The sequence below is a fragment of the Magnolia sinica genome, chromosome 8 (genome assembly GCF_029962835.1).
Source record: "Magnolia sinica isolate HGM2019 chromosome 8, MsV1, whole genome shotgun sequence".
NCBI classification, from domain to species: domain Eukaryota; kingdom Viridiplantae; phylum Streptophyta; class Magnoliopsida; order Magnoliales; family Magnoliaceae; genus Magnolia; species Magnolia sinica.
Window position 1 is genome coordinate 79,497,741 of NC_080580.1, and position 72,089 is coordinate 79,569,829.

The window sequence follows — 72,089 nt, forward strand, 5'->3', positions numbered from 1 at the left end:
TGCGCAAGGTTTTCGGCCAAAAATAGTATGTCCTATTTGGCTTCACCAAACCGTTCTCCTAATCATTCTAAGCTCTTTTCACGTTGGGCGCAACTCCTAAAGCCTGACGGATGAAGAGTTATAATCAAACTAAAACTTACTATTTATAGTAAAAACGAAATTAAAACAGGGAAACGACCATCGATCCAGGGGTTTTTCAGAATTTCGGGCTGCGCAACCTGGCATAGCGGGGTTGGTTGGCTTCAGTAGCTCGTTCTACCCCAAAATCATATATTTTACATCAGATAACTCATTTCGAATTGCAAGATACGCCCGATTTAAGGTTAGATGGTCTGGATCACTTCTGTCGTCGACCGGGCCTTTTCTAATCCATCTTGGCCATGTAACTGTCCGCGACCCGCTCTACATCAAATATAACTTATAATTTTTTTTTAAAATGAAAATATAAAAATAAAGAGATATAATAAGAATTAGGATGATTAAAAATAGTAAAAAAAATAATTTGAAATGGTAGTTTTGAACAGGTAGCGTAAGTTTTCTCACAAAACGGATGGACGCGACCTACTATATGGGTCGATTGACCCTGGATGGCCAACTATATAAAGATCGATAGGTCATGTGTCTTATGACGATTTCCAAATCAAAAGTTACGGGCAATTTATGGTTCACACTTCAAATAGTAATTTTTTCATATTCAGAATGAATTTCTTCCAACAAGATGCAATTGGGGCCCAGTTACATTACGCCCTACATAGGACTAGGCCCGAATCTGATGAATTACTTCCGTTTCTATTTGACCTTTTTTTTTTTCCTCCAACCATGCTAAAAATACATGTTTCATGACCTACATCGTCCCCACCAATTTAAAGAACTTGTCCTCAAATTATCCAATGGACTCAGATCATGATACTTACATATATCTGTCACATTGAAAGTCTATGAGATCTCCATGCTCCTTACAAGATCAACAATATAGGTATTATTATTGATTTTTCTGATGATTGAAACATGGCCTATCTTCTTATTCCTCAGCCTGTTATGTATCACAGTCACAGATTTTTTCTTGTACAAATGAAATAGCATGTTATTATATACTTTAAACATCTTTTGGCGTCGATGTTTATTAGCCTCTTCCTTATACCTGACATTAAACTCTTGTAATTTCTTCTGGAGATTAGCATGCATTATCACGATTCGATCCGTTATATTTTCTATAGCAATACTCATACCTGGTAACTTGGGCAAATAGACTAAAGTTGAGTGTATGTTTAAGAACACGATCATACACAACCTCAAATGGAGACTTCTTAGTGGATTGATTCTGTATGTTATTGAAGGTGAACTTTGCCTGAGGAAGAGTAATATCCTACACGAAGGATAATTCATTGAAAAGTTCACCGGGTATAATCATCTTAAAGTCCTACAACATTGATTTCAATTTCTCTATGATGTTCATAGATTCTACTTTTTTTCTGCTTTCAACTAATGTATTGATTTTCTCTATCTCTTCAAATTCTTTGACGAAATTCAGTATGGTTACGAGAGACTACCCCTTCACTATAAAAGTCTTGAGTTGATTCTTTATTCTCATAAAGACGAGGATAATCTTTCTACCATTTTTAACAAATATAAATATGTTATCTCAACCTCTATGTTTAGCATCAATATCATACTACTATGGTTGATCAAGTAGCATTTGACAAGCCTCCGTATCAAACATGTCACAAATTATTTCGTAATGAAATATAAAATTGTTCAATTACCTTTATTTTATTGGCCTCCTTGATTCATCTAATGGTGTGTGAAGAGGGATGCCTTTATGTCTTCAGTTGAAGTTTTCCCACCATAGTCTTTGACACAATGCTCTCACTACTCCTGCCATCTATAATCAAATTATATACATTTTAGTTCACAGTGCCTCTCGTTCAAAAGATATTGTACCGTTGTGGATCTATCTCCTCCTTTAGGGTGTATAACAACTTTCTTGCAATGACTTGTGAATCACCATTATTAGGTGATGCCTTACGATTCATCACCAATGTTGTACTACGAACATGATGACCAAGAGCTCCATTACCGATCTCATATTGCTCATTATTACGAATAAAGGTTAGTGGTTGCCTACGATTCATCACCAGTATCGCACCACAAACATAATGATCGTGAGCTTCATCTCTAATCTCCTGTTACTCATTATTACAAACAAAAGGCTCTCCTAAAGTTTTCATCAATGGTCGATCGCTGTCTGCAGTTCTTGCATGACTCATAGATTCTTTCGTTGGAAAGCATCAAATGCAGCCACTATCATAGGATTATTCCCTGAAGTACCCAGCACCATTGTTAAATACCATCGACCTAAGAAAAAACTTTGCTCTTATACCAATTGATGTAGAGAAGAGCATAAAAAGATAATGAAATAAATCATTGTCTTTCTCAAATAGTCAAAACCTTGAATTCATACGAAGTAATTAATAAAAGAAAACTCGAATATTTTTATTGAATAATGTCCAATGTCTATAATTCCTTTATTATACCACTAACAAAGAAAAATAAAATTCTAATTCAAAATTATTCAAAATAGAAAAATTTCTAACCTTAATAGAAATCCTAGTTCAATTATAATAGAACTTACCAAAAATATAAGGTTATATATATATATATATATATATATATATATATATATATATATATATATATATATATATATATATATATATATATATAATAGAACTTACCAAAAATATAAGGTTAATTTTATTAGAACATTCCTGGCATAATTATAATCAATCTCTAAAAGGATAGAAATATAAAAATAAGGAGATAGAATAAAAATTGAAATGATTAAAAATAGTAAAAAATTTTGAAATCACAATTTTGAACAGAAGCATATGTTTTCTTGCTAAACGGACATAAGCAAGGCATAATTAATGTGGGTTGAGGCCCGCTACATAAACATCAATAGGCCATGTGTCCCGATTCCCAGATCAAAAGTTACTGTTAATTTATCGTTCATAATTAAAATGACAATTTCTTCATATCCAAATGAATTTCTTCATACCGGACCCAAGTCAAGTCATACGTACATCAGTTTGAAACCGAATTTGATGGACTACTTCTGTTTCAATTTGGCCTTCTTTTCGTCCTGCCATTGTAATAATACACGTGGCATTTGCCACATCCTATACCAGTAGCCAAGTCCCCACAGTTTTCTGTTGTGACCTATTTGAGTTTTATATCTCCCCTCATTTTGGGCTCATATTCTAATATCATTAGGTGAAACTGATGGACAGATAGGATGTCACACAGACATCTTACCGGGCTGTTTTTGCAAGAAATTGGTGTGCTGTGACAAACTTGCCGGTATGAAAGTGGGTTGGTTTAGTGTCTAACCTTTTGTGCCTAATTAAAATTCAGGTCTAGTCAGTTCGGGTTCAGATCAGTTCATAACATAGACCCAGTTAAAGTTGGGTCAGGTCGGGTCCAGTTAAACTAAGTATATGTTATATATTTTTTAAGTATGATAGCAAAGAAATGAGGTTTCCTAAGCCACGTGTGAGAGAGCCTATTTACACACCATGCACGTATCAAAGTTGCATGGGTATGATTAAATCCATCCATCCGGTGTGGCCCACCATTTAAATGAACTCGACTTGAAACCTACATCCAAAGACCTGATGGATATATGAACCTACTTGGATCCGGGTCTAGGCGTTCAAGACCCAGATCGTGGACTGCACTAAGTGTTGGGCCTGTCTACTAATTGGGCTCAAAAGCCCAGGCCCAGTCAGTATATTACTTGTAATTGTATTTCGGGACAAGGCCCACAGCAAAACAAATAATACACAAAATAAAATAAACGGTACAGGGGATGTACGTGTTTAGTAAAAGATTAATGGGATTTGCATGATAAAAGAAAGGGAAGAATGGAGGGAAAAGAGATTATCAGCCTAATAGTGTGGCCCACCTAATGTCTAGATCAATCTTATTTTCGAGACAAGAGATCTTCATGATAAGATTCATCATTTACATGGCTAGGATGTCCTAACAAGTGACAATGTGGCAGAAAAGATGAGGTTGTATGCCAAGTTAGCATGCATCCAGTTGTCGGTGATTAATTCTCATTATGTGAATCGACAAAGATCAGTTCTCATTATGTGAACCAACAAGGTATGACTGATGGTGTGGCCCACCTAATGTCTAGATCAGCCTGCTTTTTCAGATAAGAGATCTTCGTAATGAGACTCACCATTTACATGGCTAGGATCTCATAATAAGTGATACTTTGGCCGAAAAGATGAGGTTGAACGCTAAGTTAACATCCAGCTAGTTGTAGGTGATCGGTTCTCATTATGTGACTCAACAAGAACTGATCTGATGCAGCAGCTGCATTATAAGTTATGATACATCCATTTCTTTCCGCCAATGCGTCCCACGTGTAAAATATCCAATCTGTGAAAAATGTGGGCCACACCATGACGATTTGCTGATATGAAATCAGACCTATCCATTCTTTGAGCATAGACACAATATCAAAATCAATTAACATCCAATGGCTACAATCACACCAAGAACTTCACTTGCTCTTAATTAGTGGATATATGCGTTCTAGCAAGTTTAATATTAACCATCAAACAATATTGTTTAATTTTAATTATTAATATATTGACTCGATTAAGATAAAGACTTGTTCGAGTATTCGAGTCGACCCAACCCAGTTGAACATTGAGTCAGGTCTTCGAGTCGACCCAACCCAGTTGAACATCGAGTCAAGTTTTCTGGTTTTTGAGCACATCGAATCAAGTCTTCGAGTTGTCGAGTTGACCCAACCCAGTTGAACATCGAGTCAGGTTTTCTGGTTTTCGATCACATCGAGTCAAGTCTTCGAGTCGACCCAACCCAGTTGAACATTGAGTCAAGTTTTCTGGTTTTTGAGCACATCAAGTTTCGAGTCGACCCAACCCAGTTGAACATCAAGTCAAGTGTTTTGGACCTTCTGGTTTTTGAGCTATGGGCTGTATGAAATGGGTCGGGCCAGCTGGGGCGGTCCATTGCCACCAATGGTTTTATCTCAATGTTTGGTTTATAATTTCAGGTTCACTCTAGCCACACATTCTAATGTGAACAGTTGAACTCCATTAATGAGTATGAGCCATGGCCTACAAGTACCTGAAGAAGTCTAATTATCAAGTGGACCCCACATGTACTAAGAAATGATGGTTCAAGAAAACGACCAGCGGTCCACATTCGATGTGCAAGAGTGGTCCAAGTGGTGACTTAACCAACCTGATTTTCATGTTGCAGTATATATATTTAAGTGGAGCCCAAACATTGCATCTGGCTCATATCCTCATGGGCACCGTACATAGCAATAATCATTTCTAATTTTTATTTTTATTTTAAAATAAAAAAACTCAGGTTGGACAGATAAAGGGAGAAATGTACAATCACTCTAACTTTATATATGTACTTGTTGTGGCCCACCTAAATTTTGCAACAGCTTGAGTTTCGGTGCGTCCCTTCATCCCGGCGGGGCGCACCTGATGAACGGATTAGATGACATAAACAAAACTGGGTGGCATCCCCCTCTCCAATTTCCCCATTGTTCCATGCCTACCATTAGCTGGCTCATCTAGTGGCCAGGTTGGATGGCACTCACACATCGTGGTGGGCCACACACAGAATACGATCATTCTCCCATTTGTATCCAACTGTCGCCACAATCATTGAGGGTCCATTCCAGCTAACCACTGAATAATAAAGGTGGGGCCCACAAGAGCATTGACCAATCATGTGGTGAAGTGGGGCCCACTTTTTATCAAAGCAAACACCTTGCCATTAATGACTCTTCACAGAAACGATCCAAAATCATAGAAGAGGGGAGATGTAACGAGAAGGGCAAGGCCATGGTGCCATTACTGCGCATCCCTTTTAAGGGGGGGCCCACCAAATGCCCTTTTCAAGCAACCATAGCCATTAAAATCTTTCAACGATGGGTGGGGTACGAGATATGCCTAGTTCCTCTCTACATGATTCAAAATTCATTGGATTCCCAATAAATTTGAAACCTTGGTTAGGAGAATGTCCAGCCATTGAATGGAAATGCATGTCGTCGTGCATTTAACTGGTTACAACTGGAAGCTCTAAATGCATGATATGACAGCATTTCCGCAGTAGTATATAGTGGGTGATTGTTTGCCGTGGACTCGGATCACACGCTGTATAGAACACAGCACTGAGGTCAGTACTGTGTTGACGTGACAAAGTGTCGTGGGCTGTCATGATCTGTGCTCTAAAATAAGGGAAATCCAACGCTCAAGCAAATCACGAGGAAGGTAAACTTTGTACTTTTAGTTTTTCTCACGGGAAGAAAAGTTATTATTAGTTTTCTTTATCACACTGTCCATTATTTTTCCAAATCATCTTAGGAATTATCCAAAAAAATGAAGTAGATATAATTCTTAGGTTGACCATGCCATAGGAAATGGTGGTGATTGAATACCCTACAGTTAAAATCTTAGTAGGGCACGCCTTGAAGTTTCCACAGTACTTATTTGCCATCCAATCTGTTGACGCTTAAGCCTAGGAGAAGGGATATCAGCTTAATCCAAAACTTTTATGGCCTATTAATCATCAATCACCACTATTTCTTATTATGATATGGTCCACTTGATAATTGGATATATTTAATGTTTGGGATAATATCATAAAATGATATGAAAAAATAGAAGACGGTATGGATACAAAATACGTACATTAAGGTGGGTCTCATGATAAGGGCCGTACCGCTTGGGTGAGCCCAAGAGGTCTCGCCTAATCTAGTATAAAATAAAAATGGGTACATTACCCAATTATGTAAATTTTTATTTCCTGTCACTTATTTTTATGCCAAAAAAAACTTTTGATTTTGGTTTAACTCTTATCTTTTGAGTTTTACTTGGAAAAATTTTCACAATAATTACTACCATTTTAAAGTTTATCTTTTTTTTTTTTTTTTTTTTTTTGCTTTACAACACAGTGCTTTCTGCTCAATTGCATGAACTTTTATTTTTTATTTTGAAAAAAAGCATTCAAGTAATAGTACTCTTTTATTATTTCTCCAGAGTGAACCTGAATAAATGTAATAGAAGAGCAAATCCTATAAAAAAGATGAAGGAAAAAAAAAAAGAGAAAAAAAGAAACAACCTACACTCCAAATACAAGGGAGAAAAGAGGTGAAAAAAGAAAAGAAAAGAGAGAGAAAAGGAAAGAGGGGGAGGTTCAAGTGGTCTCTCTTACATTCCATCAACCTTTATTTCACAACCGACCTTTTTTGCGTGCTGATGCTGGCAACTATAGAACGTACATTACAGGTCCCCCACAATAAAATCACGCTCTATCTTGCTTGTCACAGCTACCACATTGTTTGAACTTTTTCTAGTAGTGTGGTCTGCTTGGGATTTGGATGATTAGATCTGCTTAATTTACAAGATAATGTGGTAAATTGAGCTGAAAAAATGGATAGGCTGCCTGAATATAAAACACATTCACCAAGTTGGTGATGTAGGGAAGGACGTGAGGTCGAGCACCGTCTTCCTCAAGGGGATGATTGTTCCCAATACATGGAGCTTCTCTGGACTCCTCACGTAGATTTCTTGAATCTACAAATAAAAGAACAAGAAAATTAGAAAGAAAATTCTATAGAATTCAAAATTTATTGTTGAATAAAATAAATGAGTCTACAACCCTTTAAATAGGGATACTAAGCCATGGAAAAATTTTGGAATAAAAAAATAGTAAGTGTCCTATTTGGCTTCACCACGCCCACTGTTCTCCTAATTATTCTAAGCACTTTTCATGTTGGGCATGACTCCTAAAGTCCAACGGATGAAGAGTTATAATCAAACTAAAATTTACTATTTATAATAAAAATGAAATTAAAATAGGGAAATGACCATCAATCTGATGTTATTTCACAAATCTGGTTTGCGCATCTCGGCATAGCAGGTTGGGTGACAACAGTAGCTTGTCCTACCCCAAAATCATATATTTTACGTCCGATAAGTTATTATGGTTTGCCACATGTCCGTTTTTAGTTTCGACGGTCCATATCATATTTGTCTTCGATCGGACCTTTTCTGGTCCATCTTAGCCATGAAAATATCCACCACCCAACCTACATTAGTGAGCCCCACATGTTAAGGGTTAATTACAGCCACTAAGGTGTTACCTGCTCCAAACCAAACATACACATGGCATAGCTGTACTGCAATTCGAGACTGTCCAAATCACTGACCAAACTGTAGATAGAGCATGACCAAAATTACACTGAGAGTATTATACTAACTTAGTGATTTTGGAATGGGACCAGTACCCAGCTATTCGCCATTTATATGTGGAGGTGACTATTCAAACATACGCATGATATAATTGTACAGCAATCTGAACCGTCCAAATCACCGACCCAACTGTAGAGAGAGAGAGAGAGAGAGAGAGAGAGAGAGAGAGAGAGAGAGAGAGTAATTGAAAATTGTACTAAGAAAATAATAATAACTCTATGGCTTTTCCATTTGAATTTGGAGTGGTACTACTTAGTAGCTATGTACCATCTATAAGTGAAAAGTGACTATTTAAATATATATACACATGGCATAGTGGCACGGCAATCTAAACTGTCCAAATTGCTGGCCCAATTATAGCTGAAGAGAGCATAATTGAATTTTGTACTTAGAAAATAATAGTGCTTTTTTTTCCTTCTAATTTGGACCCTTCACTATTTTACTTTTACAATGGACAACTCCTAATTGAATGGAAAGAAATTGATGAATGTGATGAAAAGTGTCTATGAGCTGGCAAACCCCTATTCCTGACTATCCCAGCCAAAATTTGGATTGGACTTGGGCTTGAGCTGGCATTGGCCCTTAAGCCTCGCGCGGTAACCCGGTCCCAGCCCAAACCGAGCCCATTGTCACCCCTAATAGTAATACATGACAAACATATAAAAAGATAAAGGGAGAAAATAATCGGCATGGCATTTTCATGCCTTCATAGTATACCAAACATGTGACACATGTGTCTGATGATCTGAACCAGACCTATTGTGTTCTTATCTGTCTATTGATCCTTTACCAAAATTTTCTTTAATCATACTATCATAACCATTTAGTAAATGGACCTTTGGTAGCTGAATTTTTAGTATCTATTTGTATACTACCAAGTGATCAATGGATAGAATCTTCTCTTACCTATATTGTGATCTTATATCATAGCACATTCACTAATGGAAGCATGAAATGTACGGTTTATGATGTACAGTGGGTTGTAGATACTTTCATGGAAAATATGGACCAGAGAAGGCCTGATTGGAGGTGAAAATGATTTGGACCATCGGAACCTTAAATCAGTTGTATCTTGCAAACCGGGATGAGTTTTTTGACATATTATACATGATTTTGGGGTAGAGAGAACCTACTTAAGGCAATCAACCCACCACACCAAGTTTCCCATGCTGTATTTTCGAGATTCCTTCATATCAATGGTCAAAAGTTCCATTTATTTTCATTTTTATTATAAATAGTAAGTTTTAGTTTGAGTATAAGTAGAAGTTGTACCCAACATGAAAAGGGCTTAGAAAAGTTAGGAGAATAACGTGGTTGCGCCAAATTGGACACTCACTATTTTTGGTCAAAATCCAAGAAGTCTAGTGGGAATAGAGGTCATCTATAAATAGTAAAATTGCTATTTGTAGTAAGTCGCATTTTTAGAGTGTTTGAGTTGGAGTCTAAAATTCGGTCATAGGTTTGAATTCTTTATTTAAAGAGTTGTAATTTTATTTATTTATTATATCATCAATCAAGTTATTTTGAATTTATTAGGAATTATTTTCACTTTTTTCCCTCGTGAATTTGAGGAAGCTCTGTGAAGAGTCCAAAGAGCTCCATGGATTTGGAGTAGTTACCTCCTAAGGAAGACAGTGATCAACCTCATCATGTCCCTCCCTGTGCCAGTTTAAATCTCATTTGTGTCCCAATTGTTCAAAATTACATAGCATCCACTACCAAATGGTAAAAACTTTAAGGGAGTGGTTTACATTTCCATGCCTCCATATTTCGTACCACACATGTTCCACATGTATATACACATTTTAACCATGCATTGCATGGTTTCATCTAATTGGCCCTATCTAGAAATTTTCTTGATTGTACTATTTTATATATCTAATAGAAATTTTCTTGTCTTTTAGTGATCATTTTTATTGAAGCGGATTGTGTAACTCCTACGTTTATTGGCATAACAAAGATGTGGTCTAAATGAAAAATGCCATGTTGAGTATAAGATATGGGACCCACAATAAAGAGGATAAAATCATCATTTCATACATGAACCTTTATTTTTTATTGAAGGTCCCACATCTATCAAGTGCAAGTGTTGCATGTTTTAGTAGGCCATGGCAATGCTATGATTCATATAACCTTAGTTACACACCATCAATGTCCATTTATGCTCCATCCTTCAAGGGCTATAATCCTCCAAATCGGGGCTCTCAGAGAAGTCTATGTGTTGTCAGAGTTGATGTCTTAAATTTTTAAGGCTACTCGACCAGTCGAGGGAGCTGCTCAGCTAGTCGAGGACGGCTCGACTCAAAGTCCAGTGAGCTCAAATTTTTGGTGTCTGTGATGCTCGACTAGTCGAGGGTCAGGCTCGACCAGTCGAGCGGGTTGCTCGACCGGTCGAGGCCCGTCTTTAACCAGTTGAGATTACACAGATTCTGCATGAATTTTGTGTGGACTGCGTAAATTTGAGGTGGTTTCCGGACTTGTCTAAAGGAGATGCGTAAGTGGAGTTTCCTAAACTATAAATAGGGGTCCCTAGGGCTATTCTAATGTATTCTAAGGCTTCCTGAAGGTATTCTAAAGGGTTCTAGGGTTATAAAAGGGTGTAACAAGGGTAAGATTCGAGGTTGTTCGAATCGGGTAAGTCTCTCTTTTTGTAATTGATGCTTACATAGTGGAATTCTATTGCTTTGTGACGGGGTTTTTTCTTGTAAGGGTTTTCCACGTTAAATTTGTGTGTTTTCTTATATGTGCTTGGTGCCATTAAATTGCAATCCTAGATCTACATCTGTGTGATTCCGCAGGCCAAAATCTCGACAAATGGTATCAAAGCAATCATTGGGGCACAGATATGAATCTGAGAGATTAGTAATAATGAAAAGCACTAGGTATGAGATTGAGAAGTACTCAGGGAAAAATAATTTTGATTTATGGAAGATCAAGATGATCAGTTCCTTAATCAATCAAGGTGAAGATGGTGCTCTTGAGGAACGAAAGTCTACTATGACTGATGATGATTGGAATGCTTTTGATAAGAAGGCCTTATTATCGATCCGTTTATGTCTCACGGATGAGGTTCTCTACAACGTCATGAGGGAGAAAACTGCAGCTAAATTATAGGTGAAGTTAGAGGATGTTTATGCGAAAAATTCTCTAAAAATCGCCTGCACTTGAAGTGACAGTGGTATAACTTCAAGATGGTAGAGGGTGGAGATCTGAAGGCTCACATTAGCAACTTTAATAAATTGGTTTGCAAATTACTAGATATGGAGGAAGTGATGAAAGATGAAGAACAAGCATGTATGTTGCTGAATTCTCTTCCAGCGTCTTATGAGTCATTCAAGGACACAATGTGCTTAACGAATAAAACCCTAAGTGTCGACACCGTTATCTTGGCCCTTCAAGGGAAGACTATGAGAAAGCTTATATTCGACATGGGGATATCTTCTGAGGCACTGCTTACAAAGGATAGGAATTTTGAACAAGGTATAGGTTCTTCAGGTTCTAGGTCTAAATTCAAGGGTAAGGGCAAAAGAAATGTAAAGTGCTGAAACTGTGGGAAGGAAGGACATGTGAAGAAGGATTGTAAAAATTCTAAATCGAAGAGAGAAGATTCTGAGGCTTCATACAGGTAGGTCAATGTTGCCACGTCAGATGGATCGAGTGGATGTGATGGTAATATTTTATCTGTGTCTACTATCAGGCGGCTATACGATGATCGTAAGGACGAGTGGATGCTAGACACAGGAGCGTCTTTTCACATGACTCCTCATCAGAGTTGGTTCACCAGCTAAAGGGGGCGCGATGGTGGACAAATATTTATGGGCAATGGCATTGCTTGTAATGTCATGGCTATTAATTCGGTGTGCATTAAGATATTTGATGGGGTGGAGCGTACCTTGACTGATGTCAGACACGTTCCTAATTTAAAGCAGAATCTGATTTCTCTTGGTGTGCTTGAGGTAAAAGGATGCAAGTACACATGTATTGATGGTGCTCTTAAGGTATCTAAGGGGGCACGAGTAATCATGAAAGTGCAACGACTCGGTAACATGTATAGGTTGATTAAGAGAACTTCAAAATGTGGAGCTACAGTGGATGTAGCGGATTCTGCCTCTGCACATGTGTGGTATGCTGGGCATGGTTACATGAGCGGGTAAGGGCTGAGACGCGTGGATAGGGATATAGAGCAGGTGGAGTAACCACTTGTGAGAAGAATCACACGGCATGAACGTAAGATATTGGTGAGGTACATGGACGACTCCAATATCATAGGAGATTCATCTTTTATTCGGATGGCTCTAGGCGAGCCTGGTGCTGAGAAGTGTAAGGTGATTATAGGCGATATGATGGATTCGTTGTACCAGATCGACATATGTGAGTTGGTGGAGCTTTCAGTGGGCCGAAAAGCAGTTGGATGCAGGTGGATCTTTAGGAGGATACAACATAGATACAGGGCGAGGTTGGTAGCGAAGGGTTATACTCAGAGAGAAGGGATCAGCTTCTCAAAGATATTCACGCCGATGGTATAACATGTGTCTATTAGATCCGTGATTGGCGCTGGTTGGCCAATGTGATCTTGAGTTGAAAGGATGGATGTGGAGTCTGCACTTCTATAAGGAAAAGTGAAGAGTAGATCTACATGAAGCAACCGGAGCAGTTCGAAGTTAAAGGGGTTGAGAAAAGACTTTGCAGGAGGTCGTGGTTCGACTTGTCGCCTAGGCAGCGGTTTGATTCCTTCATGGTAAGTCAGGAATTGATAACATGTAGATCGCCAATTATGAATGTCTGAAATCAATGTACTGAAGACTCGGTTAAGTGAGACATTCAGGATGAATGATCGGGGGGCTACAAAGATGGTTCTCGGCATTGAGACTGAAGAAGGAGTAGGCTTTGGTAATCACAGGAGGAATACTTTGTGTGTAGTTATTGATCAAGGATATGATGGGCCAGGTAAAGCCGGAGAGCGTTCCCTATACGTCTCTCCTCAAGTTTTCCTCAGGATATATCCTGAAACAGATGAGGAAAATTAGGATATCTCATGAGCCTTATTCGAATGCTATTGGCAGTGTATGCCATAGTCTGTATTAGACTGGTTATTTCATAAGCTATCAGTGTTGTGAGTAAGTACCCTGACAAGCAATATTAGGTAGCGGTGAGATGGTAAGAAGACTACGTCTTTCCTTTTGGAGAAGATATGAGCTAAGGTGGTTGAGCACGTAGATTTTGATCTGGCAGACATGCTCACCTAGATCATTCCTGCAGAGAAGTTCAAGTTCTGTGTAACTTCTTTGGGCTTGGCGATAGCGTAAAAGGTAGACGGAGTGTGCACGAAAAGCTATGATGTGATGCAGAGATAAGAGAAGAGGTCAATAAGCTACACGGTTGAATATTGAAGGCATGGTTGAGACTGTTGTTAGAGTTGATGCCTTAAATCTTCAAGGCTGCTCGACTGGTCGAGGGGACTACTTGACCGGTCGAGGGAGCTACTCGACTAATCGAGGATGACTCGACTCAAAGTTCAGCGAGCTCAGTTTTTTGGTGTTCGTGATGCTCGACCAGTCGAGGGTCAGACTCGACCGGTCGAGAGGGTTGCTCGACCGTTTGAGGCCCGCCTTCGACCAGTTGAGGTTACGCAGATTTCGCGCGGATTTTGTGCAAACTGCGTAAATTTGAGATGGTTTTCGGACTTTTTCCAAAGGAAGTGTGTAAGTGAAGTTTCCTAAACTATAAATAGGGGCCCTAGGGCTATTCTAATGTATTTTAAGACTTCCTGAAGGTATTCTAAAGGATTCCAGGGTTATCAAAGGGTGTCGCAAGGGTGAGATTCAAGGTTGTTCGAATCGGGTAAGTCTCTCTCTTTGTAATTGATGCTTTCATAGTGGAATGCTGTCACTTTATGCTGTGGTTTTTTCTCGTAAGAGTTTTCCACGTTAAATATATGTGTTCTTTTGTATGTACTTGGTGCCATTAAATTGCTATCCTAGATCTAGATCTGTGTGATTCCGCAGGCTAAAATCCCAACACTATGTACTATTAAAAATACCTAAGCTTGTAATATTTGGGCACAACATAATCTTGCATATGCATGTGCTTAGTTGCATAGTGCCAAATCTTGTTATTGGCAATTTTTTGGAATATTTTTAGATTTTAATGTTTTTCTTGTAATATTGAAAATAAAATAAACAAAAATGTTTATTATCAGTTAATAACTAATTTAAAAGTTTCAAATATGGTAAAATGAATTAATTTAAAATTTTAACTAAATAGATCCTTTCTCATGCCTTGGTGGTAGACTCAAGAGTTTCAACACAAGGACGTCATAGATTCAAGTATTCATTGCGGTATCCTGGTGTGAGTGCATGGGTGTGTGTGAAGTGTGAGTGCATGTTTTTTTAATTAAAAAACATAAGCATGTGAGCCACTTAGTTCATACTATTGTTCAAGTATCCATTGCAGTGAAATCCCACCGTGGTGTCAAGAGGTTTTTAAAATGTGATGCTTTTCTTGCAATATTATAGGAAAAATCTTGCTAAAAATTAAAAAGATAAAAATATTTAATATAAGCTATTAAATAATTTAAAAATTAAATATAAAACTATAAATTAAATTATTTCAACTTCTAAATAATTTCTTCATTAAAATGATGACAACATGGTGAGAAATTAAAATCCACCAAGATTTTAAAAATCTCATGATATTATAACGATATTATTATTTGATCAAAATTCTCTAATAGTATAGTGAGATTTTCAAAATATATTTCTTAGTCCTTTGTCTCTCCCTCAACTAGTGCCTACTCTTTCACTCACATTTCTTCTCCTGCAATTCAACTCTGTTGTCTCTCTCAACCCATGTGTGTGGTTCTGCAATTCTTTGATGTCATAAAAGAAAAAAATTAAAAAAAAAAAGAAGAAAAAAAGACAAAGAAAAGAAAGATTGTGTCGGCTGATATGATAGCCTGCAGTGCGCGCAGCTAGCCTGTGGTGGTTTTGTAAGTGGGGCAGAATTCCCACAATTGATAAGCCCAACTGTATCACGCGGCATTCACAATTTATTATGATGTTACCCATTCACTAGCTTAAGTCTCTCCTATGCCTCAATAGTTGTGATGGGCCCCACTCATCAAATTGTAAAATCAAACCCTTTTTTGGATATTTATTTCTAGGGTGGGCCCAAACCCTTTGGTCTCAGATTCACTGCAAGTGCCATCCACATCTCTCCCTCTTGAAGGTTCCCTTGTTATTAAATGTTTTTTTTTTTTAATAATTCTCTTTGAAGGTTTGTTACAATAATTGTGACAAATATGGGCGGGATTTTTGAAATCTAACGGTATGTACTTAAGAAGTTGATAAAATGTTGTTGGAGAGATTTTCAAAAACGAGGCAGCTTTTAAAATTTCATCATTTTATGGTGATATTAAAGGAAAAATATTTAAAAGTTAAAATAATTCATTTTATATCTATATTTTGAAATTTTCAAAAATATTATAATTAATATTTTATTTTCAGCAGTATTATTTCGATAATACTGTGAGAAAAACATCAAAGTCTAGAACACCCTATTATTATTGCCAAGTGAAGAAATTATTGAGAACAAGATTTGTTTTGATACACATGCGCCCGTGGGAAATGGTACTATGAGGTCGACCTCATGGGAGCTTCCCATGAGGTAGAGCTGTGTGGCCCCCATCATGATGTGCGTCGAACATCTACCCCATTGGTCAGATGCACCATTCCATGGTGGGACATGAGCTTAAAGATCAATTCAATCCATGACTTGGGTGGGCCACACCACATACAACAGTTGAGAGGGGTTACCCTCCCAATAAAACATTCATAATCATTTATTGGGCTCACTGAGATGTGGTTCACAAATCTAGTCCATCCATCGTGTGTGTCCCACTTGGATGAGGGATCAGACCAAATTCAGCCACATCCAAAACTCAGGTGAGCCCCACAAAGTGTTTTTATATGTTTTAGGCATGTCTTCACATGGTTTTAAATGGCATAGTCCACCTGAGTTTTGTATCCGACTGATTTTTGGGATATCCCAAAACCTAAAGGGGACCCATCAAATGCAAGGTGTTGGTGTTGGTGTTGATGTGCGACACATATCACGGTGGGGCCCACACAGCTCGCCCTCATGGGAAGTTATATATATATATATATATATATATCTGGACCGGAGTAGTTTGCATCTGGTGTCATCTTTTAATGGTCTAAATCATTGTCTGATGGGGCCTTATCATTGAGGGAAACCTTTAAAAAAGCTCTCTAATTGAGTATATTTTAACACTAATCATTGGCGATCATTAAGCTTTGCTAAGCTCACATGCGTGTACAGGTAAGTTGAAGCACGCTGTACAGTATATGCCAGCGTTGCAGAATGGTGAAATATCCAAGCCATCCATCAGGTGGACCTCACTGCTGAGATGTTATTATGCAAAGATAAAGGCCATCCATTCAATAGGTGAGCCATAATATTAAGAATGAGTTAACGGATTAGAAAACTTCAGCAGATTTTTCACAACCTTAAAATTTTCGGTTAATTGTGGCCCACTGACTATGGACCGACCTCATTCTTGGGATTCGAAAGCTAAATTACTTTCATGGATGGCTTGGATATTGCACCTGAGCACCACCCTCGCATATGAAGTGGTGTGTGCATTAGCAAAGCTTTTGATCATTTAATTGTTCTCCTTTGAATATGGACAATCTCCTTTCACCATTGTTGTCGAGGCAATTGACAGGAACTTCGGATCCCATGGTAAAAGTACATTGGGTCGGGTCCTCTGGGTCTCAGCTTTTCATCTGGGAGATCTGATGAACATCGTTTACTCATATCAGCAACCTAGTCATGGGTTTAAAGGGTTAGTTTTTTTCTTGAGCCCTGTTATTGCATTTGTCTGTATAATGTTTTGGGCCTTTGTTTAGGCCTTGTTTTGGACTAGGTGTCTTTACATTATCTTTTATGTTTGATGCTGTGGGCATTTGGTTCCTTCTTTTTTTCTTTTTTTTCTTTATTTTTTTTTATTTATTTTTTATTTTTTTTTTTATTTTTTATGAGTTATATAGATCCCCACTTCAATGATAGGTCGTTTGGAGCTTATAAAGCTTTAAAATGTAAACACACACACACATAAAATTTGTAAATTGTTTACATGCTATTCTATTTGACTTTTAAGTAGTAATTTGTTTTCAAATAAATAGATTATGTGTTTGGCCAACTTGTAAAATATTTGCAGTATATAAAATAAGTATTCACACCACAAAACTTCGGGCAGTAAATCCAAGCAATCACGTAAAAAAAGACAATGCTTTTGGGGGCCACAGGACAACATCAAAGCATGCACGTGCCGAACAGATTGGATGTCTTCCATCCATCACAATGAGCTCCAAATGCAATCCAGAAATTTTCAATGGTGGATGTCCCATCCTTCGACCTCTCTTGTGGTTCATTTGACGATCAATCAAACTTTTTTTTTTTTGGCCATAGGAGAAAATGAAGGAAAGCACATTATGAACATATTAGATATATATCATATACATTGTTATGGACTCCACATATTACAAATGTGTATCAACCATTCTGTTCTATTATGTATGTCTTTTTAGTTGTAAAGAGTTTACATGTAATATGAAACATTGCTAGATTTCATATCATGGCTAAAAGGTAATGTGTTTAAAGCCTATAAAGCTATTATTGGCAAATGCAGGTATCCAAGCAGCCTATTGTAGACACCCCATCCAGGGGAAAAAATCAAACCGTTGGTTGGTCCCCAGCCAACGCACATGTGGCACCCATTCATCCGTGCCTTTAGATTTCTGATAGATTTTGCATGTAAACGGACTGCAAAGTGTCTATCGGCAAGCGGTGGGCTGACGGTTTTTGAACCTATTAAATGGCAAGCGGTTGGCTGACGGTTTTTGAACCTATTAAATACCATCTCACCCCCCTAGAGGTAGAAATGACTGAAGGAATGTTATAAAGTTTTTGATTTTTTCTTAGCTTCCGCTTCGCAGCAATAAGGAAATTCTGCCGCCTAGGCTCCCCGACAGTAGATATAATTATGCCTAGGTTTCACCTCAACAATTTAACTCAGTAAAGCCAACCGTGTCACATTAAGAGTACAGTCAAGATTATGTACATCCGGTAATCCATATTAGCGTTCAAGAAAGGGTATTTAATTTCCCTTTTCTTTTTCTCATATCTCAATCAAGCTTAGAACATGGTCCAATTCACACTTTTCCTTTTCTGCTAAAGCCATTTCCTTTTTACTGCATTTACTTTATATTGCTTTGTTTTATTTAGTTCGCTTGCCCGGGGCCTAGGCTTTGTGAAGTAAGGCTAGGGTCTTTTATCTTTGTTGGGGGCCTTGCACAAAACCTTAGGATCTAGCTCTCCAAAACAAACCAGAATTATGGAATAATAAAGCAATGAAATAAGTCAAAGCATCAACCACACACCACACAAGAGATTTCTACGTGAAAAATCCTCAAAGAGGTAAAAACCATGAGACCTTGTCCAGATCAACAATCCACTATGAAGTAGAAAATTACAACCTTCTTCACTCACGCAAGAGTGGATAAACAATGAGAGAACAAAGGGAAAAACAGAGAGATTTCACCGATTACGAGGACGTAGAAGAGCTTAGATATAAATTGCACAGTAGATAACCTCCACGAGCATAACCTCCATTCTACAAGCTTCCTCTCTCTCTTTCTCTCTTTCTCTCACACCTTTGATAGCCCTCTTGTCTTTTTCATCTCTGTAGAAAAACCGTAGGAACCCCTATTTATAGTTTTAGGAAACTCCTTTTTGCATCCCAATTACGAAAGGACTCAGATTTTCGCAATCTGCAAAATCGTGGAACGAATCTACGTAACCATGACCGGTCGAGACGAAGCCACGACCAATTGAGTGCCACCCACGACCGGTCGAGCACCACTCTCGACCGATCGAGCACCACCGGAGAAAATAGTTTAGAGTCGCTTGACTTTGAGTCGAGTCAGGACTCGACTCCATGACTGGTCGTGCACCAGCCCTTGACCGGTCGTGTGAGGCTCACGACCGATCGAGCACGGGTAAAAAACCCATCAAATCTCTCCCTTTTTGACCCAGAAGGGATTCACTTTCTTCAAGCCAGCCAAGTTTCTACAAACCTCAAACTTGCCCTTGAGCAAAGCCTTGGTCATCATATCTGACTTATTATCGTCCATGTGGACATTCTCAAGCTGTAACACCTTTTGTTCCAAAGTATCCTTGATCCATTGATACCGAATTTATGTGCTTTGACTTGGAATGCTGACTTGGATTCTTACTCAAGTGTATAATACTCTGACTATCGTAATAGACCACGTCCTCCTGCTTCAGGCTAAATTCTTGTAAGAACCTCTTCATCCAAAGCATCTCTTTATATGCCTTTGTGACTGCAATGTACTCGGCCTCTGTCGTCGACAATGTCACGACCTTCTGTAGCTTGCTCTGCCAAGAAACTACTCCCCCTATAAACATGAACATGAACCCCGAGGTAGACTTCCTGGAGTCTATGTCGCCTGCCATATCTGCATCTGTGTAGCTCTCTAACATAGGTTTTCCGTCACCATAGCATAGGCTCAACCTGGATGAGCCTATTAGATACCACAGTATCCACTTCACCGCTGCCCAATGTTCTTTGCTAGGATTGGTAAAATACCGGCTGACAACACCAATCTTATATGCTAAGTCTGGGCGTGTATAGACGATAACATACATCAAACTTCCTACAGCTATGGCATAGGGTATCTTCTACATCTCTTCTACCTCTGCCTTCGTCTTAGGACATTACCTGTCACTTAATCTGAAGTAACTATCTAGTGGAGTACCAATCGGCTTCGCTGCATTCATATTGAACCGCTTTAGGATTTTCTCAATATACCGCTCTTGTGACAGCCAAAGCTTCCTACTGCTTCTGTCACAGGTTATCTCCATTCCTAGGATCTGTCTAGCCAGGTCCAAGTCTTTCATCGCAAAAGACTTGCCCAACTCCTGTTTCAGCTTGTCGATCTTCTTGATGTCTTTTCTCATTATGAGTATGTCATCAACGTATAATAACAGAACTAAGAAATCACCATCTGAGAACTTGCGCGTGAACACACAGTGGTCTGACTCCGTTCTATCATACTCATGCTATAACATGAACAAGTCAAACTTCTTGTACCATTTCCGTGGAGCTTGTTTCAGCCCATACAAGCTCTTCCTCAGCTTACAGACCATATGCTCTTTGCCCTTGACTTCGAACCCCTCTGATTGGTGCATGTAGATCTCTTCTTCCAGGTCACTATGGAGGAAGGTAGTTTTAACATCTAACTGCTCTATCTCTAGATCCATGCTAGCTGCCAACCCAAGCAACACCCGTATGGATGTCATCTTCACCACTGGTGAGAATATCTCCTTGAAGTCTATGCCTTTTCTCTGACCAAACCCTTTCATCACAAGTCTACCTTTGAACCTCGTCTGTAAATTCTTCTGCTTAACCTTCTTTCTGAACACCCACTTATTGCTCAAAGCTTTCTTTCCCTTAGGCAATTTCACCATATCATAGGTATGGTTCTTATGTAAGGATTCCATCTCCTCTTTCATAGCTTTCAACCACTCCCCCTTATGCTCATCGGCTAGAGCCTTAAAATAATCTTCTGGCTCTCCCCTATCAGTGAATATAATGTACTCATGCAGCGAGTACCCCTTGGACGATTGTTTGTCCCTAGATGACCTCCTCACATGTGGCCAACAAGTGGATCAGGTAGGGGCTGCTCCCTCGATCCATCTTCTATAGGAACTCCCTCGTCCTCTGCACCTTACTGTACTCCCCTGTCATTAAGCACCACGGGAGGAATAACTGGATCAATGTCCTCTAGCTCACCTGAACTAGGCTGGTTCTTCTTTGACTTACCAATGTCTTCTATATACTGATTTTCAAAGAAAACCATATCTCTGCTCCTGAAGAGCTTCCTCTTGGTCGGATCCTACAATCTATAACCGAACTTTTTATCGTACCCCAAGAACACATACTGCTTGATCTTCATATCGAGCTTGGACCTCTCGTCCTTTGGTACATGAACGGATGCCCTGCATCTAAACACCCTGAGATGACTGTATGATAGATCCTGTTCAGTCCATACCTTCTCAGGTACTTCTCCATTCAACGGGGCTGATGGAGACCTATTTATCAGATATACTGCCGTGTGCATTGCTTCTCCCCAGAACATCTTAGACAACTTCGCATGGGATAATATACATCTGATTCTCTCAACAATGGTGCGATTCATTCGCTCAGCTACACCATTATGCTAGGGGGTCTTGGGAACCGTCTCTTCATGCCGTATACCCAGAGACTTACAATACTCATGAAAGTTGCCAATGGATTCGCCACCATTGTCAGTGTGGATGCACTTCAATGATCTACTTGTATCTCTTTCTCAACCATAGTATGAAACAATTTAAACACACCAAAGACCTCGTCCTTGGATTTCAAAGCATAAATCCAAACCCTCCTAAATGCATCATCTATAAAAGTAACAAAATACAATGCCCCACCCAAGGTTTTTGTCCTCATAGGACCACAAACATCAGAATAAACCAAATCTAATATATGCACTTTATTAACATGAGAAGCAGATTTAATAAATGAAACTCTATGATGTTTTCTTGATAAACAATCAAGATAGGTTTTGAGAGGCGTACCTGTCACATCTGGAAGTAGCCACTTCCTGGCTAATAGCTGAAGCCCCTTTTAACTCATGTAGCCTAGACGCTTGTGCCACATGTTAATATCTGAATCTTCCACTGCATTCAACTCACCCTTGCGCATATTGACACTTGCCTTGTAAAGGGTACAACACTTCTTTCCTTTGGCTTCGATCAGCGAACCCTTGATGAGCTTCCAGTGCCCACCAACAAACCAGCTTTCATAGCCATCATCATCCAACTTTCTCATCGACATCAAGTTGAGGCGAAGGTCTGGGATATGCCTCACATCTCTGAGAACCAATGTGCAGCCCACATCGGTCTCACACAAATATCATCGACCCCTACGATCTTCGATATGCCAGAATTTTCTATTTTCACATTCCCATAGTCACCAGACTTGTAGCTTGTAAAGAAGTCCCTACATGGAGTCGCATAAAAGCTCCTGAATCAATCACCCAGTTGGTGTCTTGACTCGTAGCCGTGAGAGAAATATCATGATCTGCTGAAAGAATAACTATAATGTCGCCTTCTGAAGTGACCGTAGTGAAATCTGATTCATCTTCATTCTCCTTTCCTTTTCCTTTCTTGTCGTTCTTCTTACTACGGCATTCATGCTTGTAGTGGCCCTTCTTACCACAATTCTAGCAATCAACATCTTTTCTAGTACTCGACTTGCCTCTTGATTTATCTCGGGCCTTCCCGCCCGTCCTGTTCTTTCCTCTCCCCCGTTCCTACATCACAAGGGCCTCTTGCTGAGTAGACCCCTGAGACTTCCTCATTGTCTCCTCATTGAAGAGATAGCTAGTAACCTGTTCTATAGAAATCTTTCTGTCTGGTGCGGAGTTACTTAGAGACACCACCAATGTCTCTCAACTGTTAGACAATGAACTAAGTAATAGTAAAACCAGCAATTCATCATCTAGGACCATCTTCATAGCAGAGAGCTGGTTCACTATATTGTTGACCTCATTTATGTGCTCGGCCACAGCACCATCCTCGTTGAACTTGAGATTTATAAGTTGCCTTATCAAAATTTTTTTTATTATCGGCTGTCTTCCTCATACAGCCCTTCTAATTTCAGCTATAGGCTAGCGGCTGAGGTCTCCGTAGACACATGGTGGAACACAAAATCATCCAACAATTGTTTAATAAACCCCACCACCTTTCGGTCCATCTTCTTCTAATCATCATCAGACATATCCTTGGATTTTGCTGATATGCCTAAAATTGGAGAATATAGGTCCTTGCAATAAAGTAAGTCCTCCATCTTAGCCTTCCATATGGTCCAGTTAGAACCATTGAGGCTGATCATCCTTGATGAGCCACCTTCCATAATTAAAAAAAAAATCGATCCTACCTGTTCAATGAACTTAGCTTTGATACCACTTTTTTGGGGGCCTTGCACAAAACCTTAGGATTTAACTCTCCAAAACAAACCAGAATTATGAAATAATAAAGCAATGAAATAAATCAAAGCATCAACCACACACCACACAAGAGATTTTTACATGAAAAACCCTCAAAGAAGTAAAAACCATGGGACCTTGTCCAGATCAATAATTCACTATGAAGTAGGAAATTACAACCTTCTTCACTCAAGCACGAGTGGATAAACAATGAGAGAACAAAAGGAAAAATGGAGAGATCTCACCAATTACGAGAAGGTAGAAGCACTGAGATATAAATTGCATAGTAGATAACCTCCACGAGCATGACCTCCCTCCTACATCTTCCTCTCTCTCTTTCTCTCTTTCTCTCACACCTTTGATAGCCCTCCTGTGTTTTTCATCTCTGTAGAAAAATCCTAGGAACCCTTATTTATAGTTTTAAGAAACTCCTTTCTACAATCTAGTTGTGAAAGGACTCAGATTTTCGCAATGCACAAAATTGCGGAATGAATTTGCGTAACCACGACCTGTCGAGACGAAGCCATGACCGGTCGAGCGCCACCCACGGCCGATCGAGCACCCCTGGAGAAAATAGTCCAGAGTCGCTGGACTTTGAGTCGAGTCAGGACTCGACTCCACGACTGGTCGTGCACCAGCCCTTGACCGATCGTGTGAGGCTCACGACCGGTCGAGCATGGGTAAAAAAACCCATCAATCTTTCCTACTTATTTATTTTATTTTGTTTCCCTACCAATTGTCTTTCGACTTTGTGAAGCAAGGTTAGGATCTGTTTACTCTTTCTTTTGCATGCCTGACCCTCTTGTAGGGTTATATGAAGCATGGCCATATGACAAACATTTCTTATAGATATATGCTTTCCTAAAAACTGCATGTCCCTTAAAGTAGAGACCACATGCGAGTGTGGGGGAGAAAGTGCCTAATCCCTTCTTTTCTTGTAAATGAGACCTTTATTCAGATCTTTAGGATCGTAGGCCAATCGCAAGAGTCATTTAGGTTGAAGGATTTTGACAATTCTTCAGCCTTACCAGGCAAGTTTACAGTTCTGGTTGACCATGAATTGTTACCTCGCCAAATCGGCTAGTGGCGACTCCAACAATTTTAAAAGTATTATTTTGACCACCTTGGAAAGGTATTACACGGCTAAGAAAATCAAAATGAACTGAACAAACCATATATAGCCGCCGCAACTCCAAAAAGATCAACTACACATGATAACCAAAAAACCATCCACCAACATTTAAAATAAAATCAGATCCTTATTAATTTTCTTTTGGCTATTACAATAAAAATTAAAATTTATAAGTTAAAAAAATAACAATAAAAAATTATAAGTTAAAAAAAATAAAATCAAATCCTTAATATTTTGATTTTGGTTATTACTGGCCAGGCCTATGATATAAATAGTTTGGATCGGCAAATATGCCACCAACATTTAAAATTAAAAAAATCTATGGTGTCTACTATAATGTCTACATAAAATCTACTCATTCTTCCATCAATTCTCGTTTGAGGACATGAGTTCAAAAAATAGGATGATCAAAAACTCAAATGGACCATACCACAAGGAATAGTTGGGATAGGGCCACCCGCCATTGAAACCTTCTAAGTACATATTGTAACATTTATATGCCATCCAACCTGCTCTAAGGTCAATCCCACCAAGACAAGGGAGAAAAACAAATATCATCTTGATTTAAAACTTCTATAGGCCTCAAGTAGTTTTAATGGTGAATGTCTCAATCCATATTATTTTCTATGTTGTGGTCTACTTGAGTGTTTAATCTGTTTTTTTTTATTTTTTTATTTTTTATATTTTAGGGGATGCTGTTCTAAAATGAGATGGTTCAATTGATGAATGGAATGGATTCAACGTATAAATCATGCCTGCCCCCCTAATTCGTATTATTTTCTATGTTGTGGTCTACAGAGCTTTTTATTGCAAGGTTCACTGCAACATGCCTTTGTTGGCATGAACCATTTATTTATTCTTGAAAAATAAATTGTGGAAAGAATCACCCCTAGTGGGAAGTATATTGCATCCAACATGATGTTTGATGTACTTCATCCAGCGCTACTAAAAAAGCAACCTATGAATAATATATCATGCATGAGACTTATAATAATTTTTTTTTTTTTTTAAAAGGTACATGAAATGACCATTTTGTCCTTTTTACAGTGGGTTCCACACCCACACCGACACACACAAGACAATCCTCTTTGGTGTGATTCCCCTAGATCACCAGAGTATTCCTCGTGTCCTAAATATGGTGCACATAACCTTATAATGTTACTTTAATATACTATTCTTCATGCTAAGCTATTGCCTATATCAATCTATAACTAATGTTGGTTAATGCTAATAATTTAATTTTAGGGTTTAATATATACGACTTTGCTACATCTGCACGCCGCCGGAGCCCTTTCCATCCACATGCATGCACACGCATGCCAGTATGCATGGAACATGTGAGTAACATCATCGAGCTAGCTAAGCATCGGCTTAGAAATAATGCTTAAATATTTTGCCCCAAAAGTCAAACAGTTTCCCTCCTCAAGTGGACCACAATCTACAAAGTAGACTGATGGTTAAAATAATTTTTCTAGCCGTCTATTTATTTCAAATGCTGTGTTCAACTAGGAGAGATGTTTATATACAAGATTGTATGTTAAGCTTTCACTTACAGCACAATAGAGTGATGAATTTTCAAAAATAAAAAGATATTATTAATATTTTATTTTCACCGATATTATTTTGATAATACTGCGATAAAAACATCAAAGTCCGAAAAATTATGTAGATACTGCCAGGTCAAGAAATTAGTGAGAACAAGATTTGTTTTGATATATATATATATATATGGGAAAAGGTTTTATACGGTCTGAGCTCATGGGAACTCCCCAGGAGGTCAAGCTGTGTGGGCCCCACCATGATGTATGTTGAACCTCTACCCCATCAGTCAGATGCACCATTCCATAGTGGGCCTAGGGATTAAAAATCAAGTCAATCTGTGACTTGTGTGGGCCACACCACATACAAAAGTTGAGAGGGGTTATCCTTCATTAAAACATTCATAATTATTTTTTGGGCCCACCAAGATGTGGTTGACGAATCCAGCCCATCCATTATGTGTGTCGGATGAGGGGTCAGACCAAGTTTCAGACGCATCCAAATTTCAGGGGGGCCCCACCAAGTGCTTTTATATGTTTTAGGCATGTCTTCACATGAGCTTAGATGGTATGGGCCACTTGAGTTCCGTATACGACTGATTTTTGGGATATCCCATGATTTAAAGGGGACCCATCAAATGCACAGTGTTGATGTTCGACATATATCATGGTGGGACCTTATGGCGAGTTCCCATGAGCAACCGTACAGAACCTTTTCCACACACACACACACACACACATATATGGGAAATGGTACTGTGTCGTCGACCTCATGGGAACTTCCCATGAGGTAGAGCTGTGTGGGCCCCATTGTGATGTGTGTCGAACATTTGCCCCATCACTCAGATGCACCATTCTATGGTGGGACACAGGCTTAAAAATCAAGTCAATCCATGACTTGGGTGGGCCACACCACATACAAAAGTTGAGAGGGGTTACCCTCCCATTAAAACATTCGTAATCATTTATTAGGCTCATTGAGATGTGGTTCACAAATTAAGCCCATCCATTGTGTGTGTCTCACTTGGATGAGGAGTCAGACCAAATTCGGTTGTATCCAAAACTCAGGTGAGCCCCACAGAGTGTTTTTATCTATTTTAGGCATGTCTTCACATGGTTTTAAATGGCATAGTCCACCTGAGTTTTGTATAGGGCTGATTTTTAGGATATCCCAAAACCTAAAGGGGACCCATCAAATGCACGGTGTTGATGATCAACACACATCTATATATAGTATGTATGTATTCCCTGGTCTGGTGTGATGGGGACATCACGCACACACGCACGCCCCCTGCTTCCCCCCTCCCCCACATATGTACGCAAGGAGGAGGAGGGCCCCACCATCGATTTGGATCGATTAACTTCCTAGTTAGAGGACTGCATTTTGGTTCATTGGAGTGGACTCGATAGTCATATGAATCCCACCATGGGTTCTCATGATTGTGGCCCACTATTCTAATTAATCTAGTACTTTGAGTCTTACTTATTATTGTTAATAGGAATATCATAGATGATTTAGATTGCTTTAATTAGTTGTTATTTTTTATTACTTCGTCTCCGAGTAATAGGTCGTGCACATGGCACGAGTTTTGGGGTATAGGATTTTCTTATAAATATGCACCCCTTTTAGGGTTTTTTCTCATTCAAGAGTAATAAAATGTCTGTGTTTATTTTCTAATTCTCTGAGTTTCTGAGTTGTGGAAATACAATTTGGTGTGAAACCCTCTCTTCCTCGAAGAGCTGACTATCTTGATGTGAAGCCACACTCGCCCCGATTCACCCCCACATTCTATCATCCATTTTTCTCTTCTCCTACAGTAATCCACCTGCAAATCTATTAATATTTTGTAGACATTTCTCTCCTACAGCAGATTTCTGGAATTTGGTCCTGTAGGAGGGCTGAAACTTCGGCGAAGCACCATGCACCGACTGTATATCAGATCGGCTCGAAATTTGGGGGTTTTGGAGTCCACCATGGCCAACTAGAGTTAAGGAGTCGCTTTCTGGGTTCGGGGTCCCCACACATGTGCGGACAGGCCCCTGCGCACATGCGTCAGGTCTGGCCCGCTGTCTACACACGGGAACTGTCGTCAGGTCCAATCTCTTCTTTCTTTCATTCCTCTTTTACATACTTTCCCTAACCCTAACCCTAAGTTATTCAAATCCTCAATTTTATGCCCTTTCGTCAATCTTAGGGTTCCCCAAATTGAAATTTCTAAATCCCTTGGATTAGGAGAATTATTTTTGTGCATGTGTGGATGAATTTACCCTCATTTGATTCATGTTTAGTATATAATTTTGATTGATCCGACCCTAGCATGTGTAGGCCTAGATCCGCATTGTTTCTGAACTAGTGTGATTTAAAGCCTGAAAATCTTGCACATCATACTTGAATTTCATATCCTGCATTAAATTTAGTATCAGAGCCTAGGGTTCTTGTGGGGGAATACATTGCATGTTTAAGATTTAGTTTATTTGTGTCCATTATGCATTAAGTATCATCATATAGAGTTGTTTATAGGTCTATAATTTCTGATAGAAGCTGCTGAATTTTCTGCTATCAGAAAATTCCTAATATTTCTTTGTTGGATTTTTTGTTGACAGATTCTTTGGGTAGGTAGGTTGCTGGAACTTGAGTAGTATTGTGTCGTTTTAACATATAGAGTCCTATAGGAGCATTTAGTCCCATCTAGGCGTATATAGTCGTAGTAGAAGGTCCTTAAGTTGAGTTAGTAGTTGTATGCCCACACGTACGGGTTGTGGTTTTCTCTTGCACCCTATACTAAATATGGAGCAATTGCAAGAGTCAATGATCAAGCTGACTCAGCAATTTGAGTATTTGAGTAAGCGCTTGGAACAACGTATATACTAATGCTTTGAGTAGTTTAATGTGCGCGTTATCCAACTAGAGACCTTCGCCTAGGCAAACCCCATCATTGGGGAAGATGCCTAATCTTAGGCAGGTGATAAGGAGATTAGACCAGGGAATGGAGGTGGCCAAGGAATTGGTCATGAATGCGCACCCGTGCACCCACCATGTGAGGGATATCATGATCATTATGACCCAAATGCGTAACTCCTCAAGGGAGTTAGAGTAGATGCCCCTACGTTTGATGACCACTTGGACCCTAAAGCCCTTTTAGACTGGCTGGCTGATATGGACCACTATTTTGAGTGGTATGACATGTTGGATGCTCGTCGAGTTCGATTCGCTAAGATGAAGCTTATGGGTTAAGCAAAGAGGTTTGGGCTACTGTAGAGCAAAAGAAAGAAAGAGCGAGGGAGCTCCCAATAGTCCATTAGAGAGAAATGAAAGAAACTCTTAAGGAAAAATACCTCCATTTTTCTTACCACTTGAGGTTGGTTAAGGAATGCCAGTCTCTTTGACAGGGTTCCATGAATGTTGCTGAATACATTGAGAAGTTCAAAAAGTACTTGACCCGTTGTGAGGTTGATGAGGACCCCTTACTAACCCTTACTTGATTTAAGATGAGCCTCCGCTCTAAATTAGGAGAGAGTTGCTTGCCAAAGATATGGACACTATTGAATAGTTGTATCGAGTAGTGTTGGAGGTTAAGCAATACCTCAAAGCATCTGTGGGAAGGCGGTTTGACTTTCGCGATTCTAATACTAAGGCTAACCCTTCTGGGGGTAAACCTAACACTAGATACTAAAACAAAGCTTCCAACAGTTCTCAGCTCAGGCCCAAGGATGATAAGGGTAAAGAGATGTCGGGTCTACCTCGCATAAAAGTGGAGCAAATAGGTGTTTTAGGTGTCAGGGGTTTGGTCACTTTGCCCACCAGTGCGGTACGAGAGAGGGCACCAAGGTGCTCCTTATTGATAGACAAGTAGAAGTAGTGCTCCCAGAGAGTGACAGCGAAGAGAAAAAATATGAGCCAGTAGAAACCCCTAGTGATGAGAAAGAGGGAGCGCAAGAGTTTACGACCCTCGTAGTTTTGCGTTGTGCCCTTGATCAAGCCAAGAACACCGATAATTGGCGCCGCAACATGATCTTATATACTTATGCAAAATATAGGGAAAAGAGCTGTAAGATGATCGTGGATAGTGGTAGTTGTGTAAACGTGGTATCGACTAGCACTGTGAGTCATTTGGGCTTGAAGCTTAAAGCCCATCCTCAGCCCTATAGAGTGTCCTGAGTTGATGAAACTTCCATTCCAGTCTCGCACCGTTGTCTTATTCCTATTCAGTTTGAATCATATAACGACTCACTTTGGTGTGATGTTGTTCCCATGGATGTTGGTCATATCATTCTGGGTAAACCTTGACTCTATGACAGAGATGTTACCATATTTGGTTGTTCAAATGTGTGTACATTTTGGTTTGAGGGCAAGAAGGTAAAGCTAAATCTACTGCCACCCAAGAACATGGCTGGAAAGGAATCCACCACATAGAGTGGTGTGAGCGGCTCAAAAGAATTGAAGAGGTCGAAGTCGAAGTCCAAACCTCTCCATATTCTAAATGCCAAAGACTGTGAGCAAGAAACGAAGGCGGGCTCGATAGTATACACCCTTGTGACTAGGAAAAGTGTATCAGAGGCTAATGTAGAGTTACCCACTAAGACCATTTAGGTAGTGCATGAGTTTCGTGATGTCTTTCCTGATGATCTAGAGAATAAGCTTTCCCCTATGAGGGATATACAACATGCCATTGATCTAGTCCCTAGGGCGACTCTAGCAAACCTCCCTCATTATAGAATGAACCCAAAGCAACATGTGGAGTTGAAGAGGCAGATTGATGAGCTCCTAGAAAAGAGTTTCATTCGAGAGAGCATGAGCCCGTGTGCTGTGCCCACCCTTCTTACACCTAAGAAGGATGACATATGAAGGATGTGTGTTGATAGTAGGGCCATTAATAAAATCACAGTCAAATATTGATTTCCCATACCGCGTCTTGATGACATGTTAGATATGATGGCTAATGCTGCTATCTTCTCGAAAATTGACTTCAAAAGTGATTATCACTAAATCCATGTATGCCCTGGTGATAAGTGGAAAACAGCCTTCAAGACGAAGGACGGGCTATACGAGTGACTAGTTATGCCTTTTGGGCTGACTAACGCCCCAAGCACTTTCATGCGTGTGATGACCCAAGTATTGAGGCCCTTCATGGGGAAGTTCCTGGTCGTGTACTATGATGATATCTTAATTTATAGCATGATAAAGGAACAACACCTTAACCATTTGAGGTAGGTGTGTGGGATTCTTAGAGTAGAGAAATTGTATGCCAATCTAAAGAAGTGTGTGTTTTTGTCTAGTAGTATTATCTTCTTAGGTTTTGTTATGTCAGCTGAGGCGTATCTGCGGATCCCGAGAAGTTCAAGGCCATCGTCAATTGGCCTAAACCCCACAATATTCATGAGGTGCGTAACTTTCACAGCTTAACTACCTTCTATAGGCAGTTCATTCGAGGCTTCGGTTCCATTATAGCTCCCATCACAGATTGCATAAAAAAGAGAGAGTTTCAATAGACAAAGGCAACCTCAAAGGCCTTTAAGGAGATAAGGGTCAAGATGATCGAAGCTCCAGTCACGCGACTTTCAGATTTTTTTAAAGCTTTTAAAGTCTTAAGTAACGCGTCAGGAGTCGGTATAGGAGGGGTACTTAGTCAGGAAGGGCACCTCGTCACTTTTTTTTAGTAAGAAACTGAATGAGGTAAAAAAAAATATTCTACCTATGATAAAGAGTTCTATGCAGTAGTGAAATCATTGTGCCATTAGCATCATTATCTATTATCGTAAGAATTCGTCTTACTCACAGATCACGAGGCCTTGAGATATCTGAACTCTTAGAAGAAATTAAACCCTAGGCACGCCAAGTGAGTTCAATTCTTTCAAGAGTATACTTTTGTACTTAAGCACAAGGTTGGTGTAGGGAATAAGCCTGCAGACGCGTTGAGTCCTCAAGTCGCGTTACTCAATTCCATGAGTGTCGAAGGCACGGCCTCGAGCGCATCAAAAAAGATTATTCTGAGTGTCTAGATTTTGGAATTGTGTACGCATCATTGTTAAAGAGTCGTCAGGAGATAAAAGAGAGTACTTGATTTTAGATGGATATTTGTTTAGGAGTGACTGCTTGTGCATACCTCGCAGCTCTCTTCGCGATTTTCTTGTCTGGAAGTTAGATTCAGGAGGGGTAGCGGGTCATTTTGGTTGAGACAATACTATTGCATTAATGGAGGATAAGTTTCATTGGCTAAGCCTCAAGCGAGATGTGCCCAAAATTATAAGGCATGTCATACTTGTCAACTACCAAAGCAGAAAAAGCAAAATACAAGGTTATACACACCTTTGCCAGTCCCATTCATCCCTTAGCAGGACATCAATATTGACTTCGTGCTTGGACTCTCCAAGACTATTCAGAAACACGATTCCATGACTGTTTTTCTAAAATGACCCACTTTATTCCTTATTCTAAGACCTTCGATGCATCCCATGTTGCCAAGCTGTTCTTTAGTGAGGTTGTTAAGCTGCATGGGTTACTAAAAATCATAGTGTCTAACCGTGATATGCAATTCATGAGTTACTTTTGAAAGACACTATGACACATGATGAATACTAGGCTCCAATTTTCTTCTGCCTACTACCCTCAGACCAATGGTTAGACTGAGGTCGTCAATAAGAGCCTAGTGAGTTTGCTCAAATATTTAGTTGGGAAGCACACCAAGACGTGGGATACCGTATTACCTATAGCTGAGTTTGCGTTTAATAGTTCTGTCAATAGGTCCACAGGTTTAAGTCCTTTTGAAGTCGTTATATGTTATAAGCTTAGGAAGCCTATTGATCTTGTCCTTATGTCACTATCTCATAGGCCATTAGCGTCTGCAGAGTCCTTTGCTCATCACATTCATTCATTGCATCAAGAAATCAGGCGAAAGATCGCTATTAGTAATGAACATTACAAATTTTCTACAAGCCATCATAAACGTTTCGAGGAATTTAATGTAGGGGATTCTGTGATGGTCCGCATTAGGCCCGAGCGGTACCCTTATGAGGCCGTTCGTAAATTACACGCGCGTAGCGCTGAAATTTTTAAAATTATAAAATGAAACGGTCTCAATGTGTATGTGATAGATCTTCCACCTTCCATAGAAATTAGTTTCATATTCAATATGGAGGATCTATTTACTTTTCAGGGGACCAATGATACTTTGTCCGGCCCTTCGCCTAACCATCCTGATTCCCCATACCTTTCCCTTGATCCATAACCTCTTCCCGACCCTTTGTCCCAACCTCTACCTCCTATACTTACCCTTTCCACACCTAGAGAGAAAATAGAGATATTCTGGACTATCAGATAGTATTAACGTCAGACGGAGGGTTTCAAAAGTACCTGGTTAAGTGAAAGTCACGCCCAGTTTTAGACAGTACATGACTCACTGAGGAGGAGCTTCAGAGACTTAATCCTGATATCTTGGAGCGGTTCAGGAGTTTTGTTTTAGTAATGCCGAAATCTTCGCAGTTGAGGAGAGTTGATGGAGACATCACACGCATATACACGCCCCCTACATACGTATGCAAGGAGGAGAGCCCCACCATCGATCTAGATCGATGAGCCTCCTAGTTAGATGACTGCATTTTGGTTCGTTGGAGTGGACCCGATAGTCATGTGTATCCCACCATGGGTTCTTATGATCATGACCCATTATTCTAATTAATCTAGTACTTTGGGTTTTGATAATAGTTATTAGGAATATCATGGACGGTTTTTAAAAGGACTAAAGGGGGGCGGAGTGAATAGGACCATGTCAAATTTAAAATAATAAAAACAGAATAAAATAATAAGATAGCCAAGAACAGGAAAGATAATAATTCATAATACAGAATGTAAAGCAATCACAAAATCTAGTTGTTCTAAGGATAATCTTTCACCATAAAAACCAAGGGTTTATGGCAGGACAACCTTACTAGAACAATTAGAGAATTAAAAACTAAAACTGTAAAGGAATAGAAAGGAAATAACAAGAATTGAAATCTAAACTATTACAACATTTCCCACAGTGCTTGAAATGTAAATATTACAACATTCACATCCACATATACATCCCACAATTTTGAATGATAAATGATATAGAAATTAAGCAAACATTCAAACCACAATACACAAAGAATTATAGTGGTTCGCCTGTTTGTTCAGCAACTGTTAAACAACAGCCACACAGATTGCTACTCCACTCTTAATATCCTCACACAGGGGATATCAGCATTCACTATGAAAATAAGTTTCACAGGTTCACCTAAAACCTTCACAATTGTGTCTTTCAATGAGCTTACACAATTCAAAAATCCCACTTTTGAGTTTTCCTGGCTCTCCTCAGATAACCAATAGATTAAGATTTTTCTGGCATCTTAATCTCAAACAAAAACCAAAATGAAGGAAATTTACAATAAAGTAAAATACTTGGATTTCTCCTTTTGTAGTAGCTCAGAAGAACCAATCTGAGTAGAAGTTCGAATGTGGAAGTTTAATGTCCAATACTCACTTTGAAATGGTTCTAGGTTCTAATTGATTTTAAATTAAACTAGTTGGGCTAGCTATATTTGATTTTGATTACAAGAAAAAGGAATACAACAATTCCTCTTTTCAATTCAGAATTGATATAGAAACAAAATCAAATTAATAAAGCTAACAAAAAAGAATATTAAATATGCACAATTAGCTTAAGAATGAACATAGACTTATTTCAGAGTGATGCCTTGATTTTACTTGAATTCGATGTAAAACTCTAAAATTCGTGTTCAATTTATGGTTGTAGAAATCGCATCTACAACTGGTCCTTAGGACACTACGACTGGTCGTAGACCGAATAAATTTTTAAAATTTTAAGCGCGATTAGATAAAACCATTTCACGACTGGTAGTAGGGTGTCCACGACCGGTCGTGAGCTGTCCACGACTGGTCGTGAACATCCTACGACTGGTCGTGAGGTACCTGATTTGATCGCTGTAGTTTGAGTCGAAGGTGCACGACTGGTCCTAGAACAAGTCGACACTGTTCCTACAACCAGTTGAGCAGTCTCCAGGACTGGTCGTAGCTCAATCAAAAAAATTTCAAAAAATTGCAACAACTTAGGACTAGTCTAGGAATTTTTTTGACTGGTCGAGCCAGAGCTTGGACTAATCGAACAGAGTTCAGGACTAGTCTTAGAACAGACCAAACATTTATAAAATGATTCAATTTGAATTATGTATATAAAATGACCTACCCTAAGGTCAATTTAAGGTCAATCATACCTTGAAAGTGAGGTATGAACATTGAGACTTCATTTCTTTAGATGATAGTTGACCTTTGAAGATTATGAAGCTTGAGATCTCTCTCCTTGATGTAACATTGAGCTTGAGATCTTTTAGAGCTTGAATTACACTTCATCTTGTGTTGTACATTAACTTGAGTCTTTGAACAAGATCACTTCTTTCGTTGTAGCTTGTACTTACATTTCTTGAAATGGTTTTGAAGTAGTTCTTCGTTCTTGACTTGAAGCAAAGTATTTAGAGAGGTGATGCAATGTCTTGATCATATATACTAATGAGCTACATAAGACATAGATTGATGTTTTGGCACAACAAAATTTGACAACCAAAGGAGCATAAAACTATAGCACTTACAATCTCCCTCTTTGTCAAATTTGTGACAAAACACACTCTAAAAAAATAAATAAGAGAAGCACAACAGGCACCGGTCATATATAAGAGAACCAGTTACAGCCTGGTTAAAGAATCATGCACCAGTTATCATTAACTAGCACAAATTCTTCCTTACTTATTTACTCCCCCTGAGTAGCACACACATATATATCGTAAAAATTAATGTTACTACCCTTCAATCCATATCCATTCCAATTAATCCAAATTACTTGAAATCTTCTCCCCCCTTTTGTCACAATATGACAAAGGAAGGAAAAAAGAAATGGAAAATGATAATAAACAAGAGTAAGAAAAGGATTAACTAGTCAAGATTTAAGAAAATTAAAGTTTACAAACCATTAACCAGTTCAAATTCCACAAACAAAGGTCAGTCACCCAATCTGAAGTAAAAACAAAGTTCACACACCAACTAAGGTACAATCGTATTAGAGTTAATACAGACCAAAGGATAAAACATTTAATCAGATCCAGATGAAGGAGCAGGTATGGTAGGATCAAGTTGATGAAGGCCCTTGTTTATGCGTCTAAGATACTTGCGTATATATTTAAATCGTAAATCATGGGCTACATTCATATTCTCTACCTTCTCTAGAGCACGAAGACGAGCATCAAAATCAGATGGCTCATAGTCAGGATCATTAGCAGAATCAGATTCAATTTCATCAAAAATATCATCCATATTAATATCATCAGGAAGATCGCTTAGCTTCATCTTCATTCCCTGCTTCAGCTCCTCCAACACCAACATCCACTTGGCCAGGAGCCAATTCCAACTTCATTTTGTTAATATTTAAATTGTTAAAAATAAGATGATGGATAGGAGCCTCTCCAATCGGCATAGCAACTAATATGTGATTAGCTAACACAGTCATAAGATAGGCAAATGGAATATCACTATGACCAGGATGGAGATAAAACTGAATGACAGAATGACATATCAATGAAGGAAGACAAACATTAGTACCAGAGATAACAGAATGTAAAACCCGAACCTTTGTAAGACCCGTATCCTAGTCCGTATTGTTCCGTCGACTGCCGCGATCCTTCCCGTCAAATTTCGGTATCATGCGACCTATAATCGATGTTTGCACGTGATCCTAGGTCATATCCTGTAGATTTGAGTCAGCTTAACCCGAGACTCGTACCATTACGATCGCACCGTCACCGCGGTTCTAACGTCGCGTCTCGTGCGCCAACCCGACGCTTAGATAATAAGATGTGGACCATGTATTTTAATGGCCATGGACCGCATATTGCGGGACCCACTCATCCCATGTGGCACTAATCTCTAGGTAATCATGAGGGTGATGGATGACATCACCCTAGCAATAGCCACCCTACCCTAGCCTTAGCCACCCTACCCCCTAGCCTTCTTACAAGCATTTATTGCTAGCCACCCTCTCTTACAAGTAATCATGGCTTACCTAAGCTATCCCCTCTCTCTCTCTCTTATTTCTCATCACTTTTCCCAAGTAAGGAAAATCCCACGTCCAAGCCTTCCCATGGAGAGAAAAATGTGATTTGGTGGCCCACTTCCCATCCCAAAGATCCTTCATCTAAGCCATTCACTTCTCATCTCCCTCCATTAAAGTGAAGTACAAGGAGATTGGCTTTCCAACGGACCAAGGAGATCGACAGTGGGTGCTTGTTAGGATAGATTTTTCATGTTTTTGATGATGGGCCAAGTGAGGCCTACTGATTGATGGTATGGATCTCACTTTGGACCCTAAGTGTGGCCGATGGCCCACCTTGATGCTCATGATCATTCCATGATAGGGCCATTCTCCATGGACCCCATCATGATGTTTATTTTTCTTACATAAAAAGAGGTCATCTAGACCTTACATTTGGTGGAGAAACGATCTCCACCGTTGATTTTTGTTTTAGTGGGCCCACATGTATTGGGACTCACTTGATATATGATTGAATGCAAGGAGGGCCCATAGTGTCGGGGTCCCTCCATCACACGTGTCATTCTCTCTCTCCCTCTCTTTTTATTTATTTATTTTTGTGTGTGATGATGTGGCCTTATGACCCACCCAGATGGACCCCACGATGAGGCATGCATTTTATCCAAGTGATCCATAAGTGGGAGCCCACTTTATATGTGTAGCCATGTGGTGGCCCACCTAAGCAGGGCCCACCTTAACCTTATTTGTTTGCTTGACAAAAAAAGAAAAGAAAAGAAAAAGAGAGTCCAGCGTCTCTGGACGTGAACTGGGAAGGCACAAATACTAGCTTTTTTTCAAAGCTTATTGGTGGGCCACTTGTGTGGACTCCACATTGATGTATGAGATCAATCCATGCCGTCCATTCCATTCTCGAGTTCATTTTAGGCGTTGAGCCGAAAAATGAAGCAGATCCGAGTATCTGGTGGGCCATAGCATGAGAAACAGTGGTGGTTACCGTTGAAAAACCAACTGCTGTTCTTATTCACCAAAATATATTGAATATTGGGCTCATCCTGCTTGTCTTGAGCTATGGGGATCGATGGCGAGGTCGGATTTCCCTGATGCGGGCCCCACGTACGCAAAACCTTGAGAACAAAGGTTTTTCAAAAAAAAAAAAAACTAGCAGCAGCGTTGCTGCTGCTGTAGTGTCAGACGCGCTGACAGCGCCAAGCGGGTGGGCGGATAGTAATGACCCACGGCCCCTGCCGTGGGCCCCACCCTGATGTATATTTGCCATTGAACCCGTTCATATGGTGGGCCACCTCCATCAGTGGGCCCCCTCGAAATTTCAGCCACATCCAAGACTCAGGTGGCCCACGTCATGGGAAATAGTGGGATTGAACGTTTGCCCTTGAAATCCGTTTTTGGGTCCACAGGAGTTTTGGATTAAGATGAAATTTGCTTTTCCTATTCGTCTGGGCCCACACAACCTTACTAGTGGCTCGGATGTAAAGTAAACGCTATGGAGGGCTCCACATGGGACCCACAGTGAAGTATGGGTTCTTTAGCACTGTTCACTGACCGTGGATGGTGGAACCCATCTCGATGTTTATGTTCTGTCCACACCGTCCAGGAGACTGGACGGTGTGTGTGTATGCGTGTGTGTGTGTATATATATAATATTATATTATATATAATATTGTATATATATACTGTAGATAAATTATATATTATATCATACCTAATATATATATGATGGTGGGCCTTCATGTGGACCCTCACCATGATGCTTGTGTTGCATCCAAATTGTCTAACCATGTTGAAAGCTCAATCTATAGTCCAAGTGGACCCCACCTTGGTATATATATAAGGCCATAGGATTAGGCCCATCTTGATGTATTATGGCCCGTTGTTGGGGCCCACTTGAGTATAGACATGGGGCCCAATTGGTGTGGCCCATCTAATGTACATAAAGCCCATGTGAATAGGCCCATTGTGCTATATTCAAGGCCCATGGGTTATGGCCCATTGCAATATGCACAAGGCCTATTGATGCGGCCCACTTGATTTATATAAGGCCCATATGAGGCGGCCCATTTGATGCATCTAAGGCCTATGGGTCGAGGCCCAATAAGATGTATATAGGTCCATTGCAATGTGTGATTCCCTATGGTTTGGGTAATGATATTTTGTGGCAGGCTATGCCTTGGGAGCAATGTTGGTTTGACATCCACGTTGTAAGAATAATGTTGGTTAAATGTCCGCATTATAACTCTCCCTAGGGCCCATTAGTAGGCCCATACTTGTTGATGGTTCATCACTTTGTAACATGCTTAGTATATCTCCATGATTCATGCCCATACGCATCATGTGTATGCTTGATATGAGGAATGTTTGATCACTGGATAAGTCGTTGGGCTGAGACATTTACAGGACTCCTTACGAGATGGAGTACCCCACATGAGAGCGTGGTACACGCGAGATTGCTGTATGACTGACTGTGTGACTCATGCATTTCACATTATGTGTCGTGATTTACTGCACGCCCTAACGACATCAGGGTCATGGCCTTCACAGACACCTCGTGGATGGCCGTATCGGATACCAGAAATATTGAATTTAGCATTGTGGGCACTTAGGATGTCCTTGGGTGAAAATTCCAGAACCTTTTTGGTACCAGGAGATGCTCCAACGTCTAGACCGAGTGGATACACGAGCGCCCGAGTGCCGAATACTAGTAGGCCGCGTCTCCCACTGTGTCGTGGTCGGTTGGAAGGGGGTGTGGCCTTATCTGCCCGAGTGAGGGGGCTATAAGCTAGGCTGAGTTTGACCAGCTCGCAAATGAGTCCGCTATCGACGAGTCAGGTAGGTATTAGCAGACTACTGGTCAGGCGGATAGTGTTGTCTCTTCCACTTGCTTGACTGTGCAGCTAGGGAGGCGGCAATCAGTGTGAGGTGTATTAGACCCCGGTGATATCCAGAGAGGAACTGTACTGATATGTGTACTTGACGAATACTGGCACGCTTGCTTTGCATCTCGCATATGACATTTAGCTACATAGGCCTCGCATCACATGGCCTTGGTATGGCCGATAGCATTCATGTCTTGCATCATATAGCTTTGGTACAACTGATAGTATTCATGGACTTACCGCATACTTCTACATTACTTTGATATTGTACACTTGGCGCTTGCCTTGCGCACATACTTACACCACCCTCTAAGCTTTTGTAAGCTTATGCACGACCGTTGTGTGCAGGTGTCGTTGGATAGCAGCAGCGTTGAGGCAGGAGCGCGCATCTAATCATTTTGGAGTTTTTTTATATCACCTTGTATTTCCCTTTCCCCTTTGTACTTAAAAGTTTTTGATATAGTGAATATGTGGTGATGTTGTTTTGTGACTAGGTTATGTTAGTGGTTATACTCCATTACAAAAAAAAATTTCATACTGAAAATCCTCCTAGTAAGATCTCAGGATCGGAATCTGGCATGTAAGTGTCAGGATCCGAGAACGGGGTACTACGGAGGCTGTCGGCGCCGGATTCGGCGTTCGAGAATTTTGTGAGCCCGTTTTCCAAGTTTGGGGCATGACAATAAACGAAGTCAGTTCAGTTTTGTTACCTGAATGAGGATACAGATTAGAAATAAAGATTCTGTGGAGAACTCTATATATGGGTAACAAATACTTTGAGGGGAGCACATTCCCTTTATGAGTCTATTGCACATTCATATTGCATAGATCTCTAGTGAGCATGCGTTTTTTCGATTCTGATGGTTTTTCAGCTAAAGTATGAATAGGAATACCCTCATCGTTGACAGGTATGTCCATAAGACCCTAAATCAGATGGCGGTCTACTTCAAATGGACCTTCTCTAGCATCAATTTTAAATGATAAAGTCTCAGTCAAAAAATCAGAAATACATGTAAACATGGACTGCGCAATAAATTGGTATTTAGACCCACCCCAATGTAAGATGTTAGCCCATCCTACAGCTTGAAGAAGTGGGAGAATACCAAAAGGAGATATGTGGTCAAGATAAATAGGTCGCTCAACAATGACATTACGCAAACGCAAATCCCGCACATATGAGGGATCATCTTCGGGTGACCGAAGATGGCGTTGAGTGATAGGGGTTGATCGAGAAGAAGATGGACCACGGGAAGTTTTCTTTTTCCCTCTAGCATCCATTTGCAATAGAATAATCAAAGAAATAAGTAACTACAAAAGATGTGAAGTGGGGTTTTAATAGATCAGATTTTTCAAGATAAAACTCCAAAATTACAATGAATGACAAAATAAATTACTCCAAGAGTGAAAATGAAGTAATATTGACTAAAATCTATAAGAAAATCGCAAAAGATGCACTAACCTTGAAGATCTAGGAAGGTGGGTACGACTGGTCGGGTGTCGGCTCATTGGAGAGGAAATAGGAAATAAGAAAGATGAAGTTTTTCCTAATTTTAAAATGTCCAGCGCGCTACACGACTGGTCATGAGATGTCCATGACCGGTCGTGCTACGACTGTTCCTGTACATCCACGACTGGTCGTGTACCGACTAAAATATGCATTTTTTTATAAAAATTTAAAATTTAAACTAATAAATTATCAAATATATATACACTATGATACAAGTATGCATGAATATTTAATTTAGATTGCCCATACCAAGATCAAATTTTAATTTATTAAACCTACTTTTGTCGAGCGGTTTAGTGAAAATGTCAGCAAGTTGAGTCTCGGTAAAAATGTATTCCAAAGTTATCAGCTTTTCTTCTACTAATTCATGAATGTAATGATACCTAATGTCAATGTGCTTGGTATGTGAATGCTGAATTGGATTTTTTAAAATGTTTATAACACCGGAATTATCACAATATAATATCATTGATTCCTGTGCAATTCCATAATCGCTTAGCATACGTTTCATCCAAACAAGCTGAGTACATGCATTTCCAACTATGATGTATTCAGCCTCAGTAGTAAAGAGTGATATAGAACTTTACTTCTTGCTAAACTAAGAAACCAAATAATTTTCAATATAGAAACAACCACCATTGGTTGATTTCCTATCATCAATATTACCAGCCCAATCAACATCTGAGTACCCAGCCAGTTGAACACTAGTATCATATCGATACCAAAGACCTAATTTAGCAGTACTTGTGACATATTGCATAATCTTCTTAGCAGCAGTTAAATGTGACTCTTTAGGATCAGATTGACATCTAGCACAAATACCAACACTCAAAGCAATATCAGGTCTACTAGCAGTTAAATAAAGTAAACTGCCAATCATACTACAAAATAATTTAGGATCCACATTTTTACCTGAAGAGTCCTTTGAGAGTCTTAAAGTTGTTCTCATAGGAGTATCAAAATTCTTACCGTTCTCAAATCTGAAAATTTTGATTAAGTTCAGAGTATATTTGGTTTGAGAAATAAAAATGCCATCAGATTGTTGTTTCACTTGCAATCCTAGGAAATAATTCAATTCCCCAACCATGCTCATTTCAAACTTAGATTTCATTAAATCTGTAAACTCAATAGTCATGTTAGAACAGGTAGATCCATAAATAATATCATCAATGTACATCTGCACTATTAAGATGTGATCATTAAGTTTCTTAACAAAAAGAGTCTTATTTACACTTCCCATTTGAAAATCATGACTTAACAAAAACTTAGTCAATTTCTCGTACCATGCCTGGGAGCTTGTTTTAAACCATAGAGAGCCTTTTTAAGGCGATAAACGTGATCAGTGTTCTTAGGGTCTTCAAAACCCATTGGTTGTTCAACATATACTTCTTCATGCAGATCACCATTTAAGAAGGCACTCTTCACATCCATTTGATAAATTTTAAATTTTCTAAAGCAAGTAATGGATATAAATAGTCTGATTGACTCAAGACGAGCTACTGGGCCAAAGGTTTCATCATAATCAATACCCTTAATTTAAGTGTACCCTTGTACAACCAGTCTAGCCTTGTTTCGAATTATATTACCAAGTTCTTCAGACTTATTTTTGAAAATCCCCTTAGTTCCTATAATATGTTTATCTTTAGGTCTAAGAACAAGATACCAAACATCATTTCTTAGAAATTGGTTAAGCTCTTCTTACATCGCAACAATCCAGTTTTCGTTAGTAAGAGCTTCTTTTACATTTTCCGGTTCAATCTGGGATGTAAAACATATGTAATTACATATGTCTTCTAGTTGTCTACATGTGTGTACACTAGTGAGAGGGTTTTCAAGAATCTGAGTGGTTGGATGGGCTTTAACAGTCTTTAGTTCAGAGTTAGTTTGATTTGATGAAGTATTTGGTTTGTCAATTAAAAGAACTTCATCATTATCTGAACTTGGGGCAGGTGTATTCAAGTGATTGTCTATGACCACATTAATAGATTCTTGAATAACACTGGTCCTTTTGTTCAGTACACGATATGCGCGACTGTTTAAAGAATATCCTAAAAAGATCCCTTCATCACTTTTAGTGTCAAACTTTCTTAGATTTTCATGGTCACGTAAAATATAGCACTTATTGCCAAAAACTCAAAAGTATTTGACAGTAGGTTTCTTATCAAACCACAGTTCATAAGTAGATTTATTATTTGATTTACTTGTATAAACTCGGTTGATAGTATAGCATGTAGTATTTATGGCTTCAGCCCAAAGATTTTTAGGGAGCTTCATACTATTCAACATTACATTAGCCATTTCTTGAAGCACTCTATTTTTTCTTCCAACAATTTCATTTTGTTGTGGAGTTTTAAGTGCAGAGAATTCATGTAATATTCCCTGATTATTATAGAATTTCTCAAAACTGCTATTCTCGAACTCAGATCCATGATCACTACGAATTTTACTGACTTGAGAACCTTTTTCAGTTTGGATCCGTTTGATAATCCTTTTTAATTCATCAAGGGTTTCTGATTTATCCCTTAGGAAGGCTACCCAAGTGAATCTGGTAAAATCATCCATGATTATCAATATATATTTTTTATCACCTTGACTCTCCGTCCTGGTTGGTCCTACAAGATCCATGTAGAGAAGTTCGAGAGGTTTAGATATGGCATTAGAGTCCACCTTTTTGTGAGCACTTCTAGTTTGTTTGTCAATCTAGCATTTACCACATATTTTGTATACTTTTTGCAATTTAGGTAGACCTCTTATTTGTTCTCTTTTGCTCAATCTATAGAGATTGTGATAGTATACATGTCCAAGGTGTTTATGCCATAACTCGGTCTCATTGGTATGGACCATGTAACATAGTTGATTAGATGAGCTAGAATCACTTACGATGTAGCAGTTTTCAGACGTTCTACGACCAGTTAATATTACTGAACCATTTTTGTTTAAAATTTCACACCCTGGGTTAGAAAATTTAACACTATTATTTTTATCACATATTTGAGTAATGCTTAACAAGTTATGTTTTAACCCTTCAACGTACAAAACATTCTCAAATAAGGGAAGGCTAAAAAGTTGAACCGTACCTTGGCCAATAATCTTGCAATTGCTGCCATCACCGAATGTGACTGAACCATCAGCCATGTCTTTGAGATCAATGAATAAACCTTTATCACCAGTCATATGCCTTGAGCATCCACTGTCTAGGTACCACTTTCAATGACTTGAAGCTTTGAAAGCCATGTGGGCAACCAAGCTAGTAACCTTAGGAACCCATTTCATAACTGTTTTGGGTTTAGGAGTATAGTTGGTCTTCTTGCATTTGTAATTGTTGTAGGAATGACCCACTGAGTTAGATTTTAAGAGCTTCTTAAGCAAATCAACTATCTTTTCAGCTAAAGATTTTTTATTCTGATTTTTATAGTTGATATAATTACTTTTAGGTTTGAAAGATTGAAAAGTTTTAACATTTTTAGAAAACTTTTGATTTGAACTATTTCCTTTTAAGTTTGAAGATTCTCCTTTCACAAACTTAGGAAAAGTATTCTTCTGTTTAGGAGGAACGCTTTTATCATAGCCCAAACCAGATCGGTCGCCACATTTTCTTGATCCAGACAAAAGTTTTTCTAACTTTGGATCACCTTAGGCATACCTCCATGTATCCTTTAAACTCAGAAGAGAAGAGACTTCAAGTTTTAGTTTTTCATTTTCAGATTTTAGATTTTCAATCAGAGAAGTTTTGAAATCTAAATCGTATTTTGATTTTTCAAAATAATCTGAAACGTGGGATTTTTCTAAAACAAGTAATTCAAAATTTTCTTTAAGTTTTAAAAACTTTTCTTTTTGAAGTTTTAGTTTTACGGCAATTTTACAACTTTCCTTGTATAGGGCATTATAAGCATCTTGAAGATCTCCTTCATTTTCACAATCACTGTTCAGATTTTCTTCACGTGTTGAATCATCGATATCTGAAAAAGTGAATTTGTGTAGAGTCATAAGGGCTTTAACTTCACTGCCCGACTCGGTTTCAGAATATTCTGATTCAAAAGAGGCTTCAGAATCAGAGGATTCATCCCAAGTAGCCAACATACACTTCTTTTTGTGTTTGTCCTTTTTTGGACACTTGTTTGCTTAATGCCCATATTCTTGGCAGTTGTAACATTGATTATCTTTTAAAGATTTTCAAGTTCTGATTTTAGATCTTTTCTTATCATTTGATTTTTGAAAGTCAACCCTCTTTTTACTTTTGAAAATCTTGTAAACTTTTTTGCTAAAAGAGCCATATCATCTTCAGAAATTTCTAAATCAGAATTTTCTTGAGAAATACATTTAAAAGATTTAAGAGTGATAGATTTACCTTTAGGAGCTTTAAAGTTTAACTCATAAGTTTGTAAAGAACCAACTAGTTCTTCTACCTTCATATTGTCCGTATCACGAAGTTCCTGGATCGTGGTTACTTTAGAATTGAATCGTTCAGGAAGTGAGCGTAGTATTTTTGCACACACTTTACTTTCTGGGATTTTATCACCAAGACACTACATAGAGTTTACAATGTCATTTAATCTTATATAAAAGTCCATAAACATTTCATTTTCTTCTATATAAATTTTCTCAAATTTGGTTGTGAGGAGTTGGACTTTATATTTCTTGACAATTGAAGTACCCTCGTGTGTCATTTCTAAAATATCCTAAGCTTGCTTTGCAGTATCACATGATATAATTCTTTTGAATTCATCCGGTGATAGTGCGCAAGTGATTGCTTCTAGTGCTTTTGCATTGGCACTACTCGCACTTTTGTGAACTGTGGTCCAAGTGAAATATGGTGAAACTTTTATTGATTTTGAACCATCGATACTAGTTACTTCAGTGGTAGGGGGTTCCATTCAGTCACTGTGGCTTGTCACATGCTCTCATCCATGGATTGAAGGAAAATCCTTATCCTGGCTTTCTAATAGGCATAATTGGAGCCATCAAATGGTGGAGGCTTAGTGACTGAAAGGCTATCAAAATTTGACATCTTATAAATAGCTTAGATCAATTAGCTCAGGAAATAAATCCAAATATAAAGAATTAGAACGAGCTATTAGGCTCTGATACCACTTGAAAAGGCCTAGCTATATGTCCTATGGGGGGGGGGGTTGAATAGGACTATGCCAAATTTAAAATAATAATAGCAGAATAAAACAATAAGATAGCCAAGAAAAGGAAAGATAATAATTCACAATACAAAATATAAAGCAATCACAAAATCTAGTTGTTCTAAGGATAACCTTTCACCATAAAAACTAAGGGTTTATGGCAAGATAACCTTATTAGAACAATTAGAGAATTAAAAGCTAAAATGTAAAGGAACAGAAAGGAAATAGCAAGAATTGAAATCTAAACTATTACAACATTCCCTACAGTGCTTGAAATGTAAATATTACAACATTCACATCCACACATACGTCTCACAATTTTGAATGATAAATGATATAGAAATTAAGCAAACATTCAAACCACAATATACAAAGAATTATAGTGGTTTGCCTGTGTGTTCAATAACTGTTAAACAACAGCCATACAGATTGCTACTCCACTCCTAATATCCTCACACAGGGGATATCAGCATTCACTATGAAAATAGGTTTCACAGGTTCACCTAAAACCTTCACAATTGTGTCTTTTAATGGGCTTACACAATTCAAAAACCCCACTTCTGAGTTTTCTTGGCTCTCCTCAGATAACTAATAGATTGAGATTTTTTTGGCTTAATCTCAAACAAAAACCAAAATGAAGGAAATTTACAATACAGTAAAATACCTGGATTTCTCCTTTGTAGCAGCCCGGAAGAACCAATCGGAGTATAAGTTTGAATGTGGAAATTCAATGTCCAATACTCACTTTGAAATGGTCCTAGGTTCTAATTGATTTTAAATTAAACCAGTTAGGCTAGCTATATTTGATTTTGATTCCAAGAAGAAGGAATACAACAATTCCTCTTTTCAATTCAGATTGGAATATAGAAATAAAATCAAATTAATAAAGCTAACAAAAAAGAATATTAAATATGCACAATTAGCTTAAGAATTAACACAGACTTATCTTAGAGTGATGCCTTGATTTTACTTGAATTCGATATAAAACTCTGAAATTCGTGTTCAATTTATAGTTGTAGAAATCACATTTACGACTGGTCCTAAGGACACTACGACTGGTCGTAGATCGAACAAATTTTTGAAATTTTAAGCGCGATTGGATAAAACTGTTTCACGACTAGTCATACGGTGTCCACAACTGATCGTGAGCCCTCCACGACTGGTCATGACATCCTACGACTGGTCGTGAGGTACCTGATTTGATCGCTATGGTTTGAGTCGAAGGTGCACGACTGGTCCTAGAACGAGTCGACATTGTTCCTACGACTAGTAGAGCAGTCTCCAGGAATGGTCATAGCTCAACCGAAAAAAATCTGAAAAATTGCAACAAGTTAGGACTGATCTAGGAATTTCTTAGACTGGTCAAGCTAGAGCTAGGGCTAGTCGTACAGATTTCAGGACTAGTCTTAGAACAGACCAAACATCTATAAAATGATTCAATTTGAATTATGTATACAAAATGACCTACCCTAAGGTCAATCTAAGGTCAATCTTACCTTGAAAGTGAGGTATGAACATTGAGACTTCATTTCTTCAGATGATAGTTGACCTTTGAAGATTATGAAGCTTGAGATCTCTCTCCTTGCTGTAACATTAAGCTTGAGATTTTCTAGAGCTTGAATTACACTTCATCTTGTGTTGTACACTAACTTGAGTCTTTGAACAAGATCACTTCTTTCGTTGTAGCTTTTACTTGCATTTCTTGAAATGGTTTTGAAGTAGTTCTTGGTTCTTGACTTAAAGCAAAGTGTGTAGAGAGGTGATGCAATGTCTTGATCATATATACCAATGAGCTACATAAGACATAGATTGATGTTTTGGCACCACAAAATTTGACAACCAAAGGAGCATAAAACAATAACATTTACAGGTTTAGATTACTTTGATTAGTTGTTATTTTTTATTGCTTCATCTCCATGTAATAGGTTGGGCACATGGCGCGAGTTTTAGGGTACATAGTTTTCTTATAAATAGGCACCTCCTGTAGTGTTTTTTCTCATTGAAGATTAATAAAATTTATATGTTTATTTTCTGCTTCTCTAAGTTTCTGAGTTGTGGAAATACAATTGGGTGTGAAATCCTCCCTTCCTCGAAGGGCTGACTACCGTGGTGTGAAGCCACACTCCTTACGATTCTCCCCTACCTTTTATCATCCATATTTCTCTTCACCTACAGCTATCCACTTATAAATGCATCAATATTTTGCTGACATTTCTCTCTTACAACAGATTTCTGGAATCTGGCTCTGCAGGAAGGTTGAAACTTCGGTAGAGCACCACACACAGACTGTATATCGGATTAGCTTAAAATTCAAGGGTTTTGGAGTCCACCCCTGGCCAACTAGACTTAAGAAGTTTCTTTCTAGGTTCGTGGTCCCCACACACGTGCGGACAGGCCCCTGTGCATGTGCGTCAGGTCTGGCCAACTGTCCACACACGGGAACTATCATCAGGTCCAATCTCCCCTCTTTTTCATTCCTCTTTTACTTACTTTTTCGAACCCTAACCCTAAATTATTCTAATCTCCAATTTTATGCTCTTTCTTCAACCTTAGGGTTCCCCAAATTGAAATTTTTGAATCCCTTGGATTAGGAAAATTATTTTTGTACATGTGTGGATAAATTTACCCTCCTTTGATTCATGTTTGGTCTATAATTTTGATTTATCCAACCTTAGCATGTGTAGGCCAGGATCCGCATAAGATTCCCCTTGATTGAGTGTTTGAACTTTTGTGTGGGATGTGAAATTTTGTGTAATTGTTTCTGAACCAGTGTGATTTAAAGCCCAAAAATCTTGCACATCATACTTGAATTTCATGACCTACTATTGAGGGTCAAATATTGTATATTAGACCCAGTTATTACCTGATTTTAAGAACTTAATACCGTTTAATGCCCTACTTTAATCGTGTTTGTGTTGCAAGGTGAATTTAGGAGTGGACTGAAAACGGGTACTAAAAGCATGAATTTAATGCTCTAAAATCACCAAGGCAAGGGACGGACTCCAGGGGACTGAGATCAATGATTTTACATGGCCGAGATTCGAAAAAATCAAGAAACTAAAGCTCAATTGGCCTGAAAGTTGTCCAAAATACAAGATCATAGGGTTCCCACCATCCGTTCAGCTCAAAACTTTATAGGTGGCCTGAGGACCGTAAATTAACCATACATGTCGAATTCCATCCCTAAGATCCCTGTCGAAGTGGCCCAATGGATAGAACAGCCCATGAATCTATGGTTTGGAGCCCACCTGAGATTTGTATACGCTTCAAAGTTGGTCTTACCCCATTTTATGAGGTAGCAAAGCAGATGGTCGGAGTAGATCTTTCAGAATCGTCACCATGAATCTGACTTGTGTTAAGAGTGCATGGTGCATAAGAGCACACCATACGTGCATTGGACAACAGATCGGGTCAAACCAACTTTAACCCGATCTCCTTCAAAAATGGAAATAGCCATTTTCTCTATTCGCAGCAGGGAGATCCGGATGATCTCAGTAGGCCATCAAGATGCATCCTGATGACTGATCCACACCATCCATTCGAAGCGGAGCAATGGCCTAACGAGGGACATGAACTCCCCACACATTGATTTACACGTGTGCGTACATGGATAAAGGGAGAATAACACGTGTGAAGCTGAAGAAAACCTCAAGAACTCTGCATCCACTGCAAAGGTTCTCCCGGAATTTATGCTTCTAGGCTAAGATGTCGTAACAAGATTAATGGACGAAGCAAATTTCTCAGACACCTAAAAGAGTGGGCCCCACAGACATCCAATGCAAGAAGCTTTGGCTCTGTTTCACGGTCCAGAAAAACGGACGCAATGTGCCACTGTGGGCCATTCTGTGATCATAATCACGGTCGGATTCATGATCCAAACTGTTCACATGATAGAAAAGGGGGTCTAGACCATACCTAGGAAGTCAGACCGCATCGATGGATGGTTAACAACTCCAAAACGTGGGTCCAACGCAAGGCTTCTTGTAGTTTTCTTGCACACACGGCTGTTGCTGCGAAAGCTTTTCACGCACACCAACTCCAGCCTCTCCACTGCCCAAGTATGCTATAAAAGGAAAGAAAAGAGAGAGCTTAAGGGAGATCATCTTGGTGTGGAGCAGCCGTGGAGGCATAATTCAAGAGAAAGAGAGTATTTTAGAGTTTTTTTTTTTTTTAATTTTCTTTTCTTTGGTTTTAGCTTAATCATGTTTAGGTGTGGCTAAACCTCTTAGCTAGGGCTAAGAGGTGAAGCTTGTAGCGTGATTAGGATGGTAGCTTACTTTGATTCATGATTATTGAATTCTTATGGATTCTAGCTTGATTATTAAGGAATACTTTTAGTTTTTAATGGTTTATTGTGACTCAAATTACAGTAGATCTGCAATAGCTTTAAGTATATTCTTTTCATTATGCGATTGTGAACTTAGGAGGCCCTATTGTTCACCATTGTCTCCTGGGCATGGTTGGGTGATGGAACCCTTCCTAACTTTCACAATTCTCTTGTGGTTGGCTATGAGATTGGTAAATTGTTGTTATTTATCATAGTCTCCTAGGCATGGTTAGGTGACGGAATTACTTCCAAATTTTCGCCATTCTTATCTATTGATGATTAGACCTATGAGAAGTTTAGAGATTTGACAAATCTCTTCTTACCAACTGGATAAGATAGGACTCTAATTCTAGTTGTGTCCTTGAATCATTGCTAGGTAGCTTCCTAATTGCTACAAGTGGATCCTTGGCACCTTAGTTTCCCTACTTTTGAATTTACAAGTTTTAGATAAATATTTCACCATTATTCCCTAAATTACATTCGATTTAGATTTCATCTTAGTCTAGTTCTAGCTATACTTAGTTTTAAATACCGTACAAGTATCAGTCCCTTGGGATTCGACCTCGGTCTCACTGAGTTTATTACTACATCACAACCCTATACTTGGGGTGTGAACAAGTTTTTAGCGCCATTGCCGGGGACTGACGGCTATGTATTTTTGAAATTAATTGGTTTTAGAATTAAATTAAGATTAGAATTTTACTAACTTTAGTTTTATATTTTTATTTCTGTTTGATTTTTAAAACTAACTTTCTATTTTGTAGGGTTGTTGATAGATCTTCTAAGTTGGTAACTTTATCCTAATTTCTTTACTTTCTCTATTTTTAGATTAGGTCTTATCTCTTAGATACTAAGTTGGATTGTTTTGTTTTGTAGGATCTTAACATAGGAACTTCTTATTTGGTAACACCTTTCTAACTTCTCCTCTTACTTTCCATATTACTGTAGGATCATTTCTTTTATTTTTCTTAGGATTAGATTCAGAGGTAAGGTCTCACCATGTATATGTACGAGTGGGAACGTCAATATGCTGAGAAGAAGAATTTATATTGGGATGATGTCTCAAAACTTTTCTGAAACTATCATCGAGAACCAACCGAAATATAATGATCCACCAGTTAAGAAGTCCTTACACGATCATATGCGGGAGAATAATTACACCCCACGGATTAACAAAACAGTGCGTGAGTGTTGGGGTTATCATAATTATGGGAGTGAGGATTATTATCACCCATCAGATAAGAAGAAAACAATGCGTGATTATATTATGAGTGATAATATGTGTTATCAACCATCAGATTCTCCCACCTATGATCTGTATGACTATAATCAGTGGAAACATTAATGTTGGGAAGATGAACCAACAATACACCCTAGTGATTATTCTCTTGGATCCCCTACCTTTGAGATCTAACCAGAAATGATCCAAGAGGATTCATGTTTTAATCTAGAACAATTCAACCAACATGTTGTGGACATGATGAAATCATTAGAAGTGATTGAATCGCACCTCAATGAGAGGAACAAGGCTAGTTTATCCCAGCCTCAACCCAATCGAGAGAAACAAAGTGAGGAAAGGACCCTAACTTGCTTTTGAAGAACTCTAGAATTTGGAATGAAGAGTTGGATTATGTTAATGAGCATATGGTTTAATTTCCCGATGAGTCAATTTCGATGACTGTCCAAAGGAATGATCAAGAGATGTGGGTATCTTTCAAATACAGCGATGATGACACACCTTCCTTACATGACACACAGGATCTCAATGATGAGGTCGAGGTTAGTTTATTTGAACCTTAACCGAATTTAGGTATAGAATGTGAGGAAAGCGTTCCCATCCCAAGTGTACACTACACGGAATCAGACGATGATGCGTATTGGGATGATGATCATGAATATTCAGGTCAAATTCCCCTGGAACTAATCTTAAGTATGGTCTAGGTCAGTGATCAAGAAGTATACAAAGTGATCGGTCAGAAGGATCTACTTTACTCATCTGACATGCCTGATTTAAATGTGGAGGATGAACCCCTTACAACCGACTCTTCTAACTCTTGTGAGACATGTTTAGACCACTCCCTTGAATTGAATGATGATATGATTCGGGAGAAGGACAAGTTGCTCGATACAACTCTGAAATTTGAAACTACCCAGTTGAGGCCATCATCTGAGTTGTACATGTTTGACAATTCAATGCCTCGATTGATTAGTTTTAATGAACAGAGTGATCACATCGATGCTTCCCCTATTGATCTTCAATCTGTCTGTGCAGGACTAGAGCAAGAGAGCGTACATCCACCCACTTTCAAGGATGATGGATTCCTTAGGCAAATCATCACGAGCTCCAATGTGAAACATAAGTCACACTCAGTTGAAGTTCCCAACTCTTTGAATGATTGTTTGACACACTTTATAGATTTAAACGATCCTATGACAAAAGGCAAAGTGGATGCCTTGCAAGACAACATCTCGGTAGTCATCACTGATCGAGAGAACCCTTACTCTTAAGCCCCTCCTTCCACAGACCCTGAATGTTTACCATTAAAGGAAGCAAAGCTGAAAATTGATCCAAAGTCTAAAACTTTGGAATGTGTTGAGACTACATTACTTTCTGAGAATTTTTCTGAATTTTATTTACCTGTAGTCTCCGATTCACCCTACGGTACTAACTCTGAAACTTTCTCTGTCATAAGTGAAGCATATATACTTTGGACACCTCAAGAAATTAAAAGGAAACCTATACTGAGGTCCATAAATTTCTCTGAAAATTCATGCTCCAGGGCATCCAAGCCTATTGCAAAAAAGGCTTTTAGATGATCCTGTTGAGGAACTTACTGAGAAAGTTATCAAGATACTGGCCGGAAGAGGAACCTTGCGGCATGACTCATTAGTTTTTCCCTGCTTTCATAGGACTAGGGTAGTTTACTTTATGCTATTCTAAGATAGACGATTTTATGCCATTAGGTTAATTTGCTTGATACATTGTTTTAGGATAGTTTTCTTTCGTGTCTTTACTCTCGTGCCAACAGGTTTTCATGCTGCGATCTCTTGGAAAGTCTCTCTCGATTCGTTATCCAGGTACTATCTTCCCATCACTTCACATTTACTTTCGATGTCCCATGTGCATTGCATGCTCATATCTTTTACATTGAGGACAATGTAGATTTTAGGTTGGGGGTGGAAGATTAGGTTACCTAATCAGTGTTTTCTTGGTCTTGAGTAAAAATTGTGAAAATTTTTAAAATTTTCTGGACTTTCTTGTGAATTCGAAGTGATTTTGACGCCCATCTAGGATTTAGATTTACAAGATATATGATGTTGGTAATTTATGACTCTTGGCTTCAGTTATCTGTTAGATTTCACAGTTACGTTCGAATTATTAATCCATGATTAGAAGTTATAAACATTGATTGAGTCATGATTTCACATATCACATCTCACTTACACATTAAGGTGTCAGTTCGATATTGAATGATTAACTTGGTAATCACTAAGCATGAAAGGAACCAGCCTGAAAATTTTTAGCATCAGTTTATAAAGAAGAATTGAAAGGGTTGTTCGAATAATCTTCACCATAGGTTTGCTCCCTATAGATGAAGATTTGATTTCCCAAGGTTGACATTTGGAACAGGCTAGGCTACTAGTTTTCACCATAGGTTTGCTCCCTATAGGTGAAGATCTGATTCCCCTCAGCGTTACTTTAAAAAAAAAACAAAGAAGACAAAAGCTAGAAGAATGAAAGAGTGATCCATGAGGCACATTTAGTTTTTGGGTGTCCTGAATGCTCTTGTTGCTTACCAATGGTATCATGAAATAGCGAAATGAATTTTAATGATGATAAGCCGAGATTACACTATACACTCATGGAACTCAATGTTTAGAATTTTTTTTCCAATTGATGGATTCATTCTTTGCACTTGATTATGAAGTTTATCATGTGCTTGAGTCTAGAAGAAAGTAATGGCCAACATTCATGAATCTTAGAATTTTAGGATCTAAATTGTTTTTCATAAATCACTTGAGTTTATGAAAATTGTCCTATAAGTCTCACCTTATTTTTCTCATACTTTGCTCGGGACTAGCAAGATGCTGGTTGGGGGTTGTGTTGAGGGTCAAATATAGCATATTAGACCCTAGTTATTACTTGATTTTAAGAACTTGATACCATTTAATGCCCTACTTTAATCGTGTTTGTGTTGCAAGGTGAATTTAGGAGCCTGGACTGAAAATGGGTACTAAAAGCATGAATTTAATGCTCTAAAATCACCAAGGTAAGGGACGGACTCCAGGGGACTGAGATCGATGATTTTACACGGCTGAGATTCGAGAAAATTGAGAAACTAAAGCTCAATTGGCTGGAAAGTTGTCCAGAATACAAGATCACAGGGTTCCCACAATCCGTTCGGCTCAAAACTTCATATGCGGCCTGAGGACCGTAAATTAACCGTACACGTCGAATTCCAGCCCTCAGATCCCTGTCGAAGTGGCCCAATGGACAGAACGGCCCATGAATCTATGATTTGGACCCACCTGAGATCTGTATACGCTTCAAAGTTGGTCTTACCCCATTTTATGAGGTAACAAAGCAGATGGTCAGAGTAGATCTTTCAGAATCGTCACCATGGATCCCACCTGTGTTAAGAGTGCATGGTGCACAAGAGCACACCATACGTGCACTGGACAACAGATCGGGTCAAACCAACTTTGACCTGATCTCCTTCAAAAACGGAAATAGCCATTTTCTCGGATCGCAGCAGGGAGATCCGGATGATCTCAATAGGCCATCAAGATGCATCCTGATGACTGATCCACACCATCCATTCGAAGCGGAACAATGGCCTGACGAGGGACATGAATTCTCCACACATTGATTTATACGTGTATGTACATGGATGAAGGGAGAACAGCACGTGTGAAGCTGAAGAAAACCTCAAGAACTCTGCATCCACTGCAAAGATTCTCCCGAAATTTATGCTTCTAGGCTAAGATGTCGTAACAAGATTAATGGACAAAGTGGATTTCTTAGACACCTAAAGGAGTGGGCCCCACCGACAGCCAACGTAAGAAGCACTGGCTCTGTTTTGCGGTCTGAAAAAATCGGACACAACGTGCCACTGTGGGCCATTCCGTGATCATAATCATGGTCGGATTCATGATCTAAACCGTTCACATGATAGAAAAGGGGGTCTAGACCACACCCAGGAAGTCAGACCACATCGATGGATGGTCAACAACTCCAAAACGTGGGTCCAACGCAAGGCTTCTTACAGTTTTCTTGCGCACACGGCTGTTGCTACGAAAGCTTTTCATGCACACCGACTCCAGCCTCTCCACCGACCTAGCATGCTATAAAAGGAAAGAAAAGAGAGAGCTTAAGGGACATCATCTTGGTGTGGAGTAGCCGTGGAGGCATAATTCAAGAGAGAGAGTATTTTAGAGTTTTTTTTTTAATTAATTTCTTTTCTTTGGTTTTAGCTTAATCATGTTTAGGTGTGGCTAAACCTCTTAGCTAGGGCTAAGAGGTGAAGCTTGTAGTGTGATTAGGATGGTAGCTTGTTTTGATTCATGATTATTGAATTCTTATGGATTCTAGCTTGATTATTAAGGAATACTTATAGTTTTTAATGGTTTATTGTGATTCAAATTGCAATAGATCTGCAATAGCTTTGAGTATGTTCTTTTCATTATGAGATTGTGAACTTAGAAGGCCATGTTATTCACCATTGTCTCCTGGGCATGGTTGGGTGATGGAACCCTTTCTAACTTTCACAATTCTCTTGTGATTAGTTGTGAGATTGGTAAATTGCTGTTGTTTGTCATAGTTTCCTGGGCATAGTTAAATGACGGAATCACTTCCAAATCTTCGCCATTCTTATCTATTGATGATTAGACCCATGAGAAGTTTAGAGATTTAACAAATCTCTTCTTACCAACTGGATAGGATAGGACTCTAACTCTAGATGTGTCCTTAAATCATTACTAGGTAGCTTCCTAATTGCTACAAGTGGATCCTTGGCACCCTAGTTTCCCTACCTTTGAATTTACAAGTTTTAGATAAATATTTCACCATTATTCCCTCAATTACATTCGATTTAGATTTCATCTTAGTCTAGTTCTAGTTCTAGTTCTACTTAGTTCCAGATACCATACAGGTATCAGTCCCTTGGTATTCGACCTCAGTCTCACCGAGTTTATTACTACATCACAACTCTATACTTGGGGTGTGAACACCTGCAGTATGGTGTCATTTTTCAATGGTCTAAATCATTGTTTGATGGGGCCTTATCATGGAGGGAAACCTTAAAAAGAGCTCTTTAATTGAGTATATTTTAACATTGATCATTAGCGATCATTAAGCTTTACTAAGCTCACATGCATGTATAGCTAAGTCGATGCACGCTGTACAGTATATGCCTGCGTAGCAGAATAGTGAAATATTCAATCCATCCCTCAGGTGGACCTCACCGCTGAGATGTTACTGTGCAAAAATAAAGGCGGTCCATTTAATAAGTGAACCATAATATTAGGAATGAGTGGATGGATTAGAAAACTTCAACTGATTTTTCACAACCTTAAAATTTTCGATTAATTGTGCCCCACTGACTATGGACCCACCTCATTCTTGGGATTGGAAAGCTAAATTACTTCCATGGATGCTTTGATATTGCACCTGACCACCACCCTCGTATATGAAGTGGTGTGTGTATTGGCAAAGCTTTCGATCATCAAATTGTTTTCCTTTGAATATGGACAATCTCCTTTGACCACTACTGTGGATGCAATGGACAGGAACTTTGGATCTCATGGTGAAGGTCCATTGGGTCGGGTCCTTTGGGTCTTAGCTTTTGATCTGAGAGATCTGATCGTTGTTCACTCCTATCCGTTACCCAGGCGTGGATTTAAAGGGTTGGCTTTTTCTTGAGCCCTGTTATTGATGTTTTGGGCCTTGTTTTGGACTAAATGTCTTTACATTATCTTTTATGTTTGATGTTGTGGGCATTTGGTTCCTTTTTTTGGTGAGTTATATACACTTTTCCCCACTTCAATAATAGGTCATTTGGAGCTTGTAAAGTTTTAAGATGTAAACAATTTATACATAAAAGAGTTAAAGTTGTAAACTATTTATATCTTATTTTATTTGACTTTTAAGTGGTAATTTATTGACCAGTAAATAGATGATGTGTTTGTTAGGGTTCCACGGAAGCACACAGAGGTGGATTTAAGATGGCAACCCAATGGGACCAAGCAAAAGGGAGAAGTACAAGGAGATTTTAACGTGGAAAAACTCTTGTGGAAAAAAAAACCATGGCACAAAGCGAGAGATGAACACTATGAAAGCAAAATTACAAAGAGAAAGAGCTTACCCGATTCGAACAACCTCGAATCTCACCCTTGCTACACCCTTTAAGCCCCTTGGATGAATTTGAAAAGCCCTAGAAATATTTTCTAATCCTGTTTACACCCATACATATAGCCTTGGGAAGATTTCCAAACTGAAAAGGAAACTGGGAAGAATCCCATTCTAAATGGAAAAGGAAACTGGGAAGAATCCTAAATGGAAAAGGAAACATAAAACTTAATTAAAAACATCAAATACAGCAATCTCTACCATGTCTTCAATCATCAAATGTGTAGCTTCTTGTCCTCTTCTCTTATCTCTGCCTTGCATCATAGCTCCATCAACACTTCTCGTGCACACTCTGTCTTCCTTTTACACCATTGCCAAGCTCAGAGAAATCGGACAGAACTTGAACTTCTCTGTAAAAACCACCTTGGTGAGCCTGTCTATCGGATTCACACTGGTGTGAATCTTCTCTAGAGTTACGCCTCCTTCTTCAAGCACCTGTTGGAAAAAATGGTGACGAATATCAATGTGTTTAGTACGTGCGTGATAAACAGAATTTTTAACCAAATTGATAACGCTCTCACTATCACAGTTAATCGATATGGCTTCCTACTGAAGCCCCAACTGATTTATCATGCCTCTTAACCAAATACCTTCTTTAAATGCTTCTGTTACTGCAATTTACTTTTCTTCGGTGGTGGAAAGAGCCACCACAAATTGAAGCTTTGACATCCAATTAATTGCTCCACTCGCTAGTACAAACGAGTAACCTAAAGTTAACTTTCTGAAATCTACAATGCCTGCGTAGTCTGAATCCACATGCCTAACCAACTTTGCTCTTGTCTTCTCAAAAGTTACGACGTAGTTTTTGTACTCAAATGTATCAAAGTAGCCATTTAATTGCTTACCAATGGTGCTTGCTGGGGTTTGACATATATCTGCTCACAACACTGACTGCCTGTGAAATATCCAGTCTCGTACAGACTATGACATATGTTAAACTGCCAACCACATTCAAATAAGGAACATGAGACATACCCTGCTTTTCCTCATCTGTCTTGGGACATTGTTTTGAGGAAAGCTTGAAGTGAGCTATGTGGGGAACGCTCACCGGCTTTGGTCAGTCCATTCCATACTTGATCAACAGCTTTCCAAGGTATTCTACGTGTGATAACCAAAGCCTACTCATCTTCTTGTTTCTATGAATATTTATACTGAGAACCCACTTTACAGCCCCCAGATATTTCATCTCGAATGTCCCTAATTACTGAGTTGTCAGTATATCGATTTCAGACATATCATGACTGACGATCAACATATCATCAACATATAATATTAGGATGATGAATTTTTCATCACTGAGTGTCTTGTAATAGACACAGTGATCATATTCACTCCTAGTAAATTTCTAACTTAACATGAAAGAATCAAAATTCTTATACCACTGTCGAGACAACTGTTTCATACCGTACAATGACCTCATTAACCTTCAAACTTTATTTTTTACCCCTTTAACTTCGTAGCCCTCTAGTTGCTTTATATAGATCTGTTCTTCTAACTCCCCGTGCAGGAATACAGCCTTCTCTTCCATTTGTTTCAGCTCGATATCATATTGGGCAACCAGCGCCAACATGAATCTAATAGACATTTGCTTAACCACTGTTAAGGGTCAAATATTACATATTAGACCCTAGTTATTACCTGAATTTATGAACATAATACTGTTTAATGGCCCATTTTTAATCGTGTTTGTGATGCAAGGTTTATTTAGAAGCCTGGATTGAAAAAATGGTACAAAAAGCATGGATTTAATGCTCATAAATCACCAAGTCAAGGGACGGACCCCGTCTCACTGAAATCAAAGAATTTACATGCTAGAGATCTGAGAAAATCACGCCACTCACGTTAAACGGGCCTGAAAATCTCCCAGAATGCAAGATCACAAGGTTCCCACTATCTGTTCAGCTCAAAACTTTATATATGGCCTGAGGACCATAAATTAACCGTACACGTCAAATTTCAGCCATTGGATCCTTGTAGAAGTAGCCCAACGGACATATCAGCCACCAAAATCCTGATTTAGGGCCTGCCTGATATCTGGATAGGCTTTAAATTCAGTCTCAACCCCTTAAATAGGGTGAAAAAATGAATGGATGGAGCGGATCTCACGAATACACACTGTGGGACCCACACATGCGATGCATGTGCACAACGTGTACAAGGCCGACTCGCACTAGATCGAGTTCTTGGTCGAAGGGGTCTTTAACCCATGATTTCTTTAAAAAACCAAGAAAACGAACAACGTCTCTCTCTGAAAACACCAATGTGGGGTCCACCGAGCATCTCAACGTACCAGGTTTTCTGCAGGGACATGCGTTTACAAGTCCGGCCCTCCGTGGGCCATTCTGTGATCCCGATCACAGTCGGATGGGTAATCTGGACCGCTCATGTTCATAGGGAGGCCGTGACCCTAACCAAGATGTCAGAATTAATAGATGAGTTAATTTTGTGCCGCAATTCTTCTTCAAACGCAAGAAGTTGCATCTTTTTCTTACTACGCACACAACTTTCTCCATAGCAAACTAACCTACAAACGACTATAAAAAGAGAAGAGCAAGGGAGAGAGAGTATCATCTAGGGACGTGGAAGAGCAAGGGAGAGAGAGAAAGCAAGGAGTGTGGATCAGTTAGCTTCATCATCTAGAGTTTTCTTCTTTCCTCTTCCCTGTTTTTCTTCCCTTTCCCTTATTTTTTTTTTAAAGAGACCTCTAGCCTCACCATGTCTATGATGGGTTAAGCCTCTTAGTTAGGGCTATGAGTGAAGCTTGTGGTGATATGGGAGACTTTCCTTTATGCCTTTTGATTTAATTTTGATTTATGAACTTTATCTGATTCTAGTTTGTTTATATAGAATGCCTTTAGTTTTTAATGGTTTGCTGTGACTTAAATTACAATGCATTTGTGATATCTTCTAGTATTTCCATGAATGTATGAAGGTTATGATCATGGGAACCCTATTGTTCACCATCATTTCATGGGCATGGATGGTGATGGAATCCTTCCCTATGTCATAACTCTCTTAGATTGGATGTAGATTGGTTAGATTATGTTGTTTACTTTGTCTCTTGGGCATGGTCTTGTGATGGAATCAAGTCTAATTCTCATACCTCTCCTCTCTTTAAAACTGGAAATTCATAGTTGATTTTAATATTATATCTTCCATTTGGATGAAGATAAGACTTTGAGTCCAGATGTGTTCTTGAATAAAGCATAGATCTCCCTGATCTCTACAAGTGGATCCTCTGAAAATCTTAGTTTCCTACCTTTGAATTTCATAAGTTTAGTTTAATATTTCACCTCTCTTAAAAGTCTTTGATTTAGATTACATCTTCGCCTAGTTCTAGTTCAAGTTACTTTCAGATTATGTATAAGGTTCAGTCGTTGTGGATTCGACCTCGGTCTTACTGAGATTATAACTACATCACAACCCTATACTTGGGGTGTGAACAACCACCATCATAAATATCTCAAAGAAGTCAATTCCTTCTCTCTAAGCATAACCCTTTGCTAACAGCCTTGCTTTGTATCTATGTTGTTTCCTTTTGAAGAGCCACTTGCTTTTAATCACTTTTGCTCCACTAGAAGCTACACCAGCTCCCATGTGTTGTTTTTGTACAATGAGTCCATTTCATCTTCCATATCCGCCTTCCACTTTTTTACATCAGGCTCATCAAGAGCTTTCTAAATAGTATACGGGCCCCCTCATCTGTAATGAGGGCGTATACAATATTAGAGTTGTCCCTATACCTTATCGGTAACTTGTGATCACGTGGTTAGTTCTTCTCATAGATGGCTGCTCCACTTGCTCTTGTATCTCTATCTACGCAGCTGTCTCAGCATTCATGCCATACTCGCTCATGTGACCCTGACATGCATGCCACATATTTGCATAGGTGGAATCCGTTATAGCCACTGCAACTCCACCTGTAGCAGTTCTCCCAATCAATATGTAAAGGTTTTCGAGTCTCTGTACTTTCATGATTACAAGTGCCCCCTTAGATACTTTAAGGGCACCATCGAATCTGGTGAACTTGCATCCTATTGCCTCAAGTGCACCTAGAGAAATTAGACTCTTCTTCATATGGGAGCATGCCTCACCTCAGTCAGGGTATGATCTGTCCCATCAAATATCTTGATGTGCATCGTACCAACAGCCACAACATTACAGGTAATGGCATTGCCCATAAACACCTGTCCACCATCGCACTCCTTATAGCTGGTGAACATACTCTTATAAGGAGTCATGTTATAAGATGCCCCTATGTCTAGAATCCACTTGTCCCTACGATCATCGTATAAGTGTCCGATCATAGACACAGACAAGACATCACCTTTACATCCACTCGAATATTCTTCAGACGTGGCAGCGTTCGCCTCTCTGTATGAAGCCTCAGAGTCTTCTCTCTTAGATTTAGGATTTATACAATCCTTCTTCATGTGTCCTCATCCAACAATTTCATCACATTCATCACTTTAACTTACCCATGCCCTTGCCCATGGACTTGGATCTTGACCTTGCAGATCCTGTACCTCGCTCAGAATTTCTGTCCCTCGTAATTAGTGCATCTGAAGATCCACCTATTGTACCGTTTATCGCTCTCATGGCCTTACCCTGAAGGGATGAGATAACAGTTGATACACTTAAGGAGGAATTTCTAGTGCACAATGAGCCATTGAATTTCTCATATGAGGCCGACAAAGAGTTTAACAAAATACATGCTGGTCTTCATCTTTGATCATATCCTCTATGTCCAGCAACATGTAAATTAACTTGTTAAAATACTGATGTGCCTCCACATCTCCATATTCCGTCATCCTGAAGTTGAACAACTGCAGCTTCAAGTATAAGCAATTTTTAAGGGACTTTTTAGCATAAAAGTCATCTAACTTTGCCCACAAACTCACTGTGGTTTTCTTCTTCAAAACATTGTAAAGAACCTTATCCATTAGACACAATCGGATAGAGGATAAGGCATTCTTATCAAGATATTCCAATCATCATCACTCATAGATGGTCGATGCTCCTCAAGAGCCCCATCTTCGCCCTGCTTAGTTAATAGGCTAATCATCTTAACCTTCCATAACTCAAAATTATTTTTCCCTGTGTACTTCTCAATATCATACTTAGTGTTACCCATTGATACTAATCCTTCGGATTCAAGCCTGTGCCCCAATGTTAGCTCTGATACCACTTGTTAGGGTATCATGAAAGCACATAGAGGTAGATCTAGGATGGCAACCCAATGGGACTAAGCAAAAGGGAGAAGTACACAGAGATTTTAATGTGGAAAAACCCTTGGGGGAAAAAACCATGCACAAAGCAACAAATGAACCCTATGAAAGAAAAATTACAAATAGAAAGAGCTTACCCGAATCGAACAACCTTGAATCTTATCCTTGCTACACCCTTTGAGCCCCTTGGATGAATTTGAAACCCTTAAGAATATTTTCTAATCCTATTTACACCCATATATATAGCCTTGGGAAGAATCCCAAATGGAAAAGGAAACATAAAACTTGATTAAAGACATCAAATACAATATTGTTTGGCTAACTTGTAAAGGATTTACGGTATATAAAATAAGTATTTACGCCACAAAGCTTGGGGTGGTAAATCCCAACAAAATCGGCAAATAACATAAAAAAGACTTAATTTTTTTAGAAGCCCTAGGACAACATCAAAGTATGCATGCACTGAACAGATTGGATGCATTCCATCAATCATAGTGAGCTCCAAATGCAATTTGAAAGTTTTTAATGGTGGACGCCCCATCCTTTCCTCTCTTGTGGTTCATTTGACGATCAATCAAACTTTTTTTTTTAATTTGCAATAGGAGAGCATGAAGGAAAGCATATCACAGACATATTAGATGTACCATATACATTTTGGTGGACTTCACTCATCACGAGTGTGTATTAACCATTATGTTCTATTATGTATGTCTTTTTAGTTGTAAAGAGTTTACCTATAATGAAACGTAGTTTTTATAGATGGTCGATGGTCGATGTACCATATACATTTTGGTGGACTTCACTCATCACGAGTGTGTATAAACCATTGTGTTCTATTATGTATGTCTTTTTAGTTGTAAAGAGTTAACCTATAATAAAACGTAGTTTTCGCCACAAATTTGACTTTCGACACCACAGCTGAGGACATCCACCGGATTTTTAGTCGTTTCGGAAGGCTGGTGGACGTTTTCATCCCTTGGAATAGAGACCTAAATCATTCAAGAGGCTTCGCATTCATTCATTTCAGGTACAAACAAGATGCTCTCAATGCCATTGGATGCCTCCATGATCGTCGAATCGATGGAAGGATAGCAACCGTCACCTGGGCAAGAACCCAAACCACAAACCCTACATAGGAGCAGCTGAAAGTTCTCCAAAATAATAGGTCGCTCAATCCCTCTTAGAGAAGGGCTTACTCCACGGTCGCCAAAAACATCCCTGCGATGGCAAAAAACCCCTTAAATACCCCACCAACACACCATCCAAATAACCCAATACCAAAACCCCTGTTCCCAGAATCTTGCCAAATACGAACGGATGATTCCCTGGTGAACCAACTCAAACAAGAACTATCAACAACCCTTACGGCCATTGTGGAAGATGAAACGACCTCCATTCTATACATCATTCATACTTTCAGACAGTCGGACATTGGTGGGATCCAGATGGATGTCACTAGGATTTCCCCAAATCAGTTCCTAATGAAATTCAAATCAACAGAAGATAGGGAGATTTTTGCCTCCAACCACAGTTAGCACAGACGGATGAGACTACTCAGCACCCGGAACTGGTCCCCGACAACAGTCGGTTTTCTCTCAAGGTCTCTGGATTCGTCTAATTGGAATCCCTCTGCATGCATGGCATTCATCGGTTATAGGAGATATCGCTAGAAGCTTTGGAGAACTCCTGGAGATCTACAGCGTGTCTATGCACGCCACCTTTCAAAGCTTCGCTCGAATCAGGGTGAGATTATCACCTCTCCGCAACTTTCAACCCATCCGGTATTTAATGGTCGAAGGCATTTCTTTCCCTGTTTTCAGGATTATAGAGGATAACAGGTTCTCTCCCCACCAGTCAGCTCATCTCCCTCCCTCTATCAACCTACACTTGTCCACCAAAGATTGGGTCCTTCAAACATTTCCTTCTAGCCCAATCCCCACCCCTAGCATACCTGTTCGACGAAATGTCGCACCGTCCTCTGGTCAAGTCTATGCCTCTCCCTATCAACCTAACCCCATCCCCCCCATATCCCCAGCCCAAAATCCCCCTCAATGGGACAATCCCCTTCCCCTAGCAGTGGCGCTAGACCCAACTACTCCAGACAATGCCCCAACCGTTCAACACAATCCCTCCTATTTGGACCTTCCTCTGCCAATGGTGCTGGCTACAATTACTCAACCTGTGGAAACCCCCCTACCTACGGCTGTGGGTTCACCTGGCTTGCTGGCTGACCCCGGTCCCAGCCCTCTTCACTTGTTTTGCAAAGCCTGCAGGCACCCCTAATTGACCCCACCCTCCACCCCAGACTCCATACTTGCTAAAGAGCCCCTGCCTACCCAACTCCCACTACCCCTTGTCCCTTCAACCCTCCTTCAACCAGCAATGGATCCAAATGACTTAAGATCCATCCTTCCCAAGACCTCAACGCCCCCTGTCCCACAGGGTAAGCCTGTATCTCCGCTTCAGGTTGTCCTTTCCCTTCATGAGAAGAATGAAGTTCAGCAATCCCTTCATAGTCAAAACCATACACATCAGGAGGAGATTGAAGTCTTGCAATCCCTTCCTTCTCAGAACCAAGCTTTGGTTACTCCTCCTCAATAGCAACCTACCTCGGACCATGATGCCTTCCAATAATTCGAAATTATGGACCCTCTTCATGCCCATGCTACATCAGAAGGCGCTTCCATCCTTCCCCAGCTGTTTCACCATCCCAGTCATGTTCCAGAGTGCCAGGCCACAAACAGAGAATTCACCTTGAACGAGTTAAGACGTTGGAGACGCGGCCTCTCCACCCTTGCTGATGAGAATATGGGGGACATTTCGATGGATTTGTCTCCTTATTTCCACCTGGTAGGGACAAAGAACTACGTGCAGGATCGATAAAAAACTTCAGCTCCTAACGAATCAGCCGCCAAAACAAAGCTACAAAATTCTCTCTCCACACACCACAAGTCTAGGAAGACATCCTCCAGACTCAATGTCAATATCCATGCTACAAGTGTTTGGTATAGTAGGCTCCGGAAACTGAAGAGACGGGTAGCGATTATAGGTTGTGTGACTTATGGATAACGCAATCATATGGAACTCACGCGGGGCAGGAAATGCTCCCACGATTCGTGCGCTGAAAAAAATGGTGAGGAAATTCAATCCGCAGTTAGTAGCTATCATAGAACCGATGCTTCGAGATGATAGGAGAGTGGCAACTGGGTTGAAGATTGGCTTCCACTCCTCGGTTTCCAATAGCGACACGGGAGGCAAAATATGGGACTTTTATGAGAATCAGCTTCAGGTATCGGTGACAGCTTCCACCACCCAAATGATCACCCTCCAGGCATCTTTTACCCCTCTCTCTGACCCTGTTCAGATATCGGTAGTGTATGGGCGCTGTTGCAGATTGTAGTGTAAAAATTTGTGGCGAGATCTGATCTCTCTTAGTTGGAATATTCGACAACCTTGGGTTATTGTCGGTGATTTCAATGCCGTGGTTAACCTAGAGGAGAAAAGGGGTATTCATCCTCCGAATTGTGCTAGTATGTCAAAGTTCGCCGATGCTATTCAGTCAGCGAGCCTTCTTGATGCAGGTTATTTAGGTGCCCGTTTCACCTGGTGCAATAATCGTGTTGGCAATGCTCGGGTGTGGGCTCACCTCGACAGAGTGATGATGAATTGCAACTGGGCAAACAAATTTTCCTTCTTTCGTGTTGAGCACCTTCCCAGAACCAAGTCAGACCATGCACCTCTTCTTTTAACCTGTCCCTCCTTTATCCAACTAAAGGTAAAGCCTTTTAAATTCCAAAGAATGCGGAATTTACATGACTCTTTACAGTCGGTGATTCAAAAAGCATGGGAGGGCAACTGTGCGATAGATCCCATGATAAACATTCTCCTTAAACTAAAAAAAGCAAAACAGATTCTCAAATTGTGGAACAAAGTACATTTTGGCAACATTTTTCATCAAATTCAAAGGACACAAGAAGAGTTGGAAATTACCGAAAACAAAATTCAGGCAGACCCTTCTGATGCCCTCTTGCAAGAAAGTTTAAACATCAAACAAAGGCTAGAAATGTTAGAGCTCCAGGAAGAGGTGTTTTGGAAACAAAAGTCCAGAAACTCATGACTAAAAGAAGGCGACCGTAACATTTCTTTCTTCCACACGTCGGCAAATGAAAGAATCAGAAGAGCCGCCATTCTATCTATCACAATGGAGGATGGTTCGGTCATCACAAATCCAGAAAACATTAAATCAATGGCCGTATCCTATTTCCAAAGTCTTTTCCAAGAGGAAGATATTGCTGGTATGTCAGAGTTCGTCTGCCATATTCCCCGCCATGTTTTGCCTCAAGAAAATAACTCCTTGCAGAGTCCCCCTTCCAAGGAGGAAGTTTTCTCTGCCCTCAAATCCATCCCAAAGGATAGTGCAGAGGGCCCTGATGGATTCTCTGCATCCTTTTACATTTCTTGCTGGAATATTGTGGGTGATGATGTGCACAAAGCAGCGGTGGGAATGTTTGCAGGGGCTCCTCTTCCCCGGGCGTTCAAATCAACGCTTATTTGCCTAATTCCAAAGTCTACTGCGGCTACCAAATGCTCTGAATTTTGGCCTATTAGTCTATGTAATGTTATTTACAAAATCTTAGCGAAAGTTCTTTCTGACAGGTTAAGTTCTATTTTTCCTAAGCTAATCTCGTAGGAACAAGGTGCTTTCGTCCAAGGGAGATATATTGCAAAAAACATCGCTTTAGCTAAGGAAGTAGTGAGGGAACTAAACAAGAAAGTTAGGGGAGGAAATATAATTATTAAACTTGATCTTGAAAAGGCTTATGACAGGGTGAACTGGGCATACCTCAAACAAGTCCTTCTCGAGTTCGGCTTCAACGGCAAAAGTGTGCAACTCCTCGAATCATGTTGGGCTAACAATTGGTTTTCAATTATCATTAACGGAGAAGAAATTGGTTTCTTTAAAGCATCAAGAGGTCTCTGTCAGGGTGACCCACTTTCCCTGGCTCTTTTCATCATAGCTATGGAAGCTTTCTCAAACAACTGTCAAAGGATGATAGAGGAAAGGCATTGTCTTCCTTTCAAATTCCCTCAAGGCTGCCCTCTCATATCTCATCTGTTGTACGCGAATGACATGCTGCTCTTCACCAATGCAAGTCGATCTTCTCTCAGAACTTTGAAAGATCTCTTACAAAAATTCCAAACTGCAACTGGTCAAAAAATTAACTTCAACAAGAGTAACTATCTGGGGCTGTCAAAATGGTCTGCGGCAAAACACAGAAGTGTGTCTGATCTATTGGGACTTCGAAGAGCTGGAGAAAGTATGTGCTATTTGGGGGCCCCTCTAATCAGGGGGAAAATTATGTTGTCAAATTTTCAGTTTCTATTGGATAAAATCAGCAGTCGAATTTCTGGCTGGGCTGCTAGGATAATCTCACAGGCAGGAAGGATTATTCTCATCTGCCATGTTTTAGGTAGTTATCCCATCCACATTATGTCGGCCATGTGTGTTCCGGCACAGGTGATTCAACAACCGGAAAGGAAGTTTGTAGAATTCTTTTGGGGCTGGGCTGACGGAAAGAAAAAATTCCATTGGTTCACATGGAAGAAAGTGACCAAGACAAAGGAAGAGGGAGGTCTAGGAATCAAGAACCTAAAAGAAGTTCTAAATTCTTTGCATATGAAGCTTGCTTGGTTGGTTCGATATGGAAAAAGTCAGGGTCCTTGGGTGAAGCTGATGAAAGCAAAGCACGGTGCAGATCTTCAAGACGACTCTTTCGCGAATATACAATCCAACTGCCCCCCTTTTTGGAAAAAAATCAGGTATTTTCTCCCCTCAATTCAGCATCACGCACAGTGGACGGTAGGTAGAGGTGAAGCAAATGTTTGGAATACCAATTGGACCGGTCTCGATCAATTACGACATCACGTTGTAATGCCGATCCCTCCTGCGTTGAGAAACATGAAAGTAAAGGATCTCCTTGGCTGTTCAGGTCCGCTTCCTCCATACAGGTTATTCGAATACCTTCCTCAGGATATAATAGATGAAATCTTTAGAAGGGGATTCGCCATTACTGACGACCCAGCTGAATGCATATGGCCCTTTTACCGATCAGGGGAGTTCAATCTTAAATCTGCTTGGATGCTCATCAGAAGACATTACAACAACGCCCCATGAGGGGAATGGATCTGGCCCAATCACTTACCCCTGAAAATTTCACTTTTCACTTGGAGATTGTTACAAAATGCAGTCCCAGTTGACAATAGAGTACAGTCTAAAGGAATTTCTCTAGCCTCCAAATGCTGATGTTGCGGTCTGGATGGGAGCGCTCTGCCTCATAGGGAGACATTATCTCATCTTTTCCTTCATGGTCAAATGACAGCCACATATGGAACCATTTTCAGGGGTTATGCGGCGTCTCCCATGCTGTTCACACATCCGTCCTTGGCAGACTCCTCCAATGGAGAAACGAAAATGCCCCTGATGCTACTACGCGTCAGGTCAGAACCTCCCTCCCCCTCCTTATTCTTTGGAAAATTTGGAGGGATAGAAATGATGCAAATTTCGGCGAAGTGGCAATGAACGTCAGAGCCTCTGTGAATAGAATTAAATGGTGGGCTTCTTAGGCGATCCCCAATTTCCAAACTGATTCCCAGGCTCCAAATCTTTCAGCTCCCACACGTTCTAGTTCAGACTCTATGGTGATTAAATGGAGAACCCCCTCCCCAGGTTGGGTCAAAATAAACGTTGACGGGTCAGCCAGGGGTAATCCTGGCCTTTCTGGCGGAGGTGGCATTTGCAGAAAGGAAGATGGATCTTTTATCTTTGCTTTCTCAGCAGGGTATGGGGTAGACTCGAATAATCTAGCTGAATTACGGGTAATTCATGATGGAATGCTACTAAGTCTAACAAAAAGGATGTGCCAAATTATAGTGGAGTCGGATTCAAAGCTGGTAGTGGACACCCTAATGGGAGCCACTACTTGCCCATGGAGATGGAGGCCATGGGTCAACCGGATCACCCTACTGAGACGGTCGGGAATCTTCCAATTCAATCATACTCTCTATGAAGGTAATAGTCCGGCTGATGGATTAGCGAAGATTAGAAGTGAGACCCAGCAAACGGCCCGTTATAACCACTTTGAATCTCTGCCTAGGCAAGTCAAGGGTTTAATTTTTCTCGATAAGGTTGGTCTCGGTTCGATCCGCAACCCTCCTGACAGGGTTTTATCAAGGTCTTGAGGCTCTTCAGCTCATAGGGGTCTCTCTTTTGGTGTTGGGATGCTAGCACGTGCCTCTGTGGTTAGGTTGAAAATATATTTATATATTTATAGCTTGAGTAGGGCAAGGGGTGATATGATAGGAGGCGTCTGCTGTCTTTTTGTTTGCAGCCCTCCCGAATTCCTGTAATTTTATATGTTAAATGAATATCGGTGGCAGGAGTCCACGTTTGTTAAAAAAAAAAAAAATCTGATTTCATTTTTTGCGGGTTAATTGAGAGCGCGTATTGGGTGCTACCTCGGAATCAGCCATGTAGTTGTGGCCTGGACCGTGGGGCCCACCTCGATGTATGTATTGAGATCATTTTGGGGTAAGATCCAAAAAATGAAGTAGATTAAAGTTTCATCCAAAAAAAAATTGTAGTTTTTATTTATTTATTTTAAAGATATCATATTATGGCTAAAAGGAATAATTTGTTTTCAGCCTATAAAGCTTTTATTGGCAAATGCAGGTATCCAAACAACCTATTGTAGACACCCCATCTAAGGAAAATTCAAACCGCTGGTTGCCGAACACGTGGCATCCATTCATCCATGCCTTGGGATTTCTGACAGATTTTGTATGTAAACGGATTGCGAAGTGTTCGTCGGCAAGCAATGGGCCAATGATTTTCAAGCCTATTTAAAAACCATCTCACCCCGTGGAGGCAGAAACAACATAAGGAATGTTATAAATGTTTTGATTTTTTATTGGCTTCTGCTCCCCAACAGCGAGGAGATTTTGCCACCTAAGCTCCTTGACAACAAATATATATATGCCTAGGTTCTGCCTCAACAATCTAACTCAGTAAAGCAAACCTTGTCACATTAAGAGTAGAGTTAGGATTAGGGATATCAGATCACCTCTTTTCGGGTTGAAGAAAAGTGTATCTGATTTCCCTTTTCTCTTTCTCACATATCAATCAAGCTTAGAACGTGGTCTAATTCACACATTCCCTTTTCTGCCAATGCCATTTCTTTTTTACTACATTTATTTTCTATTACTTTGTTTTATTCTGTTCACCTTACCCGGGGCCTCAACTCTGTGAAGTAAGGGTATGATCGTTTATCTTTCCTGATTATTTATTTTACGCCGGTTGCCTACCAATTGTCTTTCGAATTTATGAAGCAAGGTTATGATCTATTTACCTT